Source organism: Lathyrus oleraceus, chromosome 3 (genome assembly GCF_024323335.1).
Source record: "Lathyrus oleraceus cultivar Zhongwan6 chromosome 3, CAAS_Psat_ZW6_1.0, whole genome shotgun sequence".
Taxonomy (NCBI): Eukaryota; Viridiplantae; Streptophyta; class Magnoliopsida; order Fabales; family Fabaceae; genus Lathyrus; species Lathyrus oleraceus.
In genome coordinates this window covers 92,667,168-92,739,256 of record NC_066581.1, presented here as the reverse complement: position 1 = coordinate 92,739,256, position 72,089 = coordinate 92,667,168, and the positions used below count along the sequence as shown (strand labels likewise).

At 37.1% G+C, this 72,089-nt stretch overlaps 1 protein-coding gene across 1 annotated transcript; it reads left to right on the top strand.

Annotated features, from left to right (window-relative positions):
* The first annotated feature begins 43,189 nt into the window (after positions 1-43,189).
* LOC127129861 (uncharacterized) lies at positions 43,190-43,792 on the top strand. The gene has a single exon (XM_051058976.1). The coding sequence runs from the start codon at positions 43,190-43,192 to the stop codon at positions 43,790-43,792; it is 603 nt and encodes a 200-aa protein (XP_050914933.1).
* The last annotated feature ends 28,297 nt before the right edge of the window (positions 43,793-72,089 follow it).

Below are 72,089 nucleotides of genomic sequence, written 5' to 3'. Positions count from 1 at the left end.
TGCACAATAGTTTTCAAGTTTGAGATTAGCATGCAAAATGGAGGTTCAAAGAAACAAAAGGATGGGAGGGTGAGGGAGTGTAAAAATTCTCAGATGTTCACCTCTTGAAATCATATGGAAGATGATTCAAGTGTGTCCTTTGGAATAAGCAATGAGCAATAGCAAATAAGCAAAACAAATGATACCGGATGCCAATCAATGGACTTACACCAATCTCATAAACAAAGGTGGATACCGGATACCAATCAATGGATTTACACCAATCTCCTAAAACAAACAAGGATATCAGATGCCAATAAATGGACTTATACCAATCTCCTAAAGCAAAATAAAACATGGATATCAGATGCCAATCTATCTGGACTTATACCAATCTCCTAAAACAAAACAATGATACCAGATGCCAATCAATGGACTTATACTAGTCTCACACCATATCATTGGAACAACTGCCAAGTAATGGACTTATGCTTGTCTCCTCCATGGACAAAGCAAAAATGCTATAAAGCAAGGTTTATGAAATGATATACAAATGATAGTGATAAATGCACAAAGGCACACTCAAGCAACTATGCATAGATGAATCAAGTAATCAGACAAACAAGTCAATTAGCACACACTATATACAAGCAATTAGGCTCAAACAAGGTTAGACTTTACAGTAAACTGGAATGGGGTATGTTGTGCTCTTAACCTTAACATTGAGAGTTAAGGTGAAGCAGATGAAAAGGAAATGAGGGGTGTGCCTCATAGCTTCTATCCCTGGCCTGGGAGAGCTTTGAATGTTAGAAGGTGTGGGAGTTCAGAAAGTTGGAACTCTCTCCACAAGTGAATGACTCTATAGATCTTGGGTTAATATCCACAATGCATCAACATGTTATGTGAGCAAAGGGATGACACACTGAATAGTAGAAGATGGACTACACATCTCTTTTATCTACCAATTGCCTTATCAAAGGACTTTTCCTGCTTAGCACAAAAAGTAAACAATCACAAGCATTGCCTCTTAAGGAGGACTTCAGACAGGTGCCTGACCACATAACAGGCCAGGTCTTCCAGACTACATGAAGAAGAGAAATTATACCTAAGTGGTTAAGCAACCAAGCAAAAGCAAGTTCAAAGTGAACTTAAGCAACTAATGTACCTATGGAAACATCAAACAAATCAGTATACAACTCAGATAAACAACCAACAGTTAATATCAACAGTCAACCAATAAGCAAAGGCATAAGCCACAAGTCAATCTCAAATGAGTCAACATCAACCTACAAAACACACATTAGTAATCCAAAACAAATATCAAATGCTCTCAAGATGAGGCATCATCAATTGTGTAACTTGAATGTGTAACCTGAAACAAAGCTTCAAACATGAGCAACAAACCACTAGGTCAAAGCCTAGGGTCAAAGATGGAGAAAAATTTTGAAACAGAAGCTGAAAATTGACATGATGAAACTTCAAACAATTATTGACACATTGCAATAAGTCTCACATCAATATCATATACCAAATGCATTTTATGATCAGTTGAAGTTCAAGGCAATTTTAAAGTGCAAATGTGACCAAACAGAATGAAAAATCTCAATTAAATCAGAAATGATTCACAAAAATTTGGAAAAATTCATGCATATTCAAGACATATCATGTGATCAGCATGCGAAAAATCAGAACAATTGAGCATCATTTGATAGGGTAAACGCATAGCACAAGATGAACATCACAAGGTGTGACACAAATTGTCACACCTAATTAGAAAAATCACAAACCAGTTAAATTTGTGAAAGAGTAACCAGTTATCAGATTTAGAGTAACCGATTACTCTGTGTGATTTTCAAATATTTTTGTAACGTTGGAACCATGTAACCGGTTATCCAATTTAAGGTAATCGGTTACCTCAAGCAAATTTCAAATAAATTTTAAACGTTGAATGCATGTAACCGGTTACCCAATTTAAGGTAACCGATTACCACTGATCCAGAATGAAAAATATATGCATCTCTTCATGAAAACTCTTATGTTTTCTTCATCATGAAATATGACAACCTTTGGATTATTGCATTCATTTGAGGAGGTGTTTTAGACATTATATAAACATCATTTTTCAGATTTCAAGATTACCTTCTTGCAAAATTTTAAATCTTTTACACACATTCTCTCAAACTTTCTAAGTGTTCATCCAAATTTTCTTTTGAGTGAAACCTTGCATAAACTTCCATTTTCAGCATTATAGTTTCATTTCATACAAAGAACACTTGTAAAATTATTGTGAGATTTGAGTGTTACAAAGGAGAAGATCAATTATTTAATTGATATACTTCAATTTTTAACTATCTCATCTTATACAAATTATTCAGAATTATATTCTTTGATTACAACTTATTCTTAGGATTGTTAAGGATAGGTTTGTAAGGTGTTATCCTTGTTGTCCGGTGTGTGGATACAAGAGGTCCATTTGTGAGAAATTGAGTCTCGATTGGACTTTAAACATTGTAAATCCAAGAGGATTGTTCTTGGTGTGTTAGAATAGATAGAAAGACCTTAAGGTGTCTTGTCTAGGAATCTAACATTCTAGTGAAATTCTCTTTCGTGTTTAAAGGGGAGTGGAGTACTCTCAATCTGTAAGGGGAACCACTATACATCGTTGTGTTCTTTACTTTCTGCACTTTACCGCTTTTCATCACATAAGCCTCTCAGAAAGTAAAAATCATAAACCGTCAAAAATCCGGAAAATACTCTAAGTGCCTCATTCAGGAATTTCTAAGGAATTTCTCAAACTTACAATTGGCATCAGAGCAGGTTATAGGTAACATGTTCCTAAAAGATCCGCATGGCTTCTGGAAGCACGAATCCGGTTTTTTAAAGACGGTGGAAGTAGTAACAAACCACCACTATTCTCTGAAGAATATTTTGATTTTTGGAAGATCCGTATGAAGGCACATCTAGAAGCCCACGGAGAAGGCATATGGGAAGCCGTTGAAAATGGTCCACATAATCCTACGAGTGTGGTCAATGGCGTTGGTACTCCAAAGATAAAGAGTTCGTACAATGAAGATGATAAGAAAAAAAATCTTAAATGAAAAGAAAACAATAAACATTCTTCAAAGTGATTTAAGCATGGATGAGTTCTTCTGCATATCTCAATGCAAGTCGGCAAAAGAAATATGGGACACCTTAGTGGAGACACATGAAGGCACCTCCGAAGTAAAGAGATCAAGGTTGAATACATTAAGTCAAGAATATGAGATGTTTAGAATGATGCCCGGAGAATCCATTGTGGCGCTACAAAAGAGATTTGTTCACTTGGCAAACCACTTGATTGCTCTCGGAAAAACATTTACAAATGACGATCTCAATCTTAAAGTACTAAGATCATTGACTCGAGAATGGCAACCGAAGGTGACGGCTAACTCCGAAAAGAAAAGTCTTTCAACAATGACATCCACATCTCTTTTGGCAAACTTCAAGAACATGAGTTAGAACTTGGTAGGCTTGAGAAATATGAAAGCCAAGAAAAGAAATCTAAAGGGATTGCCTTGAAGGTAGACTCAAAAGAAGATAAAGATGATGAAGCATTGGAGGAAGATGAGAATTCCATGCTCATTGTTAAAAGGCTCGGTAAGTTCTTTAACAAAAATGATAAATCCTTTAACGCTAAAAAGAATAGACATTTCAGGAAGAAGGAGGCCACCACATCTACGTAAGATGTAACATGCTACGAATGTGGAAAGCAAGGCCACATAAAGCCGGAATATCCTAAACTTTCAAAGAAAGGAGGATTCAAGAGCAAGAAGGACTTCAAGAATAAAAAGGCATATCTTGCATGGGAGGACAATGAAATTAGTTCTTCATCCGGATCGGATAGCGAGGAATGTGCAAACTTGGCGCTAATGGCTTCACATCATTCCGATGATGAAGAAGAGATTAGTAATAATTTTTCTCTTTTTGATGATGATGCACGAGATGCAATTAATGAATTGTTAAATGAATGAAAAATTCTTTATAAAACTATATCATCTCAAAAGAAACAAATTTCTTCCTTAGAAGAAAAGATTGAAAGTTTTGAAAATGAGAAACAAAAGATGATTAGTGAAAAGAAGATTTTTGTATGTCTAGAGTGTGAGTCTCTCTCGTTCCAAATTGTCCAACTTAAAAGAGTCCTTGAAAGGTATGAAAAAGGATAAATTGGTTTGGAAGGGGTTCTTAGCCAACAAAGGTACTCAAATGACAAAAGTGGACTTGGTTACTCCAAATTTTCTAAACCATGTACAAGTAAAACTACCTTTGTAAGGCCTAAGGATCAACCTCCAAAAGAAAGAGTCAACACACCAAAAGTTGTGCATCAACATCCTGAAAAGAAAAAGTTTACAAAGAAAAAGTCCTTTGTTCCTAGATATAAAAGCAATTTTGAACCAACATGTTTTTATTGTGGTATTATTGGCCATACACCTAATGCTTGCTACATTAGAAACTTTAGCGTAGCAAAAGGGCATTATGTATGGGTTGAAAAAGGTACTAATTATAAAGGACCCAAAGCAATTTAGGTACCTAACAAAACTTAACTTTGTTTTGTAGGTATGCTTGAAGGCCACAACAAATCTTTGGTATTTGGATAGTGGGTGCTCCAAGCATATGACTAGTGATGTGCACAAATTTTCAGATCTAAAGCTTAAGGCTAAGGGTTATGTTACTTATGGAGATAACAACAAAGGAAGAATTCTTGGCATAGGCAAAGTAGGTGCACCAAATTTCATATCCATCGAAGATGTGCTATATGTCGAAGGACTAAAGCACAACCTCTTAAGCATAAGCCAACTTTGTGACAAAGGATTCAAAATAAGGTTCACAAAAGATGAATGTTTAATTGAAGACGAAGTCACACAAGAGGTAATGCTTATAGGTAAGCGAACTAATAATATTTTCATGATTTCCCTTGATGATGTTTCTTTGAAGGTTAAGTGTCTTGTGGCAAATAACAACGACTCATGGTTATGGCATAAGAGATCTGTTCACATTCACATGGAGCATTTGAATAAGTTAGTAAAACATGACCTTTTCATTGGATTTCCAAATATAAAATTCATCAAAGATAGGCTTTGCGATGCATGTCAAAAGGGGAAGCAAACCAAGTCATCTTTCACATCCAAAAATGTGGTGTCCACTTCTAGGCCACTACAACTGTTACACATGGACTTATTTGGTCCATCAAGAACAAGAAGCTTCGGAGGTAACTTATATGCTTTAGTTATTGTTGATGATTATTCTAGATATACTTGGACTTTCTTTTTAGTGCAAAAAAGTGATGCGTTCAAAGCATTCAAGAAGTATGCAAAGCAGATTCAAAATGAGAAATCATTAACAATTGCCTCCATAAGAAGCGATCATGGTGAAGAATTCCAAAATACCTCTTTTGAATATTTTTGTGAAGATCAAGGAATATTTCACAACTTCTCGGCTCCAAGGACTCCACAACAAAATGGAGTAGTTGAAAGAAAGAATAGGTCATTGGTGGAACTTGCAAGAACAATGCTTAGCGACTCAAATCTTCCTAAGTATTTTTGGGCGAATGCGGTTAGCACGACTTGTTTTGTAAGCAATAAAGTTAACATAAGACCCATCATAAAGAAGACTCCATATGAACTCTTCAAAGGAAGGAAACCCAACATCTCTTTCTTTCACATTTTTGGATGCAAGTGCTTTGTCCTAAACAATGACAAAGACAACCTTGGTAAGTTCGACGAAAAATCGGAAGAAGGTATTTTTCTTGGGTATTCTCCTACAAGTAAGGCATACAAAATTTATAATAAAAGAATTTTAAATATAGAAGCATCCATGCATGTTAAGTTTGACGAATCTAACCCCTCGAAAGAGGAAATTGTTGTTTATGATGATGATGATGATTTTCTAGAAATTCCTAAAGAAGATACTTCAAACAAGAATCAAGAAGCACTGATTCAACAAGAGTCAAATGAAAATGATCTACCTAAGGAATGGAGGACTCATATAGATCATCCCATTGACAAAGTAATTGGTGACATTAGTCAAGGTGTTGCTACAAGATTGAATCTCAAGGATGCATGCTTAAACATGGCGTTTATTTCGCAAATAAAACCCTCCAAAATTGATGAAGCTCTAGAAGATGGTCAATGGATTGTTGCTATGCAAGAAGAATTAAACCAATTTGAGAGAAATCAAGTTTGGGAACTTGTTCCTAGCCCAAGTGGTAAGCACATCATTGGAACAAGACGGGTGTTTAAGAACAAGCTTGATGAGAATGGGATAATTGTTCGAAACAAAGCAAGATTGGTCGCTCAAGGGTACAATAAAGAAGAAGGAATCTACTTTGAAGAAACTTTCGCTCCGGTTGCAAGGTTAGAAGCTATTCGTTTATTACTTGCTTACGCATGTTCAATGAATTTTCAGCTTTTTCAAATGGACGTCAAAAGCGCCTTCTTAAACGGCTACATAAACGAAGAAGTCTATGTCAAACAACCCCCGGGCTTTGAAGATTTCAAGCATCCTTCACATGTATACAAATTGAAGAAAGCGCTCTATGGATTAAAATAAGCACCAAGAGCGTGGTATGACCGTCTAAGTAATTTTCTATGTGAACAAGGTTTTGAAAAAGGCAAAGTAGACAAGACCTTATTTATCAAGAAGATAAAAGGGAATACCTTACTTGTTCAAGTCTATGTAGACGACATAATCTTCGGTTCAACCAACAAAGAACTATGTGAAGAATTTGCGTTGATAATGCAAGGTGAATTTGAAATGTCTATGATGGGAAAGATGAACTACTTCCTTGGATTGCAAATCAAGCAACTAAAAGACAGAATTTTTATCAACCAATCAAAGTATTGCAAATAACTGTTAAAGAGGTTTGAAATTGATGGTTGTAAAGCAATGTCAACACCAATGGGCTCTTGAACTTATGTTGATCAAGACGAATCGGGTGTGTCAATTGATATCACGAAGTATCGAGGTATGATTGGTTCTTTATTATATTTGACGGCAAGCTGTCCTGACCTAATGTTTAGTGTGTGTTTATGTGCTTGTTTCCAAGCAAATCCAAAGGAGTCACATCTCACGGCGGTCAAAAGAATCATGAAGTACCTCAAGGGAACAACTAACGTTGGATTATGGTATCCTAAAGGTAGTGTTTGTAAGTTAATTGGTTATTCTAACGCGGATTATGCAGGTTGTAAAACAGATAGAAAAAGCACTAGTGGAACGTGTCACATCCTTGGTAATGCTCTAGTCTCATGGTCCTGTAAGAAACAAGCGTGTGTTGCACTTAGTACGACTGAAGCAGAATACATAGCAGCGGACAGTTGATGTGCACAGAATCTTTGGCTAAAGCAACAATTAAGTGACTATGGAATCGATCTTGGATGCATACCACTCCGATGCGACAACACAAGTGCGATTAATATCACAAAGAGTCCGGTCATGCACTCAAGAACCAAACACATAGACATTCGACACCATTTCCTTCGTGATCATGTGCTTAAAGGCGATGTCGAAGTTACCTTTGTCGATACTCATAATCAACTGGAGGATATCTTCACAAAACCACTCGCAAAAGAACCATTCTATAAGATTCAAAGAGAACTTGGCATTCTGGATGAAGGTGACATATAACTATCTCACAATTATTCACTATACATGAGGCCAAGGTACACAAGTTCTCAATCCTTCTTAATTTTGTGAAATTTTTTCTTTTGAAAATTTATTGTATATGTGTTTTTTTGCCTCTGTGTAACCGGTTACTTCCTTTTGGATAACCGGTTATCCTGTACATTTTTGCCTAAATTCATGAATTTTCACTCTGTGTAACCGGTTACTCACCTTTGGATAATCGGTTACCCTGTATGTTTTTGTCTAAAATCACATTTTTCCTTTCTGTGTAACCGATTACTCCCTTATGGATAACCGATTACCCTGCACTTTTTCAGTTTTCTTACGCGTTTTGCACACTATGTAACCGGTTACTCCCCATTGAGTAATCGATTAACACTGTTCATTCCAGAAATTTATTTTATTTTTAAAAATACATGTGACTCAGTACTTTATGTGTGCTAAGTGCTTATTGTTTATTTCTTCAATTTTTCATTAATCACTTCAAACATTAAGCTCTCTCTCTCTAACCTTCATTCATCTTCCTTACCAAAACCCTCCTTCTCCCATTCCAAAACCCTAACTAGCTCCATTATCACCATTCATCATTCAAAGCTATTACAACACTCTCACTATCAGCTCACCATACTCCCAATCCAACTAAAATCCAGAAAACTCTTCCAAAACCCTAACTTTCACATATTCCATGGCTCTTCCTAAACAAGATAAGGGAAAGAAGAAAGTGGGTGAAGAGACTTCTCAACAAGAGCAATAAGCTGGCAGTGTAAAATCCCGACGGTTAAGCTATGCTTTCCGGACTTGGACTCTAATGTCGGTAAAGTACGTTAATTTTCGAGCTTTTCCGTCTCACAGCTTTAATTTTGAAACCTTGCTGCGAAACTCTGGCGTAGACAAACTAGTTTTGGATATGGGAGATTATTACCCAGATATGATAAGAGAGTTTTATTCCTCTATTAAGTTCGGAACAAATGAATTTGGAGATTTAGCTTTTATTGCAAAGGTCAAGAATGTGGAAATTTCTATGGAACTTACTCAATTGGGACAATGTCTTGAAATCCCTTCGGAAGGAGAAGTATTCCGTCATGGTACCGAACCTGACAATGATTCTTAGAGTAACTACAACAGTCTAGAGTACTTTGTTTCCATCTCTAGAGGAACTCAAGCCAACCTTATGAGCCGGCAAAGAACAGAATCTTCAAGAGTTGTGAAGTATGCTAACATGCTGTCTGTGAGCGATAGGATGCTCCACTACGTCCTTGCCTATGTGTTGGTACCAAATCACTCTAACAATTCTCAAGTCAGTGAACTTGAATTGCAGCTGATTAGAGCCATGAAACTGAATTTGAAGATTAACTGGGCATATGTTATCTATCAACACATGATGCATCAACTTTCTCTGAGTGGTGGACTTTCTATGGTCGTATTGTCTCAAGAATTCTTGAATTTTCTGGTGTTCCACTTCAAAGGGAACCAAAGACCTCCATGTCTGTCAGGAATGGTGAAATCAACGAGGTGACTATAATGAAGAATACCGGGATTGGTATCAGACCAAATGAAGTGTATCGATACAAAGATTCGGTCGCCCCTTCCGCTCCTCTAACTATTCCCGAAGGTGAAATTTCCAATGCAATGCTATATAATAAGATGTGTTTAATTGAGACAACAATGCACCACAATCATCAGGTCACTCAACGTGGCATCAAGTATCTTAGAAAACTCTTCCTTTCCTTAAACCGCTAACCTAACCCTAGTGAAGAAGGTGCTGAGGAAAGTGTTGATGAAGATGAAGAGGGTGAAGGAGATGACATGTCTGAAAGTGATTAAACTTGGTCATGATTGTTTTGTTTTTCACTAGCTTATGTTTGTTTTTGGTTTAGTTCAATTCTAGTTGTTATTTTCAGACTATGTTACAAATGTTGATTTATGTATGGTTGAATTTTCTTGTGTGGTATATGATGCTTAGTCTATTTTGTTTGCATGCTTGTTATTTATCTCTCTTTTTCACCCTTTTTGTTAATGACAAAGGGGGAGAAGAAAAGAAATTATTACTATGTTATTTCCATATTGGCTGTGTCTCTCTAACAAATATGCAGAATTCAAAGACTCCTTAATTCATAAATTAAGGGGGAGCATCAGTTAAGGGGGAGCTTTTGATAGAGAAACACCACGGGATCAAATTTTCATGATTTTGGATTGTCATCATCAAAAAGGGGGAGATTGTGAAGACATGACTTCTCAGATATTTTGATGACGACAAACCTCGCTACATAGCTAAAGTTGGATTAACAAAAAGATTGATCAAGATTCAAGCTCGTGTATGAAGTTTCCAACATATGATCAAGTCTTGCTGAATCACATGAAGAATCGGCTTTAAAATGAATAAGATAACACTTGAACTCTAGATAGTTATACAAGTGTTCATGACATGTTGCATTCATGCCATAATCATTGAAAATAGTTTTATGCATCAAACAAACCACCACACTTCACTCTTTAAGTTATTTTTCAAATTTGTGAAAGAGTAACCAGTTATCAGATTTAGAGTAACCGATTACTCTGTGTGATTTTCAAATATTTTTGTAACGTTGGAACCATGTAACCGGTTATCCAATTTAAGGTAACCGGTTACCTCAAGCAAATTTCAAATAAATTTTAAACGTTGAATGCATGTAACCGGTTACCCAATTTAAGGTAACCAATTACCACTGATCCAGAATGAAAAATATATGCATCTCTTCATGAAAACTCTTATGTTTTCTTCATCATGAAACATGGCAACCTTTGGATTATTGCATTCATTTGAGGAGGTGTTTTAGACATTATATAAACATCATTTTTCAGATTTCAAGATTACCTTCTTGCAAAATTTTAAATCTTTTACACACATTCTCTCAAACTTTCTAAGTGTTCATCCAAATTTTCTTTTGAGTGAAACCTTGCATAAACTTCCATTTTCAGCATTATAGTTTCATTTCATACAAAGAACACTTGTAAAATTATTGTGAGATTTGAGTGTTATAAAGGAGAAGATCAATTATTTAATTGATATACTTCAATTTTTAACTATCTCATCTTATACAAATTATTCAAAATTATATTCTTTGATTACAACTTATTCTTAGGATTGTTAAGGATATGTTTGTAAGGTGTTATCCTTGTTGTCCGGTGTGTGGATACAAGAGGTCCATTTGTGAGAAATTGAGTCTCGATTGGACTTTAAACATTGTAAATCCAAGAGGATTGTTCTTGGTGTGTTAGAATAGATAGAAAGACCTTAAGGTGTCTTGTCTAGGAATCTAACATTCTAGTGAAATTCTCTTTCGTGTTGAAAGGGGAGTGGAGTACTCTCAATCTGTGAGGGGAACCACTATACATCGCTGTGTTCTTTACTTTTCGCACTTTACCGCTTTTAATCACATAAGCCTCTCAGAAAGTAAAAGTCATAAACCGTCAAAAATCCGGAAAATACTCTAAGTTCCTCATTCACCCCCCTCTAAGGCACTCCTTAAACTTACATGAGGATGATCAAGATATTGATCCAACTCAGTATAGGAGGCTGATCGGATCCTTGCGTTATTTGTGCAATATGTGACCATGCTTAGCATTTAGTGTCGGTATTGTGAGTAGATTCATAGAGAGGTGTCTCATTTAACTAATAAGTTCCTCAAGTAGTGAAACTTCGTCTCAATGTGCTTGTTCCTCCCATGTGAAATTGGGTTCTCATCAATCTTAATCGCGGAAATATTATCAACCAGAAGTGTAACAACATCACCCTCATTGTTGCTCGACTCCTTTTAGCCATACTATTTGGAACGCACATAACAAAGTGGCAATGTACTCGACCTCACAAGAAGATAGTGCAATTACTGGTTCCTTCTTCAAACACCATGAGATTGGTGTTCTGTCAAACATAAATATGTATCTAGCTATAGACTTTTGATCATATTTATCTTCGCACCAATTTGAATCGGTAAAACTGAGCAAATTGTATTTTCTGCCCGTGTTCGCTGCAGGAAAGAGAATTTTGCATCCAATTGAGACACCTTCGAATCTACTATTAGAATTAGAGGAAATATTGGACAGTAAAATATTGATAATTATAAAAAATACTAATTGGAAAGAAAGTGAAAATATTAATTCAAATAAAATTAACGGATATATAATTTAAATTTAAAATATAAAATTAAAAGAGGAAAAAGAAAAAAAGTTGAAAATAATAATAATGAAAAAGTAAAAGAGACGAAAACATTAAAATAGAAAACGTATAAATAACAATATAAAAAGTTATAATATCAAATATAATTAATTTATCCTTAAAAGTATATTTTAATAATTTAAATAAATGATAATAATATAATTATCTACATAGTTAACATTCTAAAATTGTTAGTACTTAGATCTTATTTTATTTTAATGGTCCAATAGAGGATTTAGTTTGTTTTTCAATAATTTCAAGACATTAAGTTTCCCTTCTAGAAATAAGTGTTATAAATTTGATAGTAAGTTTTTCTCCTGAGCAAGTTAGACTTTTGAGGTTTCTGGGCAGTAGTAGGGGACACATGCCTTTGAAAAGACGATATCGGATTCACATGAATTCGGAAAGATAATGCTTGTGCATCAAATGAAGTGACACCAACAATTGAACGTGAGAATCTAGCTTTTTCCCTCTGAACAGAAGTATGGTGTGTCACTCTACCATGTCTCAATCTTTATTGGTTGTCAGATATTTTACCTTAAATTAAATAAGAAAATCATATCGCAATCAAAGAAATCAAACTCTGGGACAAAATAGGTCAAATCAAACAAATAAACTATGCATATCAGAAAAATCAAAAAGTTCATTTTGCTCACGCACTATATATTTTGATGCGCCCTGAAATTAAGTTTTGAATTCTAGAAGTATTTTTAAAATTTCACTAGTGCGTGAGCACACTAAGAATTGAATGGGAAATTCTCTAATTCTAATAGTTCCATATTTCCAATTTATTTGTAACACGAGGCGCATGTGTTAGAACTTAGAACCACAGAATTGGTGAATAATGGAGAAAATTGAGCATGGAGAGGGAGAGAGAAATTGAGATAAAGAAATTAATTTAGGGTGGAAATATTTTCATTATCATAGATGAGGATTCCTCCAAGGCATTTACAAACATTACAAGTTGATTGGGACACAAGTTACATAAGTCAAATAACAGAAAAACAAAATTCTCGGACCTATAACCGGTTACACAGAACATGTAACCGATTACAGCTCAAACAAAACAAAAATTAACTAATAGTGGTAAGCGGTAATTGTGAATGCGTAACCGGCTACACCAACGCCAGAATTACTTTTCTTCAGCTTATTTGACTTATTTTGACATCTGTAATCGATTACACACTTGTGTTAACCAATTATATCACTTGAATTACTAATAAACACTTAACACAACACCTTAATTCAAGTGCTCCAAGTCTTCCATGTCCATGTTAATCTTCAACCTTTTGAACACTTCAATTGTGACTCCCTTGGTCAACAAATCAACAACCTGTTCTTCACTTCGACAATATCCCAATCTTATCTTATTTAACTAATAAGTTCCTCAAGTAGTGAAACTTCGTCTCAATGTGCTTGTTCCTCCCATGCGAAATTGGGTTCTCATCAATCTTAATCGCGGAAATATTATCAACCAGAAGCGTAACAACATCACCCTCATTGTTGCTCGACTCCTTCAATAGATTCGTTAGCCACACTATTTGGAACGCACATAACAAAGTGGCAATGTACTCGACCTCACAAGAAGATAGTGCAATTACTGGTTCCTTCTTCAAACACCATGAGATTGGTGTTCTGTCAAACATAAATATGTATCTAGCTGTAGACTTTTGATCATATTTATCTTCGCACCAATTTGAATCGGTAAAACTGAGCAAATTGTATTTTCTGCCTGTGTTCGCTGCAGGAAAGAGAATTTTGCATCCAATTGAGACACCTTCGAATCTACTATTAGCAATTAGGTCGAAGGTGTCTCATTTGGCAGCAGTTAAATTTTCTCCATTATTCACCAATTCTGTGGTTCTAAGTTCTAACACATGCGCCTCGTGTTACAAATAAATTGGAAATATGGAACTATTAGAATTAGAGAATTTCCCATTAAATTCTTAGTGTGCTCACGCACTAGTGAAATTTTAAAAATACTTCTAGAATTCAAAACTTAATTTCAGGGCGCATCAAAATATATAGTGCGTGAGCAAAATGAACTTTTTGATTTTTCTGATATGCATAGTTTATTTGTTTGATTTGACCTATTTTGTCCCAGAGTTTGATTTCTTTGATTGCGATATGATTTTCTTATTTAATTTAAGGTAAAATATCTGACAACCAATAAAGATTGAGACATGGTAGAGTGACACACCATACTTCTGTTCAGAGGGAAAAAGCTAGATTCTCACGTTCAATTGTTGGTGTCACTTCATTTGATGCACAAGCATTATCTTTCCGAATTCATGTGAATCCGATATCGTCTTTTCAAAGGCATGTGTCCCCTACTACTGCCCAGAAACCTCAAAAGTCTAACTTGCTCAGGAGAAAAACTTACTATCAAATTTATAACAAACTTATTTCTAGAAGGGAAACTTAATGTCTTGAAATTATTGAAAAACAAACTAAATCCTCTATTGGACCATTAAAATAAAATAAGATCTAAGTACTAACAATTTTAGAATGTTAACTATGTAGATAATTATATTATTATCATTTATTTAAATTATTAAAATATACTTTTAAGGATAAATTAATTATATTTGATATTATAACTTTTTATATTGTTATTTATACGTTTTCTATTTTAATGTTTTCGTCTCTTTTACTTTTTCATTATTATTATTTTCAACTTTTTTTCTTTTTCCTCTTTTAATTTTATATTTTAAATTTAAATTATATATCCGTTAATTTTATTTGAATTAATATTTTCACTTTCTTTCCAATTAGTATTTTTTATAATTATCAATATTTTACTGTCCAATATTTTATCAAAGTTTAGTGGAATAACATATATCCTTGTGTGTGATTAGTATGATGGACTAGAGAGTTTTATTTACATTTATATCATTGTATTGATAAATATAAAAAACTGTGACAAATATAAAAAATATGGAATAAATATTGTCACCAAATAACATTAATTTGGTTCAAAGATATCATTTTATTTATTTAAAATATTATTTAATAAATTTAAAGTTAAAGACAGTGTAAAGTAATATTACTCTTCTAATTCTAAGTACCAAAATGTTAGAAATACTAGATTGTATCATAATTCTAACAAGTTCATTAAAAAAGTTACTACATTATCCTATGCAAAATTACTCTTCTAATTTAAATTCAAGATGATAGCCTAAGGGAGAGGAAACACGCCTTAGTAATTAGAGATGTCGATGACGATCATTACTTTTCAGATCTAAATTCAAGATGATAGTCTAAGGGAGAGGAAACACGCCTTAGTAATTAGAGACGATGATGACGATCATTACTGTTCTGATCTAAATTCAAGATGATCGCCTAAGGGAGAGGAAACACGCCTTAGTAATTAGAGACGATGATGACGATCATTACTGTTCTGATCTAAATTCAAGATGATCGCCTAAGGGAGAGGAAACACGCCTTAGTAATTAGAGATGATGATGACGATCATTACTGTTCTGATCTAAATTCAAGATGATAGTCCAAGGGAGAGGAAACACGCCTTAGTAATTAGAGATAATGATGACGATCATTACTCTTCTGATATAAATTCAAGATGATATCCTAAGGGAGAGGAAACACGTCTTAGTAATTAGAGATGATGATGACGATCATTACTCTTCTGATCTAAATTCAAGATGATAGCCTAAGGAAGAGGAAACACGCCTTAGTAATTAAAGATGATGATGACGATCTTTACTCTTCTTCTCCAAGAACTTGCAAGTCCATCCACGCTCCACATGATCTTCAAACTTCCATCATTAATTATTTTATCTTGTTTCCTCAAGGATTCTTCAAGAAGGCGATGAAGATTCTAATACATGCCGGGCTTGAATGAGTTTTGAGCTCTTTCTCTTCTAGCTTCCATTGACCGATCATGTAACACCGATCTTGCTTCTCCATAGCAACCATGGCGGAATGGAGACGAGTGCAACTAAGTTGGACTTGCAACTCACTCAATTCACACCTTCTCTTTCTTTTTTGTGTGAGGAGAAGAAGTAATACGATTTTTATTTCAGCCCCTAATATATATATATATATATATATATATATATATATATATATATATATATATATATATATATATATATATATATATATATATATATATATATATATATATATATATTATTTTCATTGAAAATTCTATAACACATTAAAAAATTTAGAAGAGAACCTTCTTAGAGTCTTCTTATGGATACTTTCTCAGTATATTTCTGTCTTTTCAGATATCTCTTAATGTCGTAGAACCAAGGCTTATCGTCAGATTCAACCTCCATTTCTAGACAGTGCGCTGTTTCACCCAAATGGTCAATATGGATGACAGGTGCTTTGTTATTCTACTTGAATTTGAACATGGATGAAAGAGTTGCAAGAGTACCGACTAACTGATTCTCTTCCATTGGGATATAATGAAAAGTGATTTCATCAAAATAGGGAATCAACAATTACTTATAGAGTTTCAGTATATGATTCTATATGTTTTCTTCTTAATCTAAAAATGTGAAAGATTGAAATCTAATAGAACTTAAAACTTTATTTTTATATAGATCGATTGCATTGAAAAAAAATTGTGAGCGTGACTTGATATTCTGTTAATTGTTTTTGATAATGTCTTAAAAATCAATATTAGAATATTAGGTACAAATTCAATTTATTTTTTATATAAAAGTAATAGAAAGGAAATAGACAAACATAAAAGTGCATATCACAAAGTTGATCAAACAAATAATTTGAATATAAATAATAAATAAATAAAAGAGTAAATAAAAAATATTCGTTTGTATTTTGATGCGTGTGCAGACAAATAACGTGCCCGTTTGAACGCTAGAAAAGACAAAATGAACAATAAAATGAAGAGGAAACTCGTATTTAATAAGTCATTGAGTATATGAATAAAAATGAATGAGATAAACATGAAAGTTCATATCACAAAGTTGATCAAACAAATAATTTAAATATTTGTAAGAACCACCGATCTTGAAGCCACCGGTTCTTGGTAGGCCTTTAATCATGTACCTCACCGTGCTAGATGAATCAATGGGTTGTGTACTAGATCAACACGATGACACAAGCCGTAAAGAGCATGCAATCTATTACTTGAGCAAGAAGTTTACTGAACTCGTGAAATTTTTATTATTTTTTATATATTCTTAACTTCTATTGGAGTTCAATCTTTCACATCCTCAGGTTAAGAAGAAAAGAATCCTAATTATAGTTTTGTTTCTTAAGATATGTAGTATGTGAAGGAGGTTTCAATTTTTAATGTGTGAGCAAATGGAAACAACTTTCTCATCAACACTGAAATAATTCTTGTTCTCTTCTTGAAGATTACATGTACATACATTTTGTTTTTCTCTTTACATCATTCTTTGATGTTTTTCCGGCATTATAGATTCTGTTTCAATACTTTGTAAATATTTTAATTCTTCTTACAATTTGTAGGAGAATTAAGTTACACTGACTCAATTTCTCACACAATTTTACATTTCAATGCTTAGTTTTTTATATAATTAAGTTACACTAACTCAATTTCTCACACCATTTTACATTTCAATGCTTAGTTAGAATGAAATATTTTTATTTATTTTTCCAACATATTTTTTTATTGATTATCCATTTTTAATTTATTTTGCATACTTTCTTCTTCGTATTTTTCATTTTTTAGTTTAGATATATATTTGTAACATATATTTTACAAATATCATTTTTGGAGTAACGTTTTTTAAAAAGATATATTTATTTTTAAATAAATCTATATTTACTACTATTTTCAACATAATTAGTGAATTTATGTTGCTTATAAATTACATACGTGTTTGGCAGTGACGTTAACAAAATGAAAAATAATACCCGTCAAATATCAAGTCAACAACAAAGTTCAAGAAGAGCCGAAAATGAAAGGAAGAGGAGATAAAATATGGGCAACGAGCACAGAGAACACCATTTGTCGAGACAACATAAAAATTATAGGCGGCGGAAAGAGCAAGAGAAACAAACTCAAACATCTTGCACTATAAATAGTCAGTCAAGAGTTCCATTTCAAAATTTTACAAATATGACTTTTCCAAGATCACACTTTCAAGGAACTCATGACAGTGAAGTCGACCCAAGTAGAATTACACATGTTAATGATGTTCCGCTTGGTTGATGATGATCAATATGGACATTATATATTACATTGTATAATTTTTTTCGCTTTCGTCATATCTTATTTTATGTTTTTAACCCCGCAGATCGTAATTGCACATCACCTAATCAACGAAACAACGCGAGTCAATCCGATACAGGTATACGGGATATTTTTCTAAGTATGCGAGTAGAAATTTTTACATATGTATATATATTAGTTATTATTTTTGTATCAGATGATATGGATGTTGATGAAGCTTTGGAGGATGCAGTAATATCATATGTTAACATGGATGCCAGAGAAAATGGTGCATTATCATGTCGTCCTCAAGGTATGTTCATAAACATTTTATGTCAAATAAATGTAGCTTTTACTCAAGTGACATAAAATTTAAAATCATGCAATATTAAAATATTCTAATTGAGGCATCTTGCGTATATTTTTTATTTGTATTTTAGATTTTAGATGATATTTAGTAATCAAAATCAAACTCCTGCCTGTAGAATCAAGACATGCTTTTCGAGCAAAGAATAATATTGCTCAAAATTTCAAAAATAACATGATGATGGCAAAATCCCAGTTGCCTCATCCAATTACCTGTAGACAATGCGATGCAAGATTATTTCATCATGAATCATGTGACACGTATTGTACTGGTGGAAAGGTACCATTTTCACGAGTTAATGCTCCTATAGAATTGCAACAATATTTTTTGGATGGTTCAGCTGAAGGAATACATTTTAGGCAACATATTCAAAGTTATAACCATGTGATTTCATTCACTTCAATTGGTGTTCACGTTGATGAGAATATTCTTGCATCTGGTCGTGGTATATACATATTTCATGCTCAAGGTGCTTTTTACCATAACATAAGATATTTTTATCCAAATGAGTGTGTCAGACCGTGTTTCTTACAACTATACATCTACGACACCAATAATGAGCTACATAATAGAATGCATGAAAATTCACAGTTGCACCAAAATATAGTTCATAAATTATAGAAAATGCTCCATCAGTTTAATCCTTTTGTAATTAGGTTCAAGCAACTGTCACTACTTCCAAATATCAGTGAATATAGCCTTATACTTAAGGAGCGTCCAAGTAATCACCATCAATACAATCTTCCAACTGCAGAATAAGTTGCGACAATTATTGTTGGATGTGATGCAAATTCTATGGAGTATGGAAGGGGTATTAATGTCATTCGTCATGATGGAAATCTCAAGAAAGTTCAAGAGACAAAGGGATATTATGATCCTTTGCAATACCCTATATTGTTTCCATTTGGGATGCATGGTTGGGACGTCAACACAACAAATTGTAATAGACGAAGAGTGTCATGTCAAACATATTACAGTTATATGCTTCAGGTAAATTTAGATTAGTTTTAGTAGATAGTATACTTGAATAAGCATTGTTTAAAAAACTTTACATTTAGCACTGACATTTTTTTCAATCAACTGTAGATTCACCCAAATGATCAATAAATGTTGTTAAATGAGGGTTGACTATTGCAATAATATGTTGTAGAAAATCATGTCAAAATTGAATCAGGGAGGTTAAGGTAGATTAAAGAGCACCAAAGTGATATATGTGCTGAATTGTACCAAGGTTTACAGGATGCTTTGCATGTTGGTGAAACTAATGCAGGTACAAACTCATATATCTAAATATACAGTTTTAGATTAATAATTAGTTGTACTTCTAATTCTAATCATTCATGTATTCTAATACTAATGCATTTTATGAATCATTGTAGAAAACATCGGAAAAAGAACAATATTACCATCATCATTTATTAGCGGTCGTCGAGACATGACACATCGTTATGAAGATGGCGTGACTATTGTTCTTAATGGCGGTAAACCATATATTTTTATAACAATGACATGCAATCCTTTTTGGAGTGAGATATCATCAGAACTTTTGCCTTTTCAAACACCACAAGATTGTCCAGATTTGATAACAAGAATATTTCGTTCGGAATTCGAGCAATTGAAGGATGATGTTACTAATAAAGGAGTCTTGGGAAAATATAAAAGCTACATGTATGTCACTGAATTTCAAAAGTGAGGACTGCCGCATGTGCATATGTTGTTGGTCTTAGAAAGTAACGACAAGTTGCGTGACCAAAAAGATTATAATAATATGGTAAGAGCAGAAATACCTAAATTAGAATGTGAACCACAGTTGCATGAAGTTGTTGTAAAACATATGATCCACGGACCTTGCGACATAATCAACCGAAAGTCTCCATGTATGAAAGACGAACATTGTAAAAAAATGTATCCCAAACAATTCTCGGATGAAACATGTCAAGGAACTGACTCACATCTCGGGTATAGGAGAAGATTTGATGAATTTATATCGTTAGGTAGAGATAGGTATGTCGATAATAGATGGGTGGTTCGTTATAACCCTTGATTACTGTTAAAGTATCACTGTCACATCAATGTAGAGATTTGCAGCAGCATTAAAAGTATCAAGTATCTATACGAACATGTGTACAAGGGCCCTGATCGTGTGGCTATGGAGGTTCATAAAGGATCATGCATGGATGAAGTTTAACAATATGTTGATGCAAGATGGATTTGTGCTCCCGAGGCATTATGGAAAATATATCGATTAACTCTTTATAGATTATATCCTTCAATTGAAAGATTGCAGACCCACTTGCCGAACCGCCATCAAGTGCGCTTTTATGATCATCAACGAATTTCAGATGTGTTAAATAATGAATGCATCTCCAAAACAATGCTCACACAAATCTTTGCATTGAATCTACGAGATCCACAAGCAAGAAGTTATCTATATAGAGAGATTCCAGAGCATTATTGTTGGAACAAGCGGGACATGGAATGGCATCGCAGACAGTCAACAAGAAAAATTATCACGAGAATTTATACGGTATCACCTTTGGAGGGAGAGAATCTTTACTTGCGATTGTTGTTATCTCACGTCACAAGTCCAACCAGTTGAGAATATCTTCTTACAAGTAATGACACAACTTTCAATACATTCAAAAAATCATTCGAGGATAGGGGATTTCTAGAGACTGATCATAGTATTCATGATTATTTGGTTGAGGCTACGAGTCTCCGAATTCCATATGCTTTACGGAGGTTATTCGTGACGATTTTAATATTTTGTGAACCTACTGATGTTAGAGGCCTTTGGAATGAGTTTTTTACACATATGTGTAGCACCTCAAATTTGCACCTATCCTTGTACATACATTTTCATATTAGGTCATAGCATAACATGGTCCACTGCATAGCATTGCATTGTCCCATTTGCCTCAAGTGCAAGCCAATCAAGAAATCAGGTCAAACTGGTCAGGAGATCAGTCAGTCAGTCAAGCAAGCACAATTCTCAAGGAGCCAAGGCCCTAGGGTTGGTCAAACATGTTCACATGACTTGGGGATCCATTTGAAGTGTTTTGGTCAAGGATTGGATGTTCAGAAGTCATCATTCAATGCACAGTTTGACAGAAACCCTAAAAAGTCAAACTTGGTCAACTGTGTCTGATTTTATGGTTTTGATGGTTGGAATTGGTTTGAGAGGTCTCATTCATGTCCATATAAGCCTCATATATCATGTCAAACACCACCATGGAAGAATTTGAAGCCAGATCAGAAATTTCCAAAAAGGGAAACTGGACCTGTAACTGAAACCTGCCAAAAATGGAAAGTCTTGATCCTCAAACTTACATCATGATACAAGCTTCAAATGAATTTTTGCCCAACATGAAAGTTGAAGATCTTGTTCTCCCATTTCCAAAAAGTCCAAGAACACTCAATTCCCATGTTTGGTTGGCAAGTTATGATCAAATCATTTTCAGAAATTCTTGAACTTCAAAAGGCCATATCTCTCAAACCATTTGGCCAAATTTGGTGGGGTTTTTTCCAACAAGTCACATTTGACCTCATCTTTCCAAATATGTCATCCTCATGCACCAAAACATCACCATGCAAAATGGCCTTTTTGAACTTGCCTTAATTAATTTCAAGTGAGTTGAATTTTGACTTTTCAAAATAATCTTTTTTTAAACCATTTGGCCAATTGAAATAGTTCAGAAATGTGGTTTGTGTCATGTTTGAAAGCCCAAATTCGTGCAGTACATATAGCCATTCCTAGCTTGCTTGAAAATTGGCCAAAAGTACATTTTTCACCAACTCCATCCCACCTTTTCATGGACTTTGATTTGTACCATTAAACAGAGTATTTAAACATCATTTTCTGCAAAATGAAACCCTAGCAGCTGCCTCCAAACACAGAATTCATTCATTCTCTCAAATTTCATTTCCTTGCCATTTTTCCAAAATCTGCAAAAATACTCCAAAGTACTGAGCCTTGCCTTGCTCGATTCACCATCCAAGCATCATTGTGGACACATTTCAACTGCCATTTCACAACTGGAAGGAGCTTTTGCTGGACTGTGCTCCAACATACCATCCATGGCAGAGTTGGTTTCGAGCAAAAACAAACATTCATGAGCCAAGTTCCCTTTACCATTCAACTGTAGGAAGCTTCATGTGCATCTGTTTTAACCATTTGAAGCCAGAAAGCCATTGAATCCCAACTGTTCTTCAAATCAAGTAAAAATTCGATTCTCTTTTTTCTCTAATCCATGCTATACACTTTATAGATCTCCTTGCCCTGATCACACTGAGCTTTGAATGATTGAAAATGGTTGGTTATTTTGAAAGTTATGTTGGATTGAAGTTTGATGTGTGAATTTGTTTTGGCTCGGTTCATTCTTGTTAGTTCGTATTAGGGTAAATCGATCTTGGATTATTGACGAGCATTAAGAGATGAACACAGTGGTATGTGGATTGTTGATTTTGGTTACAACTTTTTCTTGCTGAAAATCTGGAAATTTTTTGGTGTTGAATGTGTTAGAACCCTAATTGCATCGTGTTTGATCCATGAAGCCGTGCCTTGCATGTTTTCTGTTGTTTTTTGGCCATGTAACGAATCAGCGTGTGACACGCAGGCCATCCGGAACGCAGCGTTCCATTTAAGTTCCTGAAAATTACAAGTTTGCCATCAGCGTGGCACATGACCCATTAAATGATGTTGTTTTTTTTCATTTTTATTTCAATTTGATACATCATCTTACAAAAATCATGGCGCATCCAATTTTAATCCAAATTTCATGGGATTTTTTGCATCATGTTCATCACAATCTCTAGTTTTTTATCATGATTTTTCCAGATTTTTTTGATGAGTGGATTTTAATTGGTATTAGGGTTTGTGACATGTGCTCATATTTTGTACACTTTGCCAAAACATCTGTGAAATGGTGATACTTTATCCAATGACCCCCAAACTTTTTGTGCTTAAACTAGACACACTCATGGTGATTTTGGTGTAGAGTTTGTGAATTTATCATTGCTGGTTTGTGAGTTATGATTTTTTGAATTAGGGTGTGACAATTTGTGTCACACCATTGATGTGCAACTTGTTGATTTTTATAGCCATGCCTATTGACCTCAAAATGGATTGAATTTTTGCATGATTGAGCTCTTGTGTGTCTAGTTCACATATGATTTTTCTTGGAATTATTTATGGCATTTCCTAATTGTTTGAGATTTTCTCCCCTGTTTGACCAAAATGTTGACCTCATGTGATGCATGTTGCCATTTCATTTGTGAAATTCTCATACTTTATTAGATGGACGTGAAATTTTACATGAGATAACTAGACATCCTCATCTTTGCCATGGTCTTAGTCCCATTCATTTATCATATACCATCTCTGATTTATGATTTTTCTAAGTTGATGCATGTTTGGTTGACTTCATTGAGCATGTTCAAAATTGCTTTGACTTTCTGATTTTCATTGACTGCCTTACACTTGTCCAAATGAGATGAAATTTGACATGCTTACCATGATATGTGTTAGGATTGATCATGATTTATTTGGTGATTTTTGGAAATGTTTGGGTTGACTTTTGATGCAAGTCTTGCTGTTGACTCCTATGAGCTCTCATTTGCCATGCTTTGACTTCTTTTGCTTATGAAATGATGATGATGCATGATATGAACATGAAACCAATTGGGTTTGCTTCCTAAATGTTTGAATTTGATCTTGATTGGACATTGCTTGCTGTTTTGACTTTCTCATTCATTTTTGACCCTAGGCTCGCCCTAGTGGTCCTGTTACTTATGTTTGAGCTCATTTTTTCAGGTTGACCAACAAATGACCAATGAGACCATTTCTTTTGATTGAGCTTGCTTGAATATCATTGACTAATTTGTTTGTTTTGTAGGTGGCTTGGCTCTTAAGCCTTAAGCCTTGTGCCTTGCACATTCATTTGCTTCTGACTAACTGTTAATGTCTGTTTCCTTTTGCTTTGATTTAAGTTGCATACTAACATCTGCTTGACTATTTCAGGTGCTTTTAGTTGCTTAGTTCCTTGTGAACTTTTGCTTTGCTTTGCTTATATAAGCAATTTGCATTGAGGTATATTTCTAATCTTCATGTAGTCTGGAAGACCTGGCCTGTTACTTGGCCAGGCAACTGTCTGAAGTCCTCCTTAAGAGGCCATGTTTGTGGATGTTTAATTTTGTCCCTGTACATATTCAAAGACCTCCTAAGTGAAGAGGCAATTGGCAGAACCCAAGGGATATGCAATCTATCCCCTGCTATTCTGTGTGTCATCTGCTCTGCTCACACCACTGTGTTGATGCGTTGCAGATACAAACCCAAGATCTTGTACAATTGTACAGTTGAGTCAGTATCAAATGTGTAGAAGGGTTCCCACTTTCTGAACCCACACATTCTTGTCTTAAGCTCTCCCAGGCCAGGGATAAGAGCTGGGAAGTCTCATCTTCACTCACCTTTCATCTGCTTCACCTTGGCTCTCAATGTCAAGGTTAAGAGCAACATCTACCCAGTTCCAGAGGTTTGTTTGTTGAGGTTGATTTGACCCCTCGACTAAAACCTGACCTTGTTTGAGCCCCTTGCTTGTGTATAGTGTGTGCTACCTGTGCTTGTATGTTTGTTTGACTTGCTTCCTGTGCAAGTTAGGGTTAGCTTAGACTTGCTTCCTGTGCAAGTTAGGTTTTGCTTGGCTTGCTTCCTGTGCAAGCTAAGTGTGTGTGTGGCTTGCTTCCTGTGCAAGTCATGATTAGGATAGGCTGGCTCCCTGTGCCAGTTAGCTAGAAACCTTAACTTAGGGATGATTTGCATGATAACATCTAGGCTCGAGTCGTAGTCTCCCTAGTTGTGTCTCCCTCTGTTATCTGGTTAGGCTAGTCCTTTATCCCTGCGTAGGGGAACTACGTCGCCCTGATCCTCATACCAGATGAGGTACGTAGGCAGGAGATGAGCAGATCTCTCCGGGCGCCTGTGTCTTTGTTTTGTCTTGTTGTGTGCTTGGAAGCTGATGTAAGTCCATCGAGTGGCATTTGGGTTCCAGTGTGGGTTTGTTGGTTCGGATGCTGATGTAAGCCCAGTGATTGGCAGTCAGGCTCCACGTTTGCCTTCTTGTGTGTGTTTTGGTTCGGATGCTGATGTAAGCCCAGTGATTGGCAGTTAGGCTCCACGTTTGCCTTCTTGTGTGTGTTTTGGTTCGGATGCTGATGTAAGTCCATTGATTGGCATTCAGGCTCCACGTTTGCCTTTGTCTGTGTTTGTTTGTGTGTGTGTCAGCCGAGCTACGAATGCTCTGATTCTTCTCTCGTCCGAGGAGATACGTATGCATAGGATGCGATATCCTAGCGAGCATGTGTCGTTTCCCCAGTCCGAACTACTTCGACTCTGATGTCTATGCCTGATAGACTAAGTAGGCCTGGGATGCGATATTCTGCCGAGTCAGTCTTGTTTGTTTTCCTGTGTCTCTTTCAGCCAGTGTGTGTGTGTGTGAGCAGTGTTTAGCAACCATTTTCCTTCCTGTTGTGCGTGGATCCCGTAGAGTACTACGGATGCGTAGGGGTGCTAATACCTTCCCTTCGTATAACCGACTCCCGATCCCATTCTCTTTGGTCGCGAGACCATGTCTTTTCCAGGTTTACTTCGAGCGTTTCCTTTCCCTCTTTTGGGATAAATAACGCACGGTGGCGGCTCTGTTGTTCTTGTTTTCCCACCGGTTTTTCGCGTAATGCGACAGCTGGCGACTCTGCTGGGGAATAGAGAAGTTGACCTATGCTGGTCCATCTTCCCTAAGCGAGTCTCTCCTAGCGCTCTCTAGGTTAGGGCTTTGGTTGCTTTGTGCTGTTATTTATTGCATTCATTTGTATATATTTGCATTTACTGTTTGCATTTATTGTTTGCATTAATGTTTGCATTCATTCATTATTCATCTGGCTGGTTGTCTGTTTCTCTCTGTTGGGGTGGGAGTTACATGAGGTAAAAGGCCCAATACCCAGGCTATGAGTGAAATCTAGGATACTTAGGAATAGAGTGATTCATGGGAAGCGGGTGGTATTGCGCCACTTAGCGGAACATTGATATCACGAGCAGTTCAGACCCTGGTGGGATGTTATCGTTACATACTTCGGGTGTGTATATGATGATGTTCTGCGAAAGGTTATTTATGCTGCGTTTCTCTCGACCTTACCCTGGCCTAGATGACACCCGTGAGTGGGGAGGGAATGATCATTATTACAGGTACAGTTGGTGACTTGTTGGTGACTTGTTGGTGACTTGTGATCCTGTTGGTGACTATTGGTTCAGAAGTTTGGGGTCTCAGATGACTTTGGGTTTCAGATGAATTTGTGGTTCCGAGTTCAAGCCGAAGCTTTGATCCTGTGTTCTGAGAGACACAGCCAACCAGTCCTGTCTGCATCATTTGCATCATAACATGTTTATTTTCAAAAAAATACGCAATAAAAAAAGATACAAAAAAAAAAGAAAGAAAAAGAAAAAAAACTAATCCCTGCATGCATATCATTTCTCAGGTACATTCCAGAGCTTGTTCACTGATAGAGATGGCAACAGTCCCAGAGTTGAAGCGGAAGACTTGTTCCTACAGCTTTCACCGTGAACCTTTGACGTCTCTGATTGAGTTGAGCAACCTTATGACCAGTGGTAACCAGAAGGGGTTTGTTGACCAGTATGGAGATATTCTGACCCTGTTGAAGATGGTAGTCAATCCGGTGCCGTTGCAGACTCTTCTACAGTTCTACGACCCAGAGCTTCATTGTTTCACCTTTCAAGATTATCAGTTGGTGCCTACTCTTGAGGAGTACTCCATTCTGCTGAGTGTCCCGGTCCGGTATCAGGTTCCTTTCTTGGATGTGCCCAAGGAGGTTGATTTCAGAGTTGTTGCCAGAGCTCTCCATTTGGGTATCAAGGAAGTCAGTGATAGTTGGAAGTCCAGTGGGGATGTTGTAGGATTGCCTTTGAAGTTTCTGTTGAGGGTAGCTAGAGAAGAAGCAGAGAAGGGAAGTTGGGAAGCCTTTCATGCTCAGTTGGCCGTCATGATCTATGGGATCGTCCTGTTTCCGAGTATGCCCAATTTTGTTGATTATGCTGCAGTCAGTATTTTCATTGGAGGAAATCCAGTTCCTACTCTGTTAGCTGACACTTACTATGCTGTTCACAGTAGGCATGGTAAGGGTGGGGCTATCAGGTGTTGTCTCCCGCTTTTGCTCAGATGGTTCTTGTCTCTTCTGCCAGTCAGTGGACCTTTTGTGGATGCTCAGAGCACGCATAAGTGGACTCAGAGGGTTATGTCTCTTACCTCCTATGATATCAGGTGGCAATCTTACCGGATGGATGTGCGTAACGTCATTATGAGCTGTGGAGGATTCCGTAATGTGCCACTCATAGGGACTAGGGGTTGCATCAATTACAACCCGGTTCTTTCTCTCCGCCAGTTGGGGTTTGTGATGAAGGGAAGACCACTTGAGGCTGAGGTAGCAGAAAGTGTGTATTTTGAGAAGCAGAGTGACCCGGCCAGATTGGAGCAGATAGGGAGAGCTTGGAAGTCTATTGGTGTGAAGGATGGATCTGTCTTAGGGAAGAAGTTTTCTGTTGCTATGCCTGATTACACTGATTGGGTCAAGGAGAGAGTAGAAACTTTGTTGTTACCCTACGATAGGATGGAGCCGTTGCACGAGCAACCACCTTTGATCCTTGCTGAGAGTGTGCCTGCGGAGCACTACAAGCAAGCCCTGATGGAGAATCGCCGTTTGAGAGGGAAGGAGCAGGATACCCAGATGGAGTTGTACAAAGCCAAAGCTGATAGTTTGAACTTGGCTCATCAACTCAGAGGAGTGCGAGAAGAAGATGCTAGCAGACTGAGAAGCAAGAAGAGATCCTACGAGGAGATGGAGAGCATGTTAGATGCAGAACACCGGGAGTGCTTGAGGCTGCAGAGGGTTGAGGCCAGCTATCAGAAGAAGATCAGAGACTTGGAGAAGCAACTCAGAGATAAAGACATCCAGTTGAAGAAGGAAGTAGACTTGAGACAGGCATCAGAGAACCACCTTGGAGGAGAAGTGGTAGAGCTTAGACGACAACTGAAGGAGAAGATCACTCTTTTGCCAGAATGTTCAGAATGTGACCTGTTGATAGACCAGTGTCAGTACTTGAAGACTCTCATTCCGGGAGGCCGTTTGTCTTAGCTTGTATCTTTGATATGTATGTTGAGAATCACCTCCAGGCTTGTTGGATGGGATTCATTGTTGGACTCCGATTGTTTGGACTTTCTTTGTCGACTTTGTTGTATGATCCTGTTACTCATATAGATGAGGTTGTTGGTTTCACCTTGTACTCATCACTCTTGTGTATGTTGTTTCTGTGCTTCTATGTTGTTCTTGCTGCAGGTTGCCATCTTTTGAGGATGACTCAGGCTCTTTGAATGCCTGAGGAATGAACATATCATGTGCATCATACGCATCATTAGCACCATACTCATATCATTTTGCATAACAGGTGTTCTTGGTCGTGACTTCTCACTCTTGGTTCCTGTTCAGGCAGGATAGCTGATCAACGTCCGCACCGCTACTCAACAAGACTGAATCAACAGAGAGGTATGGATCAAGTTCAAGCTGAGTTTGCTGAGATGAAGGCTAACATGGCCCAGTTTATGAATATGATGCAAGGGGTTGCACAAGGTCAAGAAGAACTCCGAGCCCTGGTTCAGAGACAAGAGGCTGCAATTCCACCGGTCAACCATGCTCCGCCAGAGGGAGGCCCGGTCAATGATAATAATGTTGCTGCTGCTGTACCCATCAACAACTATGCTGTAGGTGATGAGTTGGGGGTATTCGAATCAACGGTCAACCTATTGCTCCAGATGCCGCTAATGCCAGAGCAGTCCGTGCCCCGGCCCGTAATCCTGTTCCGATTGTTGACAGACAAGAGGATATGTTCACTCGGCTCAGTGAAGACGAAGATGTTCTGGGAAGGGTTGATGAGAGGGATCGTAAAGTTGATGCCCTTGCTGAGAAAATTAGAGCTATGGAATGTCAGAATTCTCTCGATTTTGATGTTACCAATATGGGGTTGGTGGAAGGTTTGAGAATCCCTTACAAGTTCAAAGCACCGTCCTTCGATAAATACAACGGTACTTCTTGCCCTCGCATCCAGACAAAGGATGCCTGATCGACGTTTTGATTCGCTACCCATGTCGTACGCCGAACTGCTGCCCGAACTACTCAGGTTGGGGATGGTTGAGTTGCGTACGATGGCTCCGCCTACAGTATTGCCTCCTGGGTACGACGCCAACGTCCGTTGTGACTTTCACTCTGGGGCACCAGGGCATCATACTGAGAAGTGTAGGGCTCTCCAGCACAAGGTCCAAGATTTGATCGATGCCAAAGCAATCAACTTCGCTCCAGTGCCTAACGTCGTAAACAACCCTATGCCTCAGCATGGTGGGCATAGAGTGAACAATATTGAGGGGAAGGAAGCTGAAGATCTGGTTGTTAGTGTTGATGATGTTCAGACTTCTCTGCTAGTTGTGAAGGGCCGTCTGCTGAATGGGGGTGTCTACTCGGGCTGTGATGAGGATTGTTTGGGCTGTGCCGAATCTGAGAATGGTTGCAACCAGTTAAGGGCCGGTATCCAGGGTATGATGGATGAGGGTTGTTTGCAATTCAGTAGGGCTGTAAAAGATCGTGGGACAGTGTCAACTATCACCATTTACTTTAAACCGTCTGAAGGACGTGGACAAAGGGTCGTTAGTGCACCTGCAACAAATGGTACCCCAGTTACCATTTCCGTGCCTGTAACCATCAGTGCTCCAACTACTATCGTTGCGTCTGAGAGAAGGGCTGTTGAGAATAGTAGAGTCGTGCCGTGGAAGTATGATAATGCTTATCGCAGTAACAGAAGGGCCGAAAGTCAAACGAGACCAGTGAATCAAACTCCAGTGACAATTGGTTTACCGAATAGAGTTCCTGCAACTGTTGGTCCGGCTGTGGATAATGTAGGGGGTCCAGGAGGTTTTACCAGAAGCGGTCGTCTGTTCGCACCGCAGCCTTTGAGGGACAATAATGCTGAGGCTCTCGCCAAAGCAAAGGGTAAGCAAGCTGTGGTTGAGGAAGAACCTGTCCAGAAGGAAGCGCCCGAGGGCTCATTTGAGAAGGACGTGGAGGAGTTTATGAAGATAATCAAGAAGAGTGACTACAAGATTGTAGATCAGTTGAATCAAACTCCGTCCAAGATTTCTATACTTTCACTGTTGTTGTGCTCCGAGGCACACCGTAATGCCTTGCTGAAGATGTTGAATCTGGCTTACGTGCCTCAGGAGATTTCTGTCAATCAACTGGAGGGTGTGATGGCCAATGTAAGCACCAGGCATGGTGTAGGATTCACCAACCTGGACTTAACGCCTAAGGGGCGAAACCATAACAAAGCCTTGCACATCACCATGGAGTGCAAGGGGGCAGTGTTGTCTCACGTATTGGTAGACACCGGGTCGTCGCTGAATGTGTTGCCTAAGCAGATTCTGAAGAAGATTGATGTGGAAGGGTTTGTGCTTACTCCCAGTGACCTGATCGTTCGTGCTTTAGACGGATCCAAACGTTCTGTGTGTGGGGAAGTTACCTTGCCTGTGAAGATAGGTCCTGAGGTATTCGATATCATCTTCTATGTTATGGACATCCAGCCCGCCTATAGTTGTTTATTGGGGCGTCCATGGATTCATGCAGCAGGGGCAGTCTCGTCGACTCTCCATCAAAAACTCAAGTATGTCTGGAACGGTCAGATTGTGACTGTGTGCGGTGAAGAAGAGATTATGGTGAGTCATCTATCCTCGTTCAAATATGTTGAGGTGGATGGCGAGATCCACGAAACCTTATGCCAGGCGTTTGAGACTGTGGCTCTTGAGAAAGTGGCGTACACTGAGCAGAGGAAGCCAGGTGCTTCAATTACTTCTTACAAGCAGGCTAAGGAGGTTGTTGATTCTGGCAAAGCTGAAGGCTGGGGCAAGATGGTGGACTTGCCTGTCAAAGAAGACAAATTTGGCGTTGGTTACGAGCCTCTCCAAGCAGAGCAAAATGGTCAAGCGGGTCCGAGTACCTTTACCAGCGCTGGGCTGATGAATCATGGCGACGTCTCTGCAACCGGTAGTGAAGACTGTGACAGTGATTGTGATCTGGACAACTGGGTTCGCCCGTGTGCACCAGGGGGATCTATCAACAACTGGACGGCTGAAGAAGTGGTTCAAGTTACTCTTCTGACAGAGTAATTTTCTGTTGTTTTGTCATTTTGCATGAAAATCCTACGATCTGCCCAAGGCGTAGTGATTCATTGTAGGGCCTCATCATGTTTTAATGATTATCATTAATGAAGGACATTTTTTGAAATCAAACTTTGTGATCCCTGTCTTTCTATTTTTTTGTTTTCATCTTTTTTCAAAACAATAAAAATGGCAATGTTTTTGTTTTTTGTGACTTTATTGAACTCTTTTTCTAAAACAAAGCATTAAACATGCAGAAGCGATCTTATGGCATTCACTATGAACAGTTCTGTTATGGCTCAGTATGATTTCGACAATCCCATCTACCAAGCTGAAGAGGAGAGTGAGGAAGACTGTGAACTTCCTGCAGAATTGGTCAGATTGCTGAAGCAGGAGGAAAGGGTCATCCAACCTCATCAGGAGGAGTTGGAGGTTGTTAATTTGGGTACTGAGGACGCCAAAAGAGAAATCAAGATTGGGGCTGCTTTAGAGGACTCTGTCAAGAGGAGGCTGATTGAGATGCTGAGAGAATATGTGGAGATATTCTCCTGGTCATATCAAGATATGCCTGGGTTAGATACAGACATTGTGGTGCATCGATTACCTCTTAGAGAAGGATGTCCTTCGGTCAAGCAGAAGCTTCGTAGAACGAGTCCTGACATGGCAACTAAGATCAAGGAAGAGGTTCAGAAGCAGTGGGATGCAGGTTTTTTGGCTGTTACAAGTTATCCCCCATGGGTGGCCAACATCGTTCCTGTGCCGAAGAAGGATGGTAAAGTCAGAATGTGTGTCGATTACCGGGATTTGAATAGAGCGAGTCCGAAAGATGATTTCCCATTACCTCACATTGATGTATTGGTTGATAATACGGCTCAATCCTCGGTATTCTCTTTCATGGATGGTTTCTCTGGATATAATCAGATCAAGATGGCGCTAGAGGACATGGAAAAGACGACATTCATTACACCTTGGGGCACGTTCTGCTATAAGGTGATGCCATTTGGGCTAAAGAATGCTGGTGCTACCTATCAGAGGGCAATGACGACTCTTTTTCATGACTTGATGCACAAAGAAATTGAAGTGTACGTAGATGATATGATTGTGAAGTCGCAGACAGAAGAGGAGCACCTGGTTAATTTGCAGAAGCTGTTTGATCGGTTGAGAAAGTTCAAGCTGAGGTTGAATCCGAACAAGTGTACGTTTGGGGTGAGATCAGGGAAGCTTTTAGGCTTCATTGTCAGTGAGAAAGGGATTGAGGTTGATCCAGCGAAAGTCAAAGCTATTCAAGAGATGCCTGAACCAAAAACGGAAAAGCAAGTCCGTGGGTTTTTAGGGAGATTGAACTACATTGCAAGGTTCATATCTCATCTAACAGCCACGTGCGAACCAATTTTCAAACTGCTTAGAAAGAATCAAGCGATCAAGTGGAATGATGGCTGTCAGAAAGCTTTTGACAAGATTAAAGAGTATTTACAGAAACCTCCAATCCTTATACCTCCAGTTCCAGGGAGACCTCTGATAATGTACCTGTCAGTGACTGAGAACTCGATGGGGTGTGTATTGGGACAACATGACGAGTCTGGTCGAAAAGAGCATGCCATATACTACCTTAGCAAAAAGTTTACCGACTGTGAAACAAGATATTCACTGCTCGAGAAAACTTGCTGTGCTTTGGCCTGGGCTGCTCGCCGACTGAGGCAGTATATGTTGAACCATACTACCTTGTTGATTTCTAAGATGGATCCAGTGAAGTACATCTTTGAGAAACCGGCTCTCACCGGACGCGTTGCTCGTTCGCAGATGATTCTAACAGAATATGATATTCAGTACACGTCACAAAAGGCCATCAAAGGTAGTATTCTGTCAGACTACCTCGCCGAGCAACCGATTGAAGATTATCAGCCTATGATGTTTGAATTCCCTGATGAAGACATCATGTATCTGAAGATGAAAGATTGTGAAGAGCCTCTTGTCGAGGAAGGACCGGATCCTGATGACAAATGGACACTGATGTTTGATGGGGTTGTGAATATGAATGGTAACGGTGTTGGGGCAGTACTGATCAATCCTAAAGGTGCTCATATACCTTTTTCTGCCAGATTGACGTTTGACGTCACCAACAACGAAGCTGAGTATGAGGCTTGTATCATGGGGATAGAAGAAGCCATTGATCTGAGGATCAAAACTCTTGATATATTTGGAGATTCAGCTCTAGTGGTCAATCAAGTCAATGGAGATTGGAATACGAACCAGCCGCATTTGATTCCGTATAGAGATTACACCAGAAGAATACTGACGTTCTTCAAGAAGGTGAAGTTGTACCATGTCCCCCGGGATGAGAATCAAATGGCTGATGCTTTGGCAACTTTGTCGTCCATGATCAAAGTTCATTGGTGGAATCATGTGCCACATGTTGCGGTGAATCGACTCGAGAGGCCTGCGTATGTGTTTGCAGCCGAGTCTGTTGTGATTGATGAGAAGCCGTGGTATTATGACATCAAGAACTTCCTCAAGACTCAGGAGTATCCTGAAGGTGCGTCGAAGAATGACAAGAAAACCCTGAGAAGGCTAGCTGGAAGCTTCTATTTGAATCAGGATGATATGTTGTATAAGAGAAACTTTGACATGGTCTTGCTCAGATGCGTGGACAGACCCGAGGCGGACATGTTAATGCAGGAAGTTCATGAAGGTTCCTTCGGTACTCATGCCGGCGGACATGCAATGGCTAAGAAATTGTTGAGAGCGGGTTACTACTGGATGACTATGGAATCCGATTGTTTCAAGTATGCTCGGAGGTGCCATAAGTGTCAAATTTATGCTGATAAGGTGCATGTACCACCAAGCCCTCTGAATGTCATGAATTCACCTTGGCCGTTTGCCATGTGGGGCATTGATATGATTGGAAAGATTGAGCCTACTGCTTCGAATGGACATCGCTTCATCTTGGTTGCGATTGACTATTTCACCAAATGGGTGGAAGCAGCTTCCTATGCTAACGTTACCAAACAAGTGGTTACCCGGTTCATCAAGAAAGAAATCATATGTCATTATGGAGTTCCTGAGAGAATCATCACTGACAATGGTTCGAATCTCAACAACAAGATGATGAAAGAGCTTTGTAAAGATTTCAAGATTGAACATCACAATTCTTCTCCTTACAGACCGAAGATGAATGGTGCTGTAGAAGCGGCAAACAAGAATATCAAGAAGATTGTGCAGAAGATGGTCGTTACGTACAAGGATTGGCATGAGATGCTGCCTTTCGCTTTGCATGGGTACCGTACCTCAGTACGTACGTCGACCGGGGCAACCCCTTACTCCCTTGTGTATGGTATGGAAGCTGTCCTACCTGTTGAAGTGGAGATTCCTTCTTTGAGAGTTTTATTGGATGTCAAGCTGGACGAAGCCGAGTGGATTCGAACAAGGTTTAACGAGTTGAGCCTTATCGAAGAGAGACGGCTAGCAGCTGTATGCCATGGACAATTGTATCAGCGAAGGATGAAGCGAGCCTTTGATCAGAAAGTGCGTCCTCGAAGCTATCAGATCGGTGATCTAGTTTTGAAGAGGATCCTCCCTCCCGGTGCAGATAACAGGGGCAAGTGGACTCCTAATTATGAAGGTCCGTATGTTGTGAAAAAGGTATTCTCCGGTGGAGCCTTGATGCTTACAACTATGGATGGTGAAGACTTTCCGTCTCCTGTTAATTCAGATGTAGTCAAAAAATACTTCGCATAAATTGACCCGCTGGACAAAAAGAATAAAAAGAGTCCAGGCAAAAAGAAGGGCATCCCGGCGAACCAAAAAACAGAAAGAAAAGGTTCGGGCAAAAATTAGGGATAAAATGAAAAGAATTTGTACACCCGGTAAGTCGAAAACCCGCAAGGGCGGCTTAGGCAAAAATGGGTATCCCGGTGGATTGAAAACCCGAAAGGGCGATCCAGCCAAAAGAAGGATTAAAGCGAAGACTACAGTCTGAGTTGTCTGTACTTCATCAAGCTTTGTCGTCTGCCATCTCGAAAGACGTGATCCGTCCAGTCATTCTTCTCAGAAAGCAAGGAGTTGGGAGGAAAACTGATGATCTGTGAGTTATAACAGAATTGGGAAATAGTGGATGCCGTGTTCACATTGCCATTAGGATAGATTTTTCCTTTTACGTGCAATTACCTCTTTCTAGGAATTGCTTCCCAATGTATTTGCCTCTTCAGGCACATTTTCAATCAATAAAAGTCGTTATTCAGATAAATGGCTCTTTTGTTTTTATTTTTACTGTTTTGTTTGCAAAAATGTCCGAATTTTTGATAAGCATTGCATATAAGAACATGAAGGCTACACAATAACGTGCAAAAAGATGAAACATTTGAAAATCATTTTGAATGTTGAGGACACTTGAGCGTATCTTGTCCATGTATCCCCTGGGGGCATTTTGTTGTGCTGTTTTCCAGATTGGCATCTGTGAGGACGTTTCCTCAGCAGATATTTTCCCCAAGCAAGTTTGGAAGCTATCGGAGCTATGTTCCCCTGCGGAGACGTCTGTGGATAGCGCCTTCTATTCCCTAACAGATCTAAGGATTGCCTATCCCCAGCAGGCCTGTATTTGCCGATTTCCTCCTCGAGTGAGGCATGTTCATTGAAATTTATCTCCAACATTTATCCTATCTGTGGACTGAAGGATATCCCCAGCGGAGTTTACCTTTCCCCAGCAGCAATGCTATTCTCCAACATGAGTGAGAAGTCGTTGCTCTCCCTGCAGAGTCTCCCCACAGAGTTGGAGTACCCAATCAGTTTTGGCTCCCCAGCCGGAGTTTTTCATCATTTTTGCATTTTTGCATTTTAGTAATCATTGCATCCTCAAACTGCGTAGCATTCCCATTCAATATGGAGCATTACGCCATAGAAAAATTCAAACATATGCATTCATGTGTTAACCTCACCAGACCGTATCCCCGGCAGAGGCGGATCATTTCATTCAACATCAGCACAGCAAGTCTGCCACAGTTGCTCTTGACAGTGTTCAGGATTGATATCCCCACAGAGGTTTATTACCTCACCCGTTGGCGACAGAAAGTTTGTTTCTCCCCAGTGAGACCCCCAGCAAGTGGTCAACCTTGCCTTGACATATCTAAAAAGTTGTTCTTGTGATACCGGTAAGTGTCATACTAGCACCCGCGTGTGTTTCTTTGTTCGATGTCGGTAAACACCATTGTTTCGGTGTCTGTAAACATCGGGTATTCTCCCAGTCATCAGTAAATGTCTGGTCATCATTTTTGGTGTCGGTAAACACCATTGTTTCGGTGTCTGTAAACATCGGGTATTCTCCCCAGTCATCAGTAAATGTATGGTCATCATTTTTGGTGTCGGTAGACACCATTGTTTCGGTGTCTGTAAACATCGGGTATTCTCCCCAGTCATCAGTAAATGTCTGGTCATCATTTTTGGTGTCGGTAGACACCATTGTTTCGGTGTCTGTAAACATCGGGTATTCTCCCCAGTCATCAGTAAATGTCTGGTCATCATTTTTGGTGTCGGTAAACACCATTGTTTCGGTGTCTGTAAACATCGGGTATTCTCCCCAGTCATCAGTAAATGTCTGGTCATCATTTTTGGTGTCGGTAAACACCATTGTTTCGGTGTCTGTAAACATCGGGTATTCTCCCCAGTCATCAGTAAATGTCTGGTCATCATTTTTGGTGTCGGTAGACACCATTGTTTCGGTGTCTGTAAACATCGGGTATTCTCCCCAGTCATCAGTAAATGTCTGGTCATTTCATTTTTGATGTCGGTAAACATCATCTTTCGATGTCGGTAAACATCGAGTCTTGTCTGTAGTCATCGGTAAATGTCTGATAATCCCCAGCTAGAGATCCCCAGTAGAGTCATCGGTAAATGTCCTATCTGGTTTCCAGTTGCAAATATTCGTTTTTTTCCTTAGTAAAGTGTTCCCCGGTCATCGGTAAATGTCTGGTCGTTTGTTTTGATGTCGGTAAACATCATCTTTCGATGTCGGTAAACGTCGAGTCTCATCCCAGTCATCGGTAAATGTCTGGTCATGCTTTGTTTTCCTTGTTGATAAAATCAAGATCCCCAGAAGTCGTCGGTAAACGTCTTGTCTGATTACACCACAAAGATTTTGTTCCTCCTCAAGTGGAGACGCCATCGGTAAATGGCCCCGTTGCTTCGATATCGGTAAATATTGAATGCCCAGTTTTATCCGCCATTGGTAAATGGCCCCGTTTTCTTCGATATCGGTAAATATCGGATCCCTAGTTGCAGTAGCCATCGGTAAATGGCCGAGTTGAAGTTGATATCGGTAAATGTCAAGTTTTCTTTGAAGCCGCCATCGGTAAATGGTCTTGTCTCCTTTTACATCAGAAGTTGTTTCCCAGCAGCCATCGGTAAATGGTCTTGTTGAAGTTGATATCGGTAAATATCAAGTTTCTAGTTTCTAACCATCGGTAAATGGTTTCGCTTTTCTGAAGATGTCAATTGCAGGCGTCATCAGTAAATGACTTGGTTCTTCTTGTATCATATCCGGCAGAGTGCAAATTTCTACGGTTCTTGGTATTCAATCCCTGTTACCCTGAAAGTCTGACAGCCGTTGCTCTCATCCATTCGGGTTCCCAGCTGATTGAATAGGGGCAGCTGTAGCACCTCAAATTTGCACCTATCCTTGTACATACATTTTCATATTAGGTCATAGCATAACATGGTCCACTGCATAGCATTGCATTGTCCCATTTGCCTCAAGTGCAAGCCAATCAAGAAATTAGGTCAAACTGGTCAGGAGATCAGTCAGTCAAGCAAGCAAGCACAATTCTCAAGGAGCCAAGGCCCTAGGGTTGGTCCAACATGTTCACATGACTTGGGGATCCATTTGAAGTGTTTTGGTCAAGGATTGGATGTTCAGAAGTCATCATTCAATGCACAGTTTGACAGAAACCCTAAAAATTCAAACTTGGTCAACGGTGTTTGATTTTATGGTTTTGATGGTTGGAATTGGTTTGAGAGGTCTCATTCATGTCCATATAAGCCTCATATATCATGTCAAACACCACCATGGAAGAATTTGAAGCCAGATCAGAAATTTCCAAAAAGGGAAACTGGACCTGTAACTGAAACTTGCCAAAAATGGAAAGTCTTGATCCTCAAACTTACATCATGATACAAGCTTCAAATGAATTTTTGCCCAACATGAAAGTTGAAGATCTTGTTCTCCCATTTCCAAAAAGTCCAAGAATACTCAATTCCCATGTATGGTTGGCAAGTTATGATCAAATCATTTTCAGAAATTCTTGAACTTCAAAAGGCCATATCTCTCAAACCATTTGGCCAAATTTGGTGGGGTTTTTTCCAACAAGTCACATTTGACCTCATCTTTCCAAATATGTCATCCTCATGCACCAAAACATCACCATGCAAAATGGCCTTTTTGAACTTGCCTTAATTAATTTCAAGTGAGTTGAATTTTGACTTTTCAAAATAATCTTTTTTAAACCATTTGGCCAATTGAAATAGTTCAGAAATGTGGTTTGTGTCATGTTTGAAAGCCCAAATTCGTGCAGTACATATAGCCATTCCTAGCTTGCTTGAAAATTGGCCAAAAGTACATTTTTCACCAACTCCATCCCACCTTTTCATGGACTTTGATTTGTACCATTAAACAGAGTATTTAAACATCATTTTCTGCAAAATGAAACCCTAGCAGCTGCCTCCAAACACAGAATTCATTCATTCTCTCAAATTTCATTTCCTTGCCATTTTTCCAAAATCTGCAAAAATACTCCAAAGTACTGAGCCTTGCCTTGCTCGATTCACCATCCAAGCATCATTGTGGACACATTTCAACTGCCATTTCACAACTGGAAGGAGCTTTTGCTGGACTATGCTCCAACATACCATCCATGGCAGAGTTGGTTTCGAGCAAAAACAAACATTCATGAGCCAAGTTCCCTTTACCATTCAACTGTAGGAAGCTTCATGTGCATCTGTTTTAACCATTTGAAGCCAGAAAGCCATTGAATCCCAACTGTTCTTCAAATCAAGTAAAAATTCGATTCTCTTTTTTCTCTAATCCATGCTATACACTTTATAGATCTCCTTGCCCTGATCACACTGAGCTTTGAATGATTGAAAATGGTTGGTTATTTTGAAAGTTATGTTGGATTGAAGTTTGATGTGTGAATTTGTTTTGGCTCGGTTCATTCTTGTTAGTTCGTATTAGGGTAAATCGATCTTGGATTATTGACGAGCATTAAGAGATGAACACAGTGGTATGTGGATTGTTGATTTTGGTTACAACTTTTTCTTGCTGAAAATCTGGAAATTTTTTGGTGTTGAATGTGTTAGAACCCTAATTGCATCGTGTTTGATCCATGAAGTCGTGCCTTGCATGTTTTCTGTTGTTTTTTGGCCATGTAACGAATCAGCGTGTGACACGCAGGCCATCCGGAACGCAGCGTTCCATTTAAGTTCCTGAAAATTACAAGTTTGCCATCAGCGTGGCACATGACCCATTAAATGATGTTGTTTTTTTTCATTTTTATTTCAATTTGATACATCATCTTACAAAAATCATGGCGCATCCAATTTTAATCCAAATTTCATGGGATTTTTTGCATCATGTTCATCACAATCTCTAGTTTTTTATCATGATTTTTCCAGATTTTTTTGATGAGTGGATTGTAATTGGTATTAGGGTTTGTGACATGTGCTCATATTTTGTACACTTTGCCAAAACATCTGTGAAATGGTGATACTTTATCCAATGACCCCCAAACTTTTTGTGCTTAAACTAGACACACTCATGGTGATTTTGGTGTAGAGTTTGTGAATTTATCATTGCTGGTTTGTGAGTTATGATTTTTTGAATTAGGGTGTGACAATTTGTGTCACACCATTGATGTGCAACTTGTTGATTTTTATAGCCATGCCTATTGACCTCAAAATGGATTGAATTTTTGCATGATTGAGCTCTTGTGTGTCTAGTTCACATATGAGTTTTCTTGGAATTATTTATGGCATTTCCTAATTGTTTGAGATTTTCTCCCCTGTTTGACCAAAATGTTGACCTCATGTGATGCATGTTGCCATTTCATTTGTGAAATTCTCATACTTTATTAGATGGACATGAAATTTTACATGAGATAACTAGACATCCTCATCTTTGCCATGGTCTTAGTCCCATTCATTTATCATATACCATCTCTGATTTATGATTTTTCTAAGTTGATGCATGTTTGGTTGACTTCATTGAGCATGTTCAGAATTGCTTTGACTTTCTGATTTTCATTGACTGCCTTACACTTGTCCAAATGAGATGAAATTTGACATGCTTACCATGATATGTGTTAGGATTGATCATGATTTATTTGGTGATTTTTGGAAATGTTTGGGTTGACTTTTGATGCAAGTCTTGCTGTTGACTCCTATGAGCTCTCATTTGCCATGCTTTGACTTCTTTTGCTTATGAAATGATGATGATGCATGATATGAACATGAAACCAATTGGGTTTGCTTCCTAAATGTTTGAATTTGATCTTGATTGGACATTGCTTGCTGTTTTGACTTTCTCATTCATTTTTGACCCTAGGCTCGCCCTAGTGGTCCTGTTACTTATGTTTGAGCTCATTTTTTCAGGTTGACCAACAAATGACCAATGAGACCATTTCTTTTGATTGAGCTTGCTTGAATATCATTGACTAATTTGTTTGTTTTGTAGGTGGCTTGGCTCTTAAGCCTTAAGCCTTGTGCCTTGCACATTCATTTGCTTCTGACTAACTGTTAATGTCTGTTTCCTTTTGCTTTGATTTAAGTTGCATACTAACATCTGCTTGACTATTTCAGGTGCTTTTAGTTGCTTAGTTCCTTGTGAACTTTTGCTTTGCTTTGCTTATATAAGCAATTTGCATTGAGGTATATTTCTAATCTTCATGTAGTCTGGAAGACCCGGCCTGTTACTTGGCCAGGCAACTGTCTGAAGTCCTCCTTAAGAGGCCATGTTTGTGGATGTTTAATTTTGTCCCTGTACATATTCAAAGACCTCCTAAGTGAAGAGGCAATTGGCAGAACCCAAGGGATATGCAATCTATCCCCTGCTATTCTGTGTGTCATCTGCTCTGCTCACACCACTGTGTTGATGCGTTGCAGATACAAACCCAAGATCTTGTACAATTGTACAGTTGAGTCAGTATCAAATGTGTAGAAGGGTTCCCACTTTCTGAACCCACACATTCTTGTCTTAAGCTCTCCCAGGCCAGGGATAAGAGCTGGGAAGTCTCATCTTCACTCACCTTTCATCTGCTTCACCTTGGCTCTCAATGTCAAGGTTAAGAGCAACATCTACCCAGTTCCAGAGGTTTGTTTGTTGAGGTTGATTTGACCCCTCGACTAAAACCTGACCTTGTTTGAGCCCCTTGCTTGTGTATAGTGTGTGCTACCTGTGCTTGTATGTTTGTTTGACTTGCTTCCTGTGCAAGTTAGGGTTAGCTTAGACTTGCTTCCTGTGCAAGTTAGGTTTTGCTTGGCTTGCTTCCTGTGCAAGCTAAGTGTGTGTGTGGCTTGCTTCCTGTGCAAGTCATGATTAGGATAGGCTGGCTCCCTGTGCCAGTTAGCTAGAAACCTTAACTTAGGGATGATTTGCATGATAACATCTAGGCTCGAGTCGTAGTCTCCCTAGTTGTGTCTCCCTCTGTTATCTGGTTAGGCTAGTCCTTTATCCCTGCGTAGGGGAACTACGTCGCCCTGATCCTCATACCAGATGAGGTACGTAGGCAGGAGATGAGCAGATCTCTCCGGGCGCCTGTGTCTTTGTTTTGTCTTGTTGTGTGCTTGGAAGCTGATGTAAGTCCATCGAGTGGCATTTGGGTTCCAGTGTGGGTTTGTTGGTTCGGATGCTGATGTAAGCCCGGTGATTGGCAGTCAGGCTCCACGTTTGCCTTCTTGTGTGTGTTTTGGTTCGGATGCTGATGTAAGCCCAGTGATTGGCAGTCAGGCTCCACGTTTGCCTTCTTGTGTGTGTTTTGGTTCGGATGCTGATGTAAGTCCATTGATTGGCATTCAGGCTCCACGTTTGCCTTTGTCTGTGTTTGTTTGTGTGTGTGTCAGCCGAGCTACGAATGCTCTGATTCTTCTCTCGTCCGAGGAGATACGTATGCATAGGATGCGATATCCTAGCGAGCATGTGTCGTTTCCCCAGTCCGAACTACTTCGACTCTGATGTCTATGCCTGATAGACTAAGTAGGCCCGGGATGCGATATTCTGCCGAGTCAGTCTTGTTTGTTTTCCTGTGTCTCTTTCAGCCAGTGTGTGTGTGTGTGAGCAGTGTTTAGCAACCATTTTCCTTCCTGTTGTGCGTGGATCCCGTAGAGTACTACGAATGCGTAGGGGTGCTAATACCTTCCCTTCGCATAACCGACTCCCGATCCCATTCTCTTTGGTCGCGAGACCATGTCTTTTCCAGGTTTACTTCGAGCGTTTCCTTTCCCTCTTTTGGGATAAATAACGCACGGTGGCGGCTCTGTTGTTCTTGTTTTCCCGCCGGTTTTTCGCGTAATGCGACAATATGGCAGAGGATTATCAAACAACTAACAATGTTGTGGAATCAGACTTGACTAATATGTTATTGACAGACTTGAATGAACTCTTAAACCTACACAGTAAAAAAATTAAAGATTATGATCTCCCATCTTTACCCCCTAATACAGTAGATAGAGATGCAATTCCAAGTCTCGTACAAGAGGAGTTAGCGGTCGATATCACTAATGAAGATATTGAATATGTTGCTAAGTTAAATAATGATAAAATGATTGCATTCAAAACCATTATGAATGTAATTGTTCAAAAACACAGCGGGGTAGTTTTTGTTGATGGTCCAGGAGGAACAAGTAAAAAATTCTTTTATCGAACATTAATGGAAAGTTTAAGAAGTATAAGAGAAATTGTCTTAGCAACTGCATCATCTGGTATAACTGCAATATTGTTACCCGGTGGTAGGGTTGCACACTCTCAATTTAAGATACCTATTGATATACAACCGAGTTCCATTTGTGGTATTCAAAAGCAAAAAGATCTTGCAAATCTCATTAGAGTTGCTACCGCAATAATTTGGGATGAAGCACCAATGACAAACAAAAATTGTTCGGAAACCTTAGATCGACCATTATAAGACATTTGTACCAACAATGCTCCATTTGGTGGAAAAGTTTTGATCATGGGGGAGATTTTTGTCAAGTTCTTCATGTTGTAAGAAAATGTACTAATGCACAAATGATTTCAGCGTGTATTGTTCAATCTCATTTATGGGATCATACCAAGATTTGATGTTTGTGTCAAAATATGTGATCATTGCATGATTAAGAGTTTGCAAAATTTCTTATTCGCATTGGTGATGATGTTGAACCTACCAAGTCTGATGACATGGTCAGGTTACCTTGACAGATTGCAATCCCATGGGAAGGTGAACATTTCATACAAGTACTTATCCAACATATTTTTCCTAATTTAGAATTGCATGGTTGGGATGCCCCATATATGGTACAAAGAGCTATTTTAACATCAACAAATGATGATGTCCAGAAATCGAATGATATGATTATTGACCAGTTTCCAGAAGAAGAACATAATTTGTTGTCGTTTGACGAGGTTGAAGGGGATAATCATAATTTATACCAGCAAGAATTCTTAAACTCAATTGCACGAGGTGATTGTGTAATGTGACACGGTTATTATGTCATGGTTTATTTATGAATATGTTGGACATGGAAATCTTGACAGGAAACAACGCAGGAAGACGAGCTTTTTTGTCCAGAATTAAAATAAAAACATCTGCAAGTGGTGAGTTGCCTTTTGTCCTTAGTAGAAAGCAGTTTCATGTGCGACTAAGTTTTGCAATTAAAATAAATAAATCACAAGGCCAAACCACTCCAAATATTGGAATATATCTTCCACAACATGTTTTCAGTCATGGACAGTTATATGTGGCTTTATCCAGGGGTATTTCACAGACTACAACAAGAGTTTTAACTAGGGAAGGAAAATTTAAAGGAGAAGATGGTGACTACATAAAAAATGTAGTTTTCAAACAAATTCTTTTATCGCACCCGCATGTATTTATTAAGTACATTAAAAAAATTGCTCACACATTGATTTCCATTTTGGTTACACGACATACCAAGATTATATTGTATTCTTTATATCATAACTAAATATAATTTTCATTTGCTTTAATATACAACCAAACTAGAACACAATGAAATATTCCAATTATGTAAGGATTTGAGACGAAAGAATGTTGAAACTTGCTTCGACATAAAAGTAAGTTATACTTAATCATTTCTTTTATGATTTTATGTTAGATATCAATTGGGTCATACTTATTCTCACTATTCTTATGCAATAAATTTTAGATAGGAAACTTTGAAGATAAATAGAACACATGGAAGGATGAACAAACAATTTCATCTATCGGCAAACTCGACAATAAGGTGTATTTACCTTTTCCGCAATACGTATAAAAAACCGTTTCTTTCATTTTCACCACTCTTTCACTAACATTTTTATCATCCTTATTGAAAAAGGTCAAATGTCTAAAAATTTACTGTGTCGATTGGAGCTCCACAGTGATAATAGATAAAATACAACTTTGGAAAATGGTGAAAAGAGAAATAATATCTCAAAGGATGGTGAGGTTTTTATTTTATTCATTTAAGAATATTTTTACTCTAGAATTTTTTTGAATGCATGAATTTAACTTCTATTAGTGATTTATGTAAATAAAACCATATATATTTACTAAGTCCATTGTTTTCATTTTTTACCAGAAATCCAGGTAATTCAGAAACAAGTCATAGTTGTTGTTCTACCAAATCTAGACTAAAACAAAATATCTCCATTCTCCAGGTATATATTTATTTGTGTCACAATAAACCATATTATATTCAAACGAGTCAAATGTTTTGAATGTATTTCTTTGATGATATGACATCTCGTCATGTATTTCTTTGGCGTCAGAATGAAGGAAAAATAGTTAAGTATGCAAATTGTGGGCTTAGTAAAAATTTGAGTGAAAAAGGAGTAAAAAAGAGTGAAGCTTCGAAAATAATCACATCCACCATCGCGCACGTGATAAGGCATTAAACGCTGCATCACACACGCGATGCTAGGTATCATGCGCGCGATTGTCACTTTTCTAGGCCTTTTTCTGATGCGTTTTGGTCCATTCTGACGCCTTTAAACGTGGTTTTTCAGTACTTTCACAAGGGTTACGATTTTGGGAGATTGAAGCACGAATTAAAGATCAGAAGTGATGATTTTTTAAGCATTTGAAGCCACTGAAGGCCATCTCTTTAAGGGACTTCTTATGTTATCATTATTTATCAATTGTGATATTTTCAATTACACTATGAGTAGCTAAAATTTTCTAGGTTAGGTTGTGTTATGATGAACCTGTTTCTCAATTGTTGGATTCTATATTGATTTGACCACTATATTAACCTATTGATCTATAATCTTATTCAATTTCTTCTTGTTCGTAATGCTTTTTTATGTGAGATACTCTTTTAATTGGATTTTGGGCACATAGGAAATACTGACCATTAGGTATATGTTTGACCTAAGGCAATTTTTATGCTTACGCTGGTTGAATAGACATAGGAGACCTCGAGTAGTGTCATAGAGAATTTATATTCTATACATCACCTAACCCTGCTTACGTTGGCGAACTAGGAATAGAAAGCTCTTAGTAGTGGTTAGTGAGTTGTTTCATGAGGGATCAACTATAACGGTTTTGGTAATTCGTCATGAGGTTATAGTGATTAGATAATTCATACAGCACGTCAAACATCAAAAGAGAGAAATATGGGATTCTACAACACAACCTGGCCGCTTTCGTGGCATTGTTTACTCGTTTATTTACTTTTCACACAGAAACTTAAAATCCCCCCTTTTTACTAGTTTTTCTAAATTGCACACATTTTGTTTTGCTTGGAGGCAGTCATTATGGTTTTGATCTTTTTATTACTTCGACATTATCGATACACTTGTCGAGAAGTCATGAAGTTGTTGGCACTGTTGCCGGGGACTGTTGATTTTTCAACAAGGCCACGTTTGTGCAATTGTTTTTATTTTTATTTTTATTTTTAGTCTTTCTAATTTTTGTTTTAATTTCTTGTTTATCATAGTGCTACTGAGGTATTTTATGTTTGTGTATGCGCAACCAATGATCACCATTAACTCCATTTGATACAGAAATTGAGAGAACAACACGTGCTCTTAGAAAACCAGTTAAAGAAGCAACTCTGGACAGAGGAATACCAGAAGAAGAGAAATTATAAAGTTCTTATGATTCTGAAGAAGAAGTCATGACAGCTGCACACCTCTCACTATGGGGGACTATTGTAAACGAACTGATGAATGACAGGTTTTTAGGGGGTTTGTACCGATAAACCCTGCTAATTTTTATATTAAAAATTCTATTCTTTCTGGTTTAAGAGAAAACCTGTTCGACGGGAACACGATTAGAGATCCATGGGCGCATCTTGCACGCTTTTATTAAAAAACTTCAATGTGCAAACCTACTGATGCCATAGAAGACCAAGTTAAATTGAGGTTGTTTAGGTTCTCACTGATTGGAAGGGCGAAAGATTGGTTGCTTTGCCTTCTGAATGGAACAATCCGTACTTGGATTGATTGGAGGATAAATTCCTTGAAATATTTTTTACTACTACTCAGTTTACCGAGCGCCGAGCATAAATTGTTAGTTTTGAGTAGTAGGAAATTGAGTCACTTTATGACGCTTGGGAGAGATTTAAACTTTTATTGCACAGATACCCAAATCAAAACATGAAGAATATGGAACAAATGCAAAACTTCACCAAAGGTCTGAAGAGTCAAACTCACATGTTGTTGGATGCTTCTGCGGGAGGTACTATCTGTCAAATGATCGAACCGCAAGTAAAAGACCTCATTGAGAAGATATGTATGAATGAGTACCATTTGAAAAGCGAGAGGTCGGTCAAGCTTGAAACCAGGAACCATGAGTTACCTCTTGATACTTATATGACTCTTTTAACTTAAATTGAATTATTGAATAAAAAGCTAGCATAAAGAAGCTTAGGTAGAGCTAAAGTGAGCCAGGTACAAGCACTTAGGTATGATCTATGTGAAAGATAACATGCGAATGGAAGGTGTTCGCTGGAAGGGACAAGTGAAGAAGTCCAATTTGCAGGTTTTCAAAAGAACAACCCATATTCCAACACATACAATCCGGGTTAGAAAGATCATCCAAATTTTTGTTGGAGCAATAATCAAAATCCAAATGCCAACCAGGGATGCAACAAATCCAACAAGATCCATTTCAAAGGAAGCCATCACATTTGGAAGAGGCTTTGAAAATTTTCGTTAAGGCCACTGAAAATAGCTTTGAGCAAGTAACTAGGAACCATGAAATTTTAAGCATAAACCATGATGCGTCAATAAAAAATTTGGAGACTCAGATATGTCAATTATAAAAACAAATAGCTGTTTTGCCAAGCTCAAGTAGAGGATTTACCGGTAACACCATTAATAATCCAAAGAATGAAACATGCGATGTTGTGGAAACAAATTTTGGAATGGTTAATAGAAAGGAGGAAAATGAAAAGGTTAGAGAGAATTTTTTTGAGGAAAAGGATGGTGAAATCGAAAAGGAGGAGAGTGGAAATCAAGGTGAAGAAGAGGAAAGAGGAGTCACCCTTGATCACTTCATTGATAAATATTCTCCTTGGAAGAAAACAAAGGATCAAATTCTGAATGAACCAAACTCACCTTTACCGGATTACATAAAACTACCATATCCCATCATTAAGAAGAAACTGGTACATGAGGATGAGGCTAGAATGTTTGAAAAATTTAAAGATATGTTGAAACAAATTCAGGTAAGTCTCTCTTTTGATGAAATTTTAGAATTAATTCCCATGTTTGCTAAGTTTATGCAGGTATTGATGAAAGGTGGAAAGCAAAAGTTGACACAAGAGCATGTCAACATGGCAAAAAAAGAGGAGAGGATAAAACCGTCGAAAGTCCCACCAAATATGAAGGATCCAGGGGAGTTAAACATCACTTGCACCATTGAGGGGATGAAAATCCCACATGCTTTATGTGACTTAGGGTCGAGCATTAATGTAATACCTCTGATCAAATTTAAGGAATTAGAGATAGGAGAGATCATACCGAGTAACATGACACTCACTTTGTCCGATTCCTCTGTGACTCGTCCACTGAGTATTGTACAAGATGTGAAAGTTCATGTTGGTGGTTTGACCTTCCCCACAGAATTTGTGGTGATCGACATGAAAAATGAGTCGGAAGGATCTGTGATTCTTGGGCGCCCATTTTTGGCAACCGGGAAGGCAAAAATAGACGTGGAGACATGTGAGTTGATTTTGAAGTTTAATAAGGAAAATGTGATGTTTAATGCATATCAATGGACACCTTATATGAAGAATCTAGAGACTTGTTATCAATTGAAAAATAAAGGTAGTGAAGTTCACAAGAGGATGAAGAAAGGAGTTTTCGCCGGCGTGAGGGTATCCCTTGCGCCTGATGTGTTTTAAGCATGGAGCGTCAAGCTATTGACGGAAAAGAAGTGCTGTATGGGAGGAAACCCATCAATTATATATATATATATATTAGTTTTCATTGGCAAAATTTATTTTATTTCTATTCAAGACCATATCAAGAGGAAGTGACTACTCAAGCATAAATTTTCCATGAAGATCTCAATTATCTTTAATGAACAAATTTGTAGCTATTTATATTTTTTAGATAGGACAAGTGCTGTTTTTTTGGAGAATTTAAAGCCATTGGAGGCCATCTCTTCAAGGGAATTATCATGTTGTCATTGCTTATCAATTGTGGTATTTTCAATTACACAATGAGTAGCTAAATTCTTCTAGGTTAGGTTTTGTTATGATGAACCTGTTTCTCAATTGTTGGATTTTATGTTGATTTGACCACTGTATGAACCTACTGATCTATAATATTATTCAATTGCTTCTTGTTCATAATTCTTTTTATGTGAGACACTCTTTTAGTCTGATTTTGGGCACATATGGAATATTAACCATTAATCTATATGTTGGACCTATGACAATTTTTGTGCTTACGCTTGTTGAATAGACATAGGAGACCCCGAGTAGTGGCATAGAGAATTAACGTTCTATACATTACCTAACCCTGCTTATGTTGGCGGACTAGGAATAGAAAGCTCATGGTAGCGGTTAATGAGTTATTTCGTGAGGGATCAGCTATAACGGTCTTGTTAATTTGGCACGAGGTTATAGCGATTAGATAATTCATACAAGACATCAAACATCAACAAGAGAGGAATAAGAGATTCTATAACACAACATGACTGCTTTCATGACATTGTTTACTCGTTTATTCACTTTTAGATTTCATCAAACATACCCAAGTCATTCTAGTACATTCGTTAATGAATGTAACAAAACATAGAGATCCACCTAAGGTGTCCACCTTTGATGGACCTCAAACATCAGAGTGTAAAACCATAAAAGGAACTGAAATTTTATTTATACTTAAAGGAAATGAAACACGACGACTCTTTGTAACTTCAAAAACATTACACTTGAAACTTGAAACATCAAATTTTGTAAATAACTTGGGGAGTAATTTTCTAAGGTGTCAAAAGGAAACATGTACCAAACTTCGATGCCATAGACAAGTCAATGATTTTCTCCTGTCAATGTTCATTGCAATTGAGTTGAGCTATGTCACTCAAAGTTAAGGTAATACAACTTCCCTTGTCTAGTACCATAACCAATAGACTTCTTTGTTTTGATGTCCTTAAAAACACAATATTCAGGCCAAAAAATCACAACACAAGATAAAGCAGTGGTAATTTGAGAAACTGACAAAAGGTTAAAATCTAAAGATGGGACAACTAAAACAAAATTTAAGTTCAATGTATTAGTGAGAGATAAAGCTCTTTCCTCAATGACGGGTGTCCAGGAACCATTAGTAGTGGAAATACATTTTTCTAAGGAAGGTATAAGAGATAAGATTTGTCTAGAATTAAATTTCATATGATCGATAGCTCTAAATCAATATTCCATGTACTATTAGAAACAAATGCAACTGAATTTAAAACCTTACCACCATCACCCTCTGTTGATATGAAAGCTGATTTTTTTAGCAATTTCTTCCATATCAGTCTTTGTTTCTACAACAACAACAATTTTTTATTTATTTGAATACCTCTTTTTTTTGTCACGATTATGATCCCACCATTATGGGTATCCAACAATCTCTAGTATGACCAGATTGGTCATAATGAGTACACTTAAGGATGGACTTGGAAGGACCTGTGGGGGTCTTGAAGTAGTTGTTCCTCGTTCAATCTTATTGTTTTTGAGAAACATCATTCTAGTTTGTTTTGTTCTTGCTCACCATGGTTGAAGCTTTAGAATTTTCAAGTTCTTCGCTAATTGTTGTTTGTATAACAGGCTCGTGATGGATCATTGAGTAACATTCTTCTAGCCCAAGAATAAGATCTTTGCATAAGATTTCACCACAAATCTGTTCAAACTCACTATCCAAACAAGAGAGGAATATGTGCACCTTTTGTCTCTCAACTGACATGTGATAAGAAACAACATCCTTTTCACATTCCATAATCACCTAGTCCTCATGATCTAGTTCATTAAAAAATTCACATGATTCTCCATAATAACATTACTACAAAGAATATATTTAATGACAATGATTTCACGCTACGTATTGAAAAGCCGAGGTCAAATACATGATACACCCTGTTTTTTTTATAAAAGAAATATGCAATATATTCCGTCAGTTATTTGGAAAACCGATGAGTAAATCTATTCAGTGTACATGCTTCAAATCCCAACAGCCTCAGTTTATGCTTTTATCTCATTAAAAGTGACGCATTCTTGAATATATATTTTTTAATTTAAAAGTACGCTACTTTCCACCTAGGTTTTCTCACCAACCGAGGTGAATATGTTTCTCAGATATATAGCTTTATCTTGTAGCATTCAATTTCATTTGTCTAAATAACATAAACAGGACCCTAATGAATAACCCTAAACAACGAGAGTCATAAACACATATCACCTTCAATACAAAGATGTTATATGTTTATGACTCTCTTTTCTTCTTCAAAGACCCAAACCATTTTATTTTACTTCTTTTTCAATATCTGGTACGTCAAACATCACTACTAATATTTTTGTAATATTATTGTTGTTGTTTTTGTTATTGTTGTTGAAATCCGAAACCTAGAGTTTTTGTTGTTGTTATTGATGTTGTTGTTCTTGTTGTTGAAACCCTAAACCTCAGAGGTTGTTTATTGACATTGTTGTTATTGATATTGTTGTTGTTTATTGACGTTGTTGTTCTTGGTTATTGTGTTTGGTGTTGTTGTTGTTTTCTTGTTGTTTTTATTATTGATATTGATATTGAGTTTATATTTTTTTGTGATTCTTTGTGCAACTCTCATCTTGTTATGTCCAGTTGAGTTTATTATATCTAATATCGATTGCTTGTTTCACTAACCCCACTTTGAACATATAACCTAGTAAATTGATTTTTGGAAATAATCATATGTAAAATTGTGCTGTATCTGAAACTTATCTTACACTGATTAATGATTTCCTAGCATTCTGCAACTCATCATTCATCTCACGTTATTTTATTGTTAAAATCTCTCCAATACTTCTAGTTTTCGTTCAACTTTATTCCATATTTGTTTATTTTTTAAAACATAAAATTTTATGCTTTCAATAATGAATCAATAGAAAAGGAAGTGTTGAGTAAATAATTTGAAACATTGGAGAGATTTTAAACATAAAACAACGTGAGAAGAATGATGTAATATCCCATATTCCCTTAAATGCTCAATTAGTTATCAGTTGAGACCTATTGAATTCCTATGTATTATATCTTTGGTTAGTTGTAACAATTGAAGCTCCTATGTGCTCTAAAGGTTGTCAATTGAGACCAATAGAGTAAATGGTGAACTCTTAAGGGATTGATTATTAATAAAGAGACATACCAATATTAATAAGTACAAGAGAGGACATTTTTGGTAACATTAATAATTGGTCAATTGGTGTTGGAGGATGAAATATCAATTGAGATATTTATGATACTACTTGATATTATATATTATATATATTATATAGTATATGTGTGGTGGAAAAGAAAAGAAGAAAATGATAAGAAGTAGTAGGAAGAGATAAGAAGAAGGAGAGAGTTATCAGAAAAGGGAAAAGAAGAGAAAGAGAAAGAAAGAGGAAAAGAGAAAGAAAAAGAAAGAAGAAAAGAGAAAGAGAAAGAAGAGGAGAAGAGGAAGGAACCATCACCATCAACAACTTCATCTTCTTCTTCTACTAGGTGAGTTCTTAGATAGTTTTAGCCTTTGGGGAAAAATAATCTATATTTGTGGGGTTAGGGTTTATGTGAATTTGTGATAAACTTGTTGTGTTCATACTCCCTATCCGTGCTATGTGTTGATATCATGTTGATTGTTGTGGAAAAATCATGTTATGTGAAAATTGTAGGCAAAAATGGTATATGGAAAGGAAAATAAAAGAGGAGTCAAAATTTGTCACCAATGGGGTTTGAACCCAGAACCTCCTTGAAACTGTACAAGCCTTACCACTAGGCTAGAGAGGTTGTTGTTGAATACTTATGCAATGAATAAATACTAATCTAAATCTTGATTAAGATAGATTAATGAATTAATTGAGCATTATAGCTCCGTTTTGGATGCGGACGGATGCGTTAGTAAGATAATGAAAAAGGCTATTATTATGATATCATATTATAGTATATTATGCGTCTTACAAATTAAATGAATTATATTTATGATGGGTGTTAAACATGGTTGATATGGTTGATTGTGAAATAACATGACTAAAGATAACGTAAAGGACTATTATTATTGTTCCATGTTATAAAATAGTATGTGATTTATAAATGCCATGAATTTTATCATGATGAAAATTAAATATTGTTGTTATGTGGAAGGTGAAATAACACGATTAAAAACCTTACAAAGATGAGTGAGGAAACCTAGAAGAATAATTTGATTAATAACTTAGAAAGATAATCTAGGTTATGGAACATGTGAGATACATGTATGGGAATACGGTATTCATTCGTACGACGCTTATGTGAGGTCGTGGACGAATTGTTGCCATGATTGAGAATGAGACGCATTGTATGGAACATGCCATGTTATTATTTGTGTATTATTATTATTTGTGTATTATGGTGAATGAAGTCACCTATGATTGATGAATTTGTTATGGTTCGTGGAACCAATGTTTTGTGGAACCGATCATGTATTCAGAATGTGTGTTTTTCTGTGATGGTACACATCTCTATTGGTATGCTTAAACGTGTAAGCATTGGGATGTGGGACCAATGATTCGAGCCTCAATTGGGTTTGAGCCCCAACCATGGCGGACATGGGGGAAAGGTGGACACCTAAGTGGGTTAGAGTCCCATACGGTGAAAGATACTCAAAGTGGGTTAGAGTCCCATACGAGTGATGGTTCTTAAAAGTGGGTTAGAGTCCCATAGGGGAACCTGATATCCACCGCGAAAGTCGAATCATACGGACATGCGTGAACCAAGCCTTGGCCTAGACGTAGGTCCGGTTGGGGATCGATGTTGCGTGAATCTGAATAATGATCGTGGTTGAGTTATGAGAACTCAGATGCATGTTGCCATACAATTGCGAGATAGTTTCCCCATCGCTCAAGTCTTCGTTCCCTTGTTGACTTGAGTTGGGTATGAGTTGAATATTGATTAGAATACCCTGTAGAGCCGAGTGGACCCATAGGATAGGAGAACTCACTGAGATTATTATCTCATCCCATTATTGTTGTTATTTTTCAGGTATTCTTTACAGGTTGAATCTAAGAGAAACTGTTATGGATGTTTCAAGGATGCTGTTTAGTATGATCTTCCGCTGTGGAGTTGTGTGCAATGAAGATATTGTACATAGTTCTTAGATTTTTATTGTTTAGGCATTATTGTATAACATGTTCCATTGATATTTTTAGTTTGGACATGTATATATATTAATGCCATTAGGCACTTATGTTGTGACAGTACCAAAATTTAACACTTGTATGATATTATTCTAGATATATATTATACGGGTTGTTACAGTTGGTATCAGAGCAGGTCGATTCTCGACCTAGCCTTGAAACATCATAAGTAAATCTATTCCTGCCTCATATGTGTGTTTAGCCAACATGATTCTTAATATCATTGTATGTAGTATTGGGCCTGATCAACCTAATATTATGTGCATGGTAGGTAGGATCATGGTTGAGCGACCACGAGGACTCCGAAGTGTGGGTTGAACTTGTGCTTGGAGAATAGGCTCAAGCAAAGAGTTAGAAAGTAAGGAGAACTAGATGGCCCAGTTGAAGTTTCAGAGGAGTTATGATTTGGGTATTATGGAATAGAAGAGTAGTGTATCATCCAAGCGATTCTGCGGTGTTAACAGAGTTAAGAAGTTGAGGATCTCTATTGGATGAATTGTCAGAAGTTTGAGGAATGAGTGAATTTGCTAGTGGAATAAGATGCACTCACTAATATGGAATAGTATTGTGAGTAATTCCGTATGGTAAAGGAGAAGGGATGGTTATGTTACGCATATGTCATAAGGTTTGGAAGTGAGGTAGTGTATCAGTGTTTCAGTTTCTAAGGCCACTAAAATATTTTGGAAGAACAAGAGTACTTAATGGAATATATATATGTATTTGGAATGGTACCTTGCAAGTAGTTAAAGACTTGAGAGATAAGGACGTTCAGTTTTGTTGGGGGGCCTAAGGTAGTGGTGAAGTCTAAGGAGAGACTCGAGGACATGGTTGTTTGTTCCAAGTGAAACATGTATGGACCAAATGGAAGCTAGAAGATAAACCAAGTATATCCAGTCTTAGAAGGGAGATCAGGTTCAAGATAGCTAGTCAGAGGTTTAGTGTTAGTGAGCAACTGTAATGGAATGATGAGTTACCTAAGGATCAATTATAAGAGTTTGTGTTGGAGAGAGATAACGCCCATTATATAGTAATGGAAGCTCCAGTGGGTTTTGGTTGTATGAGAACTGGTTGAGGACAAGAGAAATTTAGTTGGATTTAAGGACTCTAGTAGAATGGTTTTTGTAATTAGAACTGGGAGAATTACCATGGGAAGACAAGTGAACACCGAGTGTGGAAGTAGTGTGGATGTTGCAATACAACTGTTGTAATGGGGTACATTTTAGATAAAGGCACAATGGGACCATTAAGATTCATTAAGACAAAGTTATGGGCGTCTAGTTGATGATTGTTCACATCGAGGATTTCTAGAGTATGTAGTGGTAACACCCGAGGTCGGAGAGGCCGAAGAGTGGTTACATGTAACATCCGAGGGCGATGGAGTGGTTGTCGTTGCATGATGCATGACAATGAGACACTCCTAGCAACTCCTAGGAAAAAAAAAACCGAATTCACATCGGAATGAGAGGGATCCTGAGGCTGTGCAGGTATGAGACTACATGGTTGAAAGAAGGCTTATAAGGATTAATTGGTACTACCTATATCAACAAGATGCATCTTCTTTTCGGTATCCTAACCCATAAGAACTCCATAGTTGAGCGTGCTTGACTTGGAGTAGTATTGGGATGGGTGACCTTCTGGGAAGTTTCCTGAAAAGCGTGCGAGTGAGGACAAAATATGTTGAAAAAGGCCCGTGTTGATTTGTGGGGTTAGTTGATAATCATGAAAGCAGTCTGGGGTGTTACATAGTGGAATAGAGGAAGTTAAACCTTGGTGTTAGGAGAAGTATGTGATAGTAGTATTATGGTCACAAGTAAGTGTAATGGATTCCTTGTCTTGAGATGGATGTAAAGTAACATACATTTTTTTGAGCAGTGAGTCTTGTATTCTAAGAAGTTTAGTTGATGATAGCCAACAAAAGATAAGCTAAGCTGGAGCATGTGGACTAAGGGTAGAATGTGGAATATTTTATGTTGCAAGAGTTTATTGGAAGGCAATGAGGATTATTCGTGGGAATTTATAGAGACATGTAACCCGGTATAATGCAGTGTGTAGTAGGTATTGGTTTAGAAGAAAATTCTAGTCATAATTGTGTGGCAATGATAAGGTTCATCTTAAGTGTATTTTATTTGAATTGAAAGAGTAATATTGGCTTATTAGAAGTCCGGTTGTTATTTATCTCCTTGAGAAGTATTTGGTTGGTTGGTTAGTCGTGGAGTATAAACATTCACACCGTGTTGGAGCTAAGGATGTCTTAAACGTCATAAGTGGACCGTTGTGGATGTACAAATTAGGGATGGAGTTGCAAGTCACCACAAGTCAGATTGGTAGTTTTGAAATTGGGATTTCTAAAGGTGTAGTGCGTAGTTGGTCATCTGAGGAGATATCATGGAAGTCAGACGCGTGGGAAAACCAACCTGGTAGACCATGCTCAGTTTAAGTAAGTCTGGGAAGTACCATTATTATGATTATGAATAACTATAAGGAACAGACTTGGAAGAGACCTACTAAGCGGTGATCTGGAAGAGATTAGATAGGTATGTGTATAGATATTGATAAGGTGTGAAGCGGTTGGTCACGGTATGAAATTGATTAATTCATTCGGATTCATAGCCTTAGATGTAGACTCCCTGAGAGTGGTAATGAATGTGTACGATGATACTTTACCGTATTGGAGGATTCATGAGTTATACTTCCCAGGAGGAACGAGAATCAAATATTCCTAAAGTTAAACAAGTAACTCGGACTGTATATTAGTAAGGGTATGAGCTAAGATTATGGAAGATGGAACAAGACGATTGAGATGAATGATTTTGGATACGAAGTGAAATGTTGTCTCTAAATATGTGTGAAATATTGTGTGTGACTCTATGAGGTGTATTGACACTCATAGTTACGTTCTAGATTGCTTAAGTTCCTTAGAAGTGGTGTTTTGTTGATGATTTAAAGTTCCTTGATGGTGTTACATTGTCTTGGTCGAGATCATGTGTCGGGAGAAATGTTGAATGAATCAAAACCCTATAAGAGGATTTGATATGGAATATAGTAACCAGAACCGGATATTGTCAAACTAATTTGGTTTAGCTACATCGAACACATGATGAATTTGGATGTTTTATGTTTTTATGGTTGTAGTAATGTAACCCCTGGATACCTATCTTCTGAAGAGTGTTGGTCTTATTCTACACTTTTGTGAGTCATCAAGGAAGTTATTCTACTAATGGAAGTTGGTAAGGTTCTAGTACCATTTTGGACAGTAGGCACTCTGAGGGTAAGTGTGTTTCTTTGAAGATTGTTAGCTAAACAGTAGTGCCTAGGAACCCCAAGTGTTCCACTGTTGGAGTTAGAGTAGCATAATTGAAGGTGATGGATGAAAGAGCTCAATCAAGTCTATGGGGATCAGGGAGATAGTTACTCGTAAGAATGGAGGTAAGGATGAGAGTAAGACAATCTCGTGCTAATGGTTCTATCTCATTGGAGTAGTACGAGAGAAGTGAGGCAGTAGGAGTAAGGGCTTGTAGCATACAGTAATAAATCAAGAGAAGTTTATGAGATTATCAATAAATGGATTACAAAGTTGTCGCATTTGTTGAAGGAATAATAAGAAAAGAGTAGTCAATATTGTTTGTGGTCAGAGAATCAATAAATTTTCTTATGAAGAATTAATTAGTATTAATTAACCAAGTCCAGATAAGATGTTGTAATTATGTTTTGTGTAACTTAGTACAAGGAAGGGAAGTCGTAGTTTCCGGGAAGAAAGTGAACCACTGCTGTTGAGCGGTATATAAGAGGAATTATGTGAGAGCAAGTTTAATTGTTAATCCAACATCAGAATGAGTTTGTGATGGAAATCAAGAAGTTTCGAAAGTTCAGGGAAGAAGGAAAATTTGTCAGCAAAGATAAGTTAGAAGAATAAGTATGTTAGAGACTTGGAATTGAAGAGAGGTCAAGTGTTGGTCTAAGATGTTGATTCAAGGTTTGTTTGTTTGTTGAGTGAAGGAAATTCGGGGGCGAATTTCAATTTAAGGGGGGGAGAATGTAATATCCCATATTCCCTTAAATGCTCAATTAGTTGTCAGTTGAGACCTATTGAATTCCTATGTATTATATCTTTGGTTAGTTGTAACAATTGAAGCTCCTATGTGCTCTAAAGGTTGTCAATTGAGACCAATAGAGTAAATGGTGAACTCTTAAGGGATTGATTATTAATAAAGAGACATACCAATATTAATAAGTACAAGAGAGGACATTTTTGGTAACATTAATAATTGGTCAATTGGTGTTGGAGGATGAAATATCAATTGAGATATTTATGATACTACTTGATATTATATATTATATATATTATATAGTATATGTGTGGTGGAAAAGAAAAGAAGAAAATGATAAGAAGTAGTAGGAAGAGATAAGAAGAAGGAGAGAGTTATCAGAAAAGGGAAAAGAAGAGAAAGAGAAAGAAAGAAGAAAAGAGAAAGAAAGAAAGAAGAAAAGAGAAAGAGAAAGAAGAGGAGAAGAGGAAGGAACCATCACCATCAACAACTTCATCTTCTTCTTCTACTAGGTGAGTTCTTAGATAGTTTTAGCCTTTGGGGAAAAATAATCTATATTTGTGGGGTTAGGGTTTATGTGAATTTGTGATAAACTTGTTGTGTTCATACTCCCTATCCGTGCTATGTGTTGATATCATGTTGATTGTTGTGGAAAAATCATGTTATGTGAAAATTGTAGGCAAAAATGGTATATGGAAAGGAAAATAAAAGAGGAGTCAAAATTTGTCACCAATGGGGTTTGAACCCAGAACCTCCTTGAAACTGTACAAGCCTTACCACTAGGCTAGAGAGGTTGTTGTTGAATACTTATGCAATGAATAAATATTAATCTAAATCTTGATTAAGATAGATTAATGAATTAATTGAGCATTATAGCTCCGTTTTGGATGCGGACGGATGCGTTAGTAAGATAATGAAAAAGGCTATTATTATGATATCATATTATAGTATATTATGCGTCTTACAAATTAAATGAATTATATTTATGATGGGTGTTAAACATGGTTGATATGGTTGATTGTGAAATAACATGACTAAAGATAACGTAAAGGACTATTATTATTGTTCCATGTTATAAAATAGTATGTGATTTATAAATGCCATGAATTTTATCATGATGAAAATTAAATATTGTTGTTATGTGGAAGGTGAAATAACACGATTAAAAACCTTACAAAGATGAGTGAGGAAACCTAGAAGAATAATTTGATTAATAACTTAGAAAGATAATCTAGGTTATGGAACATGTGAGATACATGTATGAGAATACGGTATTCATTCGTACGACGCTTATGTGAGGTCGTGGACGAATTGTTGCCATGATTGAGAATGAGACGCATTGTATGGAACATGCCATGTTATTATTTGTGTATTATTATTATTTGTGTATTATGGTGAATGAAGTCACCTATGATTGATGAATTTGTTATGGTTCGTGGAACCAATGTTTTGTGGAACCGATCATGTATTCAGAATGTGTGTTTTTCTGTGATGGTACACATCTCTATTGGTATGCTTAAACGTGTAAGCATTGGGATGTGGGACCAATGATTCGAGCCTCAATTGGGTTTGAGCCCCAACCATGGCGGACATGGGGGAAAGGTGGACACCTAAGTGGGTTAGAGTCCCATACGGTGAAAGATACTCAAAGTGGGTTAGAGTCCCATACGAGTGATGGTTCTTAAAAGTGGGTTAGAGTCCCATAGGGGAACCTGATATCCACCGCGAAAGTCGAATCATACGGACATGCGTGAACCAAGCCTTGGCCTAGACGTAGGTCCGGTTGGGGATCGATGTTGCGTGAATCTGAATAATGATCGTGGTTGAGTTATGAGAACTCAGATGCATGTTGCCATACAATTGCGAGATAGTTTCCCCATCGCTCAAGTCTTCGTTCCCTTGTTGACTTGAGTTGGGTATGAGTTGAATATTGATTAGAATACCCTGTAGAGCCGAGTGGACCCATAGGATAGGAGAACTCACTGAGATTATTATCTCATCCCATTATTGTTGTTATTTTTCAGGTATTCTTTATAGGTTGAATCTAAGAGAAACTGTTATGGATGTTTCAAGGATGCTGTTTAGTATGATCTTCCGCTGTGGAGTTGTGTGCAATGAAGATATTGTACATAGTTCTTAGATTTTTATTGTTTAGGCATTATTGTATAACATGTTCCATTGATATTTTTAGTTTGGACATGTATATATATTAATGCCATTAGGCACTTATGTTGTGACAGTACCAAAATTTAACACTTGTATGATATTATTCTAGATATATATTATACGGGTTGTTACAAATGATGAGTGGTAGGATGCTTTAAAATCATAATCAATGTAAGTTATTATTCAAATATAAAGCAATTTCTCGTATATGATTTTCCTAACCAATTTTTAGAAGTCATACATTAAGTATAGGGTTTTAGTGAATTAAACAATCCATATTAGATTTAATAAACTCAAAATTGTTTTACCCCTCAGTTTTATGAGATAACCGAGGTGAAAATGTGGTATATCCGTCGGTGAAATTACAAAATCGATGGGACATGTGTTTTTGCCATTTCAGAATTCCAAAAAGGCCTCACTATGGATCGAACCTATGACATTTTCACATACCCATTGTTTTTTTAAAACCGAGAGGTAAATTTTGCATATTTCATAACACCCTTCGTTACCTCGTCTTTGTAGCCGAGATTAAATGCATTTTGCTTCCGAGATTAAATGTGTTTTTTCTAATAGTATAAATAAAAATTGATTTGTCATTCCGTCTCAAAGAGAAAACCATTTGATTCAATGTGAAAACTTGCAATTCATCTGATCCATCAAAAAAGGATTTTGATAGAGCTTTCGAAATATCTCTAGCACTTTTTAAGTGAATATATAGCTTCATAATATATGGGGTCATAAACATCAACAACCAACATTTAACTTTTTGATTTTTGGTATACCACTTCTAGTATCTATCATATTTTTCTGTGGGCGGTTGTATATTACCACGTATAATTGATAACATCTCTTTTTGAGCAAGATACATTTCCACAATCTAAGACCATACATCATAATTTGTTTGATTGAGTATAACCCCTTGCAGGAGTAGGCTTAGTGGTAGACACTTCATGATCTTTTTTTTTTGGTGTTTCAACACTTTTAGAATTTGAATTGCTCATGGCACTAGGTTTGGATCTTGCTCTAATAAGAAGTTTGTTTGAGAAGAAAATTTTCTTTCTCTTATTTTCAAATGAAATTGTACGATAATTATATAGCCTACATTTATAAATAAGTATAGCCGTGATTACAGCTATTACAACTAACACATATTAATCATAAAGAATCTCTTATTTCCACTTTTCCTATTTTATATGAAATGGAATCCCTTATATAAGCATCAAGAAAGGAAATAATATTTCAACATTTATATCGTTACAGTTTAGTTTTACAAAATTTTAATCCAATTTATGTAAAAAAATTATATAAAAATATCATTAATATAATGATTTTTGTGCAAAATATATTCCCTCTCGCCTAACTTTTGACTAACCAATTGCATCATTTCATTGTGTGTTATTATTGAGAAATTCGAAATCAATCTCCAAAATATCAATATTTCCCATTTTTTGAAGTATCCTTTCGAACGCATTTTTGTTATGAAAAGATCATTTTAGAGCAAATGTATATACAAAAACTCATGGTTTCTCCATCCTTATTTCATTTGTGTTAGAGTTCCTAAAGTTTCAAAATACCCAAAATGTCAATTTCTCACTTTTCATCCAAATTAAATGAAAAGGACTGCACTATCTCACTTATTTCATATGTTTAATTTTACAATGTTTTTATCATTTACATAGTTGTATAGGATTTTTTTTCAACCTTAGGTTCATCGTCATGGTAGCAATCAACTAGAACGATAAGGGAATGATCCTTCTAGAATCAGTTTTCATTATCCCATTCTTGTGCTTATGATGCAAACCATAGTAAGTTTCTAAATATTTAAAGCCGGATAATACTGACGCACACTGAATGAGCATCTACGTTTTCTTGATTTTATTTCATCACGTTTCAAATTTTATTTGTTTCTTTATACCCACCGCCTCTTTCATACATAAACACTATAAAATATTTTATTCTATAAGAACCTAATTTAGACCTCTCAATAAATACCCCAAAACTTAACTTAACAACTTCAACATGAATCCAGTTAAGCATATCATCTTGTAACATGAACTTCAGTTCATGGCTAAAATATTTACCTAACATAAATTTCACCAACATCTACTTTAGCAACATCAGGATCAGGAACACCTTGCTCACCATCCTCTGATACATGAGCATTGGGACCAAAAATATCATGTTTATTTGATACTTAATTAACTGTTAGTGTGTGAGGCACTTTTGTGAGGAGATAAGAAAGAGAGAATATGAAAATAAGGATTCTATTATTGAAGAATTTGATTGTGTTACAAACTGATTTACATATGTTCGTATTTATATACAAACTTACTTGACTACTAAGTAACAAATATAACAAATTAAGTAACAAACCGTAAAAACTAATTATCTTTGGGCTTGGGCCTCACACAACTTGGATTATATCTTGAATCTCAACATACCCTCTATAATCCAAGTTCTCGAACATATGCTAATCATAGTCGATCTGAACTATTTCTAATTTCTTTCTCAAATTCAGAAATCTGTCGATCTTCAATCTTTTGGTGAAAATGCTGGCCAACTGTGCTTCACTTGAGCAATGACTCACTTCAAGTTCACCTTGATTTACCTTCTCCTTAAGGAAATGAAGTCTGGCTTCGATGTCCTTACTCCTTCCATACAAAATCAGATTCTTCGCAAGATTTATGGTCGACTTATTGTCGATCTGTAACATCAGAAGTTTCTTCACTTTGACCTCCATTTGTTTCAGCATAGATCTGATCCAAATTGTTTGACACATAACATATGATCCGACTATATATTCAGCCTCACGCGATGAAAATGCTACCATAGGTTGCTTTCTCGAGCACCATGACATTGGGGCACTAAATACTTGAAAGAAATAACCAGTTGTGCTTCTTTTAGCTTCCTAATCTTCATACCAATTAGTATATGAATAGCAAGTAACCATAACTTCTTTGATTTCAGAGTCTCGTCGAAATAGAATTCCATAGTTTATCGATCCTTGTAAGTATTTCAGGATTCTTCTTGCAGCCTTCATGTGTGACACCCTTGGTTCACTCATGTATCTGCTCACCAATTCGACTGAGAAACCTATATCAGGTCGACTGTTGGACACATATCTTCATGCTTCTCCAACTTCAAGTTTGGTTCGATAGGTGAAGATGCAGGAGTTGAATCATCCATCCAGAATCTATTGACTGTTTCTTTGACATACTTTCTTTGATGTATCATCATACATTGCTTTGACATTTAAAATTCCATGCCTTGGAAATAAGACAAGTTTCCCAGACTTGACATTTCAAATTCCTTCTTCATCAGCTCTTTGAACTTCGACAAGTTCTCTGCTACTTCTAGTGACTAACAAGTCATCGACATATAAGTAGATGATTGTTATATCTTGTGCTATAACCTGAACATAGACACCATACTCAGATTTGCATTTGACGAATCCCAATTTGACTAAGTATGAGTCAATCTTCTAGTTCCATGCCCTAGGTGCTTGCTCTAGACCATATAGCGCTTTGTGAAACTCGTATACTTTCCTTTCTTCCTCCTGAATCACAAACCCATGAGGTTGTGTTACATACACCTCTTCATCCAAAGGTTCATTCAAAAATGCTGACTTCACATCCAAGTAAATGTCGACCAACCTTACTTACTGTTGCTCTGCGCAACAATCTCTAGCCTTCCTATATGAGGGTTACTTGCGGGACCAACCAAAGAGTCCCAGACTTAGTGTTTTGTGTGTATGGCTATTTGGTAAACAATGTTTCTGACTGGTTGAAAGGGTGTAAACGAGACTCTTGACGAGTCAATGAAATAACAAAGGTAAAATGACAGGTAGAAACGATAAAGTACTGAAAGAAGGACGATAAACAGTAAAGTGAAAACAAGACAAAAGATAAACTTTGCGAAGATTAAATGACTTGTAACTATAAAGTGGAGGCAAAATACATTGTTTGTGAAGAGAGTAACTTTTTTCTCGTAAACGCTTTGGTACTTCAAGCTTTACCCTTACTGCAAATGTTCAAATTGCCACCCTTTGAATTCTCACCTAACATTGGCTTAAATACTAATTAGAAAGTAATCGTCGGGGGTTAGAAAGCCTTCTTGAGGTGCCACATGTCGGTCCACTTCCCCCATCTCAGCGTATAACTACCCACGACTTCTTTACGTGCCCACGTTCTCACACTCTCCTCAAAAACCTTTCGGCTTTGACCAAAGCTTGCTCGTGTCGACCGACAGCCTCTCATAACCTTCTTTCGAGGAGATTCCGACGAATCCCCCTGGTCGAAATTTGCTTTTCCTCTTAGCCGAAATTTTCCAGCTAACAAATTGCCCCCTGAAAAGGCTGGCTTCGACATGAGCGTGTCGATCGAGAAGCTGGCCTTTTAACGTTCCATATTTCGGCTAGTTGTCATGTCAGTACTCATGACTTAATACGTAATGATAATTTTTTTTCTGGCCACGCGATTTCCAAGATACTCAACCATCATTAACAATCATCCCTAGGTCGTGGGGTTTCAATCGAATCCCACTAACTCTTCAAATCACTCCCTAGCCAGCCACTTGTCAGTCGCTTAAAAGCTCGACTATTCACCTTGCCTGGCTTATAAATAGAATCTTCAGCTCCTTTGCACATTTCTCTGCCTCCATACTTGTAACACCCTAAACCCCGCACATAATTTATCGCATAAATTAAATATAAAATAAAACCACGTAGGGTATCACACATTCATAACACACATGACCTGCTCCATAACACGAGTTTCAATAGTAAGTTTCAATACACACATTTGTAATAAGGATGTTTACACGACATCCTACTTATCTGAATCATATCTGGGATGTTTACACGACATCCTTCTCATCTGATCGGTATTACATATTCACAAAATAAGACAGTCATAACTTGTCACTGCATGCTCACTTCCATTTTAAAGTATCATCGCAGTGGAATTATCATCACAATTATGGAAGATAAAGAAAGTAATAACATCTAGTCTCAACTTCAATTGAAATAAAAAAATAAGAGAGTTCTAATCAATCAACTCAACATCTTAAGAATTCTCAACAACAAAATTAGCCTTATGACTTCAACATGATCAAACATAAGGAATAAAGTAAGCGTTTAACCAAACCCGATGTTACATGATCAGAGCAAGGTACCACTAGTAAAAGCGATAAAATAAAGAAGTAATCCAAGAGTTACCTTCCACTTACTTCAGCAGTACTACTCTTGAGTATCTGCACGATGCCTATGTAAAGGCAACATTCAAACAGAAGGGGTAAGAATTCATTTCAATAATAATGATATATAATGAATAATAGAGTACAACATCTACACAATCATGCAAAACAATATATCACATTCTTACATCCAAATCATAATTAACATCATACACGACAACTTCTCAATTATCATCAACATCATACAAAACCATATCTCATTTATCATTAACATCATATGCAACAACATCTCATCCAACAACACATCAATAACAACCAATACAAATGTAACACTTATGCAATATACTCAACACCGACTCAACATGCACATGGTACCAAAATGAACACTCAGGTTCATCTCACTCCATGATCCCCACCATAGGATCGATTCCCTCTTGGAACCGGAGCACACCAAAATCGCTACCATCACCATAGGTAACGCTTCACTAATCCCCCATAATAGGAATTAGCTACTCACACCCGATCCATCACCATGGGATCGAGGCTCACCAAAAATCATTACCATTAACATATGTAACGCTTCACTAATCCCTCATAATAAGAATTAGCTACTCGCACCCGATCCATCACCATAGAATCGAGGCTCACCAAAATTGGACCGAAGTCCGTACACCAAGATGCATGACTCTCAAATAACATGCATTAACACAATAAGGTTCACCTAAAGGATCCCCACCCACATCTCATCATTTATGCATCACACGATTCATCATGCAACAACCAATTCATGTTACCACATGAATAATATCAACAAATAGCAACAACTCATCAACATCTTAACATCATCGACATGACAACATAATTATCACACAATGATATTACAACAATGGAACGATTCATCAACCAAACGTATAAACTAATATATTTATCAATACAGTACGCATATGAATATTATTAAAACATATCAACAACCACTACCATGTTTTAGGTCTGAGCGTTAGCTTTCTATCGCTTCAAACGCCATCAAAATCGGACTTACAAAATGAAAGTTATGACCAAAATCGTCGGGATGTGACAACAATTCATTAACCGAACGTAAGAACAGAAACTTCACCAACACAGTAGGCATAGGAATAATACTCAATCAACTCACTTATCACCATCATATTATATCTCTTAGAGTCATCTTTCTAATACTTTAAACCCTAACCCAAAATGATTCACGAGTTGAAAGTTATGATTAAAACCGTGCATGAAGGCGTTACTAAAAAGTTGTTGTTTTCTAAATTTTCCAACATAATTTTCATCTTCTTCAACCCCAAAATCATCCATGAAATAATCTCCAAACTTATTTTATTTCTGAAACAAAGTTATAGCCTTTTATTTTAGATATCCAATGCTTCAAACTGCACTTGATTTGGACTTACGGATCAAAAGTTATGACCAAAACGATTTCGACTGAAAACATAAAAAAGGCTCGCGATTGTGACGGACAGAATGCAGAATTTTCTGCGTTTTTCATCGTTGGAGGCCTTTCCGACCTCCGATTTCGATTCCGTAAAAATCCAAATGCTTAGAAAATTACAACCCATGTAATACTATAATTATATAAAGTTAATTTATAGTTTTAACACAATTAAATAAGTTAATCACAACTTTAAGATTATGCCTAAAACCTTAGAAATTGCAACAATGGTGAATATAAGTTTTATCATCAAAACAGAAAACTACACACATGTAAAACACATGAAATTCATCATATCATCATCATATAATAATCACCATAGCATCCAAATTCAAAATTATGAATCAAAACACTCAACCCTAAGGAGGTTAAGGGTTTCTCCATTCTATCATTCTATCATACCCTTTACTATTGCAACAAGTTCTCACCCTTACCTTAGATTTTCCAACAAGATGCATACTTCAAGCTCTAACAATGGAGTTTTCCTTTAGCCCTAACCCTTGCCTCTTCTCACCACAAAATTCTATTTTACGTAAAATTCTCCAAACTTTCTTACTAACCTTTTTATCATTAACCTAATCCCCCTCAATTAGGAACTTCCACCATTGCCCTCATTTATCATATTATTTATCACCATACCCCTCTTGGCTCTAATTTTCTTTTAATAAAATAATACTAATAATATTCTTCTTTTTCTCCATCATATTTCTACTCTTCTATTTTATTCCAACCAATTAAATAAAATAGTTATAGGCTAATTATTAAAAATTCTCATTATCCCCATTAAATAAGTAAAATAACTAAATTTCATTATTTAATTAAGATGCTCATATTCTAGTTATTTTATTTATTTATTTAATTAATTCGAATAAAATACTATTTATTTCAATCACTAGTTAAAATTCTAATTAATTATCAACAACTATATCAAACTCTTACTCCCTCCATACTTCTATTTCAAGGATACCTACCCCCACAATCATACACAATTAATTTAAAACACCAATTAATCATATAAAATTCTAAATAATTCAAATTAATTAATTAATTAAATTCGGGGTGTTACAACTCTCCCCCACTTAAGAAATTTTCGCCCTCGAAAATTACTTGAGGAAAATAGTCGGATACGACTCCTTCATCTACTTCTCACGGTCTCAAGTCATGCTCCCACCGGCTGGTCCACCCCAAACTACCTTCATTAAGGCAACCTCTTTACCATGAATCAGTTTCACTTCCCGGTCCTCTATCTGCACAGGTGATACATCAACATTCAAATTATCTCCCACCTACACATCATCCATTTGGATCACATGAGATGGATCCGAAATATATCTCCTCAATTGAGACTCGTGAAACACATCATGAATATTAGCAAGCAGCGACAACAAAACAATCATATAGGTCACCTCTCCTATCCTCTGTAAAATCTGGTACGGGCCAACAAAATGTGGTGTAAGCTTTTGAGACTTCAAAGCTCGACCAACACCAATTATCGGCGTAACCCTCAAAAACACGTGATCTCCCTCCTGGAACTCAAGCGCTTTCCTCCTCTTGTCATGGTAACTTTTCTGACGACTCTGCGATGCTTTCATCTTTTCTTGGATCATCTTGATCTTTTCAGTCGTCAAGTGAACAATCTCAAGTCCGAGCACAAAATGTTCGTCTGACTCATACTAACATAAATAAGTTCTACATCTCCTACCATACAACGCCTCATATGGTCCATTTTGATACTAGAATAGAAACTGTTGTTGTAGGTAAACTCAATCAATGACACATAGTTATCACAAGTACCTCCTTGTTCTAACACATAAACCCTCAATAGGTTCTCCAAAGATTGGATAGTCCTCTTTATTTGACCGTCCGCCTATGTAAGATAAGAAGAACTCAACTTCAGCTTAGTACCCAAAGTAGCCCGCAGACTCTCCCATAACCTCGATGTAAATCTCGGATCTCTATCTGATACAATACTTGAAGGATTATCATTCAACTTCACAATATCATCAATATACAATTCATTCAGCGTATGCAAAGATAATTGTCCTCTTTGGTACAAAATAAGCCGATTTGGTCAATTTATCCACAATCACCCAAATTGAATCGCATCCCTTTGAAGTCTTCGATAAATCTGTTACAAAATCCTTGAAAATACTATCCCATTTCCACTATGGAATATTCAATGTTTGCATCAAACCCAACAACTTATGATGTTCGATCTTTGACTTTTGATAGGTCAAACAAGCATACACAAGTTTGGCATCCTCTTTCTTTATTCTTGGCCACCAAAACATCTTCTTCAAATCATGATACATATTAACATCAGGATGAATACTCAATCCACTTTTGCGACCCTCCTCAAGAATACTCCTATTAAATTCGGGTACATTAGAAACACAAATTCTATCTCTGAACATCATCACACCATTTTCATCAACTCGAAAATCACATTCGCTACCTTGGTTGATTAATGTGAGACGATCTATCAAACTCAAATCAGATCTATGACTTCTCTGATATCTTCAAGGCTACCACTCGTCAGCTTCAACATACCCAACTTCACACTGTTAGGAGTTTCTCCACCCACTAATTCATATCTTTGAAGTGCTCAATCGATTCTAACTCTCGATCCATAAGCATCGATTTATGTAAAGACTTCTTACTCATCGCATTAGTTACAACATTAGCTTTACCCGAATGGTAACTCAAATCAAAATCATAATCCTTCAGAAGTTCAAGCCCTCTCCTCGGCCTCATATTCGACTCTTCTGATCAAATGAATATTTCAATTACTTGTGATCACTGAACACTTCGAATTTGGAGCCAAATAGGTAGAGCCTCCAAATCTTCAACATGAATACCACTGTCATCAACTCAAGATCATGCATAGGATAATTCCTTTCATGAAATCCCAATTGTCCCTAAGCATAAGCCACAACCTGACCATTTTGCATCAACACAACTCCTAGACCCATCTTTGAAGCATCACAATATATAACTGTAACACCTCAAAATTTGCCCTCCTCTCTTGGGACTAGCTTAACATATTTGCATATCATTTTTAGGTCATTAGGCATTGCATATTGCATATCATGTGGTTACATTGTGCAAGCCATTCTCCCAAGTCTTGGTCAGAAGATGAGGAAGTCAAAGTGCAAGCTAGGGTTTCATTGGACTGGTCATTAATCATCTGAGGATGTGGAGGTCCAGATTAGGGTTTTGGTTCTCAAAGGATATTGGTCTTCATCTTGATTGAAATGATGCATCATCATCATCATGGTTTGTCATCATCAAGTGTGGGATCAGATTTCTTGAGATTAGGGTTTTGACCACTGGTCAACCCTAATCATCTGCATTGGGCCAATCAGGGCATGGCTAGGAGATGGGGTCTATGATGTATATGGGGATCATCCCATGGTTTTATTGAGATTATTGAGGCTAGGGTTTCACCCTTGGGCCATTTCATCAGAAGATTGGAGCTCAGTTTGATCTATGCATTGCCAAATTCATCTATCAGTTGAAAAAAGTCAACTGTGGTCAACTGTGCTTGGTTTTATGGATTTGGAGGTGGAAACGAGTTGGATACACTTCATTCATGTTGAAACAAGTGTTATTTGACATTTCAAAGACCAAGAATGGAGAAAATAAAGTCAGGACAAAAATTGTCAAAAATAGAAAGTGACTTGTAATGGAAGTTTCCAAAAATGGAAAGTTTTTGACCTCAAAATTACATGTCCAAGGAAGCTTCAAATGAAAATTTGTTCAACATGAAAGTTGTAGAGCTTGGTCTCACCTTTCCAAAAGGTCCAAGAACATGAAATTCCCATGTGTGGTTGGCAAGTTATGGTCCATTCAATTTCAAAAATGACCCATAATCAAAGTGGCATAACTTCCACATGGAGTGTCCAAATTGAGTGATCTTTTTATGTGCAAACTCCATTTGACATGTACTTTCATGGTGTATAGTTGGAATTCATCAAAAAATGGTCAATGCAAAAAGTCATTTTTCAAGTGTACAGTTAAAAATCCAAGGGCAAAATGGTCCAAGTTGAGAAATAATGAGAATTTTGGCATGGGAATTTTTGCAACACCTCACATTTGCCAATTGGAGATGGTTTGAACTGTCATAAACTTAAAAAGTCCAATATTTGACTAAGTCATTTTGGAATTGCATTTGAAATTGCATATTTTGGTATGACATATGGAAAATAAGAATTACAAAGCCAATCAACATGGAACCAAAGCCAACACATCACAACTGATAATTGGAGAGTGTGTGAGCTGTCATACAGCTGTCACAAGCCCTAGGGTGAAATGTCCATTTTGCCCTTGCTTTGTAAAAATTCACATTATGCTAATCAAGTCATTTTGGTTAATTGGTGATTAACAAAGGATTAAGCATGAGTATATATCACTAATCATAACTGAATGTTGTTAAAATCACAATTCTCAAAGTTCATAACTAACTTTCCCTCCAAATTGCAAAATTCTCTCAAGAACATCATCAACAAAATTCAT

What these genes read in the sequence shown, in the direction of transcription:
- LOC127129861 (XM_051058976.1), top strand. Translation starts at nt 43,190, where the DNA reads ATGGCAGAGGATTATCAAACAACTAACAATGTTGTGGAATCAGACTTG.